A 72089-nucleotide genomic window follows, 5' to 3' on the forward strand; every position below is an offset into this window, starting at 1 on the left:
AGGTTAGGTTGTGGATTGTGAATGCCTATGCACCTGCTTGCCGACAGCAACGGCCTCCTCCTAGAGGCGGCTCGCTGAGAGCCTCCTAGATGTGGACTCGTGGATTGTTGTTGGAGACTTCAACAATCTAGAGTTCGAGGAGGATGAGCAGGGTGGAGCCTCCTTCTTACTGATGCCCTCATCAGAATATAGCATGAGGGAGTATTTTATCTTCATAGTTATTGCCCGCAATCGGTTGGACAAAATTGCACTTCGTGTGGGTGGCTTGGAGCCTTTTGAGAACATTTTGTGGAGCTTAAGGCATATATTTTATGACTCACCAAAGAGGTATGGCAAGAAAAGAGGCATGCGTGTCTATTGCTTTTGCTTGCTTATTAGACAATCCTCTAAAAACACAACACAGTGAGTAGTTTCAACCTCATAACAGTCACTCATAAGGTTGAAAACCATAAACTCCATCACGCATAGCAAGGACTAGCTACTATGGCATCCCCACGGACGTCATCAGCGCCCAACAGTGGGTGTAGACCATAGTATAAACATATGCTCTCGAGCATCCATTTATACAAAGGTCAGTTTCAGCAGCAGGGAGGTCCAGCGATCCAGTGCGAGCCTCACATTTTGGCTGTGTACCAGAGCAGCAAGGAGGCCAGAAATCAGGTTCACATTGTGCCTCACACATGAGCTGCATCCAAAGCAGCAAGGAGATCAAAGAACTGGACTGTAGGCAGCAAGAAGATCAACGAGCTGAGCTGTAGAGTGCCTCTCCATTGGTTGTGCATTGGAGCAGCAAGGAGGTCTGAAAGGGCATCTAGCCAGCCCACTGAAGCTCCATAGGAGCTCGCAGGCTGACAGATTGTTGGAGGTGCCAGGAGGAGGTAGGAGAACGGTTTTGTTTGCGGTGGGTCCTCATCTAGGCAGCATTATATCTGTTAGATGTTTTTGAAGAGTTCCTTGGTGATGAGCCACAGGGATCAAGTCCATTATTTGGTTGCGGATGGTGACAGGTTGACTAAGAGCATGGTGCTTGGTGGCCTGCAGTGGGGGATGTTGGGTCACCTCCCCACCTGTGAGCCCCCCATTTGAGGACATGGGGTAGGGTACCAGCGCAAAATAGGGTTCTCAGAGAGAGAAATTGGATAGTTGCTGCCATGTGGACAGCATGGAAGGCTGTCACATGGGCAGCACCCATGCCTTGGATTAAGGGCTTTATATGTGCCTGTGTGCAGCCAGCCATGGGGCCATGGCAAAGGCCACATGGACTAGGAAAAGACAGTGACAGATGCAGCAGCAGCCTGGAGCAGAGCAGGTATTGAGCAGCAGCAGGTGCCTGGAGCATGGCAGCATCCAGCAAGTCCACTATATAGGCCCTGCAGGTGGCAGGAAAACATTTTTGTGGGGCCAGGGCCCACATTAGGTTTGAGAAAAAACTAATGCACAATCCCCCTAATCCACCCAAATTGAAATTACAAAGGAGAAATTCCGAAGGATCCGAAGGAGCTAGGACCTCTGTCCCATTCCAACCTAAAATTCAAATATCCAATATCCCAAATGATAACCTGCAAATAGTGATTGAAGTAAAGTCAAGAATAACTATTGACATAGCAACTAGAGAATTATGAAAGTAAAGAGTATATATTTGGAGCATTTGAAGCAATGAGAAGCTACAACAGTCTACATCTACTTGCAGATGTCTACAAAAGAATATACTTGCACATATGCATGTGGCTAATACACCAAGAATGACAGTGGAATGTAGCCTCTCCAGTCTTTTGAATGCATCCCCTTCCCCTATTCTGCTAGCGAAATATGGCAGGGAGGCCTTCATGAAATCAAGAATGGCTGCTCTATGTGCTTTCAAATGCTACCATATCTGCTAGATGGCGGCACAATGCGCACATCTTTGCATGAGGTTTGTCCATCCATTGGCATGTTAGAAAACACAGTCGGAGGTTGCTTGCTGTAGCCAACACTCCGGCACAGTGCTTAGTTCAAATCTCACTCCTTTTCCTTTTGTGCATACAAGTGAATGTAGGACGGAGATAGATGCAGACACGGTTATTAAACTGTGCACAGTAGAGTAGAAACAGTAATATAGATTGCTCCAAAAGTAATTGAGCAAGATATTGAAAGTCACACTATTGGCATTGCATCCGTGCCACCTTAAGCTGTTGAAAGTCACCATGTTCATCTCACTCTCTTAGCAGTCATTTTCTTTAGCAGCTCCAGAGGTATCAATATCTCTAGGATTAAGTTGCACAAACTTGTAAAGGGTACCAGAAGTAAGAGATTGCAAAGAACATCCACCGATTACACACACTTCAGATGTTCGAAAAAACGTGATGGCTTGGGCATCAAAAGAATTGCAAGCTTTAGCTCAATTGTTCATTGTATCACAAGAGACTGTGGATAAGGAATGCATCCTTCATCATTCAAGCCCGAGTGGAAGAAAGTCAATGTGCCCAGCAAAACCAACCGATGGAATATTGCATATCGTGGTTTCTAGATGGCATCCTTTTTCGAAAGGCAAGGGCTATCCAGCAATTCCAGAGCTTCCTCTGTTTTGGCCTCCTTACGAAACCAATCTCGATGAGTATATTGTGGGTCGCGATAGTTGGAGCGCATCCTTTCTCTACACACTCGAGCTAAAATGGATAGGGCCGTCTCACCTCGACCTTCCTTGATAAGGCCAAACATTACGCTCTTATAAGTGACGGTGTCAGGCTGGCATCCGATCTCGCTCATTCATTCCAAAGCTTTCTATGTCTTGCCCCTCCTTACCAAACCAATCGATCACTTCTATGTCGATCAAAATATGCATACTGCATCCATCCTTCTTCATTCGAGCTAAAGCGGAAAGGACCAGATCACTTTGGCCTGCCTTGATCAGGCCAGAGAGAAGGCTGGTGAAGTCATCGTGTCTGGCTGGCACCCAATCTCACCTTCTCCAATAAGTAGACTGTCTTGTCCTTGTAACTAAACCTCCCGGACGTTGCCCACTTTCAGCAGGCCAAATATATTAGTGTTGTGAGTCACCGTGTCTGGCTGGCAACCCATGTGAGTCGTTTTTCTCAGAGCTTCCTTCCTCACTAAACCGGGACTGCAAAATGGGAACGGAATGATGGAATTTGACTTGTGATACACTCATCTGTATGGCAAAAATTCTATGGGGTGTCAGCCGGACACGGTGATTTACAATACACTCATCGATTACATATCTGGACTGGCAGAGGCGACACATTTTCGTGCAGATGAAGGAGGACCCTCGGAGTCCGCACTTGCTTGAGCGCTTTGAAAAAGGCAATGTAAAAAGAGGAGCTAATTTGTGTTCTCACAAGCACTACACATGAGATCCTTAGTCTTGTGTTCTTGCATCACAAGCACTACACATGAGATCCTTAGTCTTGTGTTCTTGCATCACAATCAAGTAGAAGTAGAAGTAGAATGGAGGCTCAAGTAGAATAGGGACTCAATTGAATTTGAGGCCCTATGAATTAATTTGTGAGCGCGCGTAGGACAAATGTTCAATTAACTTAAGGCGGGGTGCCATGCCAATTTCAAAATGGATTAACATAAGGCAAAAATGACATCGAGAAGCTTCGATTCTAGAGCCGCGCGAGCTATTGGGGCAGCTTCTGGGACAAGCTTCTGTAGCCTAGGCTGAAGTAGAGGAGGAGGAGGGCCTGTGAAAGGCTCTAAATAGGAAACTCATGAGGCAAAAAGAGTAGCTCATTTTTATTGGTGACCCTCCAAGGGTCCATGGGATGATGTCTCTGCACATCTTCTAATTTGATGACGTTCTCTTGATGTGGGCACATCTTAAACTCAACGTTAACCATCCTCTTAATCCTCTTCAAAAGTTAGTTGAAAAAGTCATGCTCACTTTCTTTGATTATAGGCTAGTGGCTCTAATTGTGAGTTGTTCTAGTTTTGTGCATGGTTTGCGTTGAGTTTTCACGCAAGTATATAGAGGGGTGTGGTTGAGTAAGGAAGGAGAGGGGCACAGAAGGTGGGAGATCGGGGAGAGCGTGAGAGAACGGAGGAAAGAAAGAGGAGGATAGGAGAGGAAGGCAGAGCGAGTGGCTTTCACGGCTATCGAAAGGACAATATGGTCCCAGTGGACAATAGTGTCTCCGGAGACGATCGATGTCGTGAAGTAGAGAGACAATAATATGTGGAGCAAGGTGCATGATTTTTGGATTGGCAATTTGTCTTCTTATCTATGATTGTAGAGTGGAAATGCAAATTTCGTTCTGCTTGCATGTGCAATCGAGTTATCACGTTTGCAGGCCCAAAAAAGGGGTGTAATAAGTGGTGAACTCTAGCAAAAGCTCGCGATGTGGTAAAAGTGAACACAGACCTATGCTCATTGTCGGACTTGTTTGCCGATCCTATGGTGAACACATGTTTTTCAATTCAACCACATGGATCTTGCTCTTTTCTAGCATTTGTGCCGACTCGTGGATATCGCACAGAGTGCATGGTAGCTCAATTTGTGATTTGTAGGGTGTTCTCATCAATGGGGTTGGTAATTTGCTGCTGTATGTTGGTTTTCCTCAACAGTGGTGGCTTGCAAATTCTTGACAACCGGGTTTGATATCTCGACAACCATGTTAGCCAAGACTATCTTATGGTTTGGGTTTTGGCAGCATGGAGGCTCCATTGATAGACAAATCTCGTACGCTACCTTATGGATTCTACAAAGACATAACAAGTATAGAAAGTGAACGCAATTTCTCTTTATCTATCTTAGATTTTGTCTAAAATACAAAAAACTTGATCTTTCATATACCATGAGGGGTATAAATGTGCTTGCAAACCATAACTTATAAAAAGTCCTAAAAACATAAAAACTATGAAAATTAGAAGCAAACATACCTTTTTTTCTTCTTCTTTTGCTTCTCGCTTCAGCCTTGAACCTTGCACCTTGAACTATATTGACAGCTTGCAGTGATGGGGAAGGAAGGAGGTGTGCAAATAGCAAAGAAATAGCTTGAAAATGATGGACGAAATAGCTTGAAAATGATGGACGAAATGGCATGGTAGGACCTTGGTTTTTTCTTACTAAAGGATAAAAAATTTAAATAGTTTTGAGGCTAGTTTAGGTAGTTGCAACATGATTGCCAATGTCCCTACACCAAAAAAGATTATACATTTAATAATAACAGAGTGTAATTATGACTGCAATATAGCCAACTAACCACATAGTCAGTCATTAATTATTGTATAGAGTGTAGAGAAGATGAACTAGAGTTACCAAAGAGTGGTGTATGTCTCCATCTCTCTTATGTGTATAGCTCTCTTCTGTATATACTTGTGTGATTGTAGAGCTCAAGCTTCCCCTCTTCCTTGCATTGTTTTTTCATGCTATCAGAGCCTTAATGGCCAAAGATCTAGCACAAGTAAATGGTGCACATCTTTCTAAGTCAAGAGGTTGGCATCTCATCCACAGTCATTGTGAAGATTGGCATTGGATGGCATCTCATCCATAGCTAGTGTGTGGAGTGTTGGAAGCTCAGATTCATAAACATTGTAGAGTGTTGAAAGGACTTTCTTGTTGCCAACATAATGCCAACAATTGGATTCCCTCAAAGGAAGGTTGGGTTCGACTTTAGAGGCTCGATGATGTGATTTGTTGCATTTTGAAGTTTAAATACCACTCTACATCAAAATCTCATGGCTGATAGTTTAAGTCATTGCATACCCTCAAAGAAAATCTCCCCGACTTTGAAAATTAGCATCTCTCATGATTATTGAAGAGCTAGTTCAAGGTGAAGGAAGTAGCAATGAGCAAGATTTCGTAGTGCCTTCTATTCAGACTCTTGTAGAGCATGGATGATTTTTTCATGCTAATTTCGTTAGAAAGCAAAACTTTTATATTGGTGTCAAAAGTTTGTATATCCTAATAAAAATAAATGTTTGAAACATTCGCCAACCCCAGGATTTGAAACTTTTATACAAAAAAATATGAAGTTTCACCAAGACTTGCATCTTTTACTTCAAAATTGAAAGGAAAAGATATAAAAAGTATACTATGTTATATTTATATTGTGAAACTAAAAGAATTACCTCAATAAAATCTCGCCAAGATTTTATATTAATATATCGGTATAGCTTCGATAAAAACATCCCTATTGTAGAGGTAGCAGGAGATCATAGAGAAGCCATGCTCCAAAAGAGCTGGTAGTGGATACCAGTAGTAGAATCTCACATGTGCAACCATTTATTATCCACCATTTCCAAGCAGATGTAGTTTCTTCCAATGCTTGAACATTGCTCGATGGAAACAACCCCTCCTTGCATCGATACTTGGCTAACTCATTACAATAGTTTGAAAACTCATGGTTTTGGGGCACCTTATGGAAGTCATGCATGACAATTGGAATCTCTTATGGAAGTCACACCACCACTCGGGATCTAAAAGGTATCCAACACTATGCAAGGGATTGTGAGATTGCTCACATCGAGGCCTAAACAATTGCCACAATTCCTTGTGTTTTATAGCATTAAATAGTCTTCTATCATTCTTTTGGCCTGGGAATGTAGGGGGATTCCTTGCTGCAAGATCTTGCTCAATACTTCAAAAGTGCATCCATGCTTTTTTCAGTGTTGGAGCCTTTGAGTCCAAATCAGGGATGTTTTTATCAAAGCTATATCGATATATTGATATAATTAGTGAGATTTTATTGAGGTAATTCTTTTAGTTTCACAATATAAATATAACATAGTATGCTTTTTATATCTTTTCCTTTCAATTTTGAAGTAAAAGATGCAAGTCCTGGTGAATCTTCATATTTTTTTGTATAAAAGTTTTAAATCCTGGCAAATGTTTTAAACATTTATTTTTATTAGGGTATACAAACTTTTGACACCAATATAAAAGTTTCGCTTCTTAACGAAACTAGCACGAAAAAATCATCCATGGTCTAAATCCCTGATAAGAGGTCCCAAGGTTTAGGAAGAGGAAACTATAGATGCAAGGGGACCAATAGAGATCGAGGTAGATGGCAAAATAATAGACATAGTGGACATCAAAGTGGCTAGTACTATTATGAAAAACCGCCACATTGAAACGTTTTAATACAAGAAACAAGAAGATGCAAAGAATGGCAGTTTGCTGCAAGGCAATTATGCATCATGCAATAGACAAAATGAAGAGAAAGGATAAAACTTGTATGTAGCACATATTCGATGACATTTTGCATAAGGAAATGATTAAAGATGTATGCTATGTGCAGTCAGTGCATCAAACCATATGAGCTATCATGGAGAGTGGTTTGCTGATTTGTAATAGCCTAAGAGGCCTAGGGATGCAGACTTTGTAGGATGTTCACCTTGAATATGGGAATGTTGAGTGTGGAAGCTGCAATGTTTACAAAAGGACAAGAGTTAGAGATATAGCATAAGTAGATTGGCCTTGTGAATGTGTAGTGATTGAAGTTAATGAAGTCCAGAAGAATAGTTGCACATTTGCCCAAGTTTAGAGTTGAAGACATGGACACGTTCTATGAAGAATGCCGATTTGGGAAGCAGGCCAAGAAACTCTTTTTGTAGGAAAGACGTATAAGTTCAAAGCTGCCAAATTTAATATATTTAGATGTATGGGGTCCCAAGATACGCTTTCATTAAGTGAGACTAGGCTTTATGTGACCTTCATGGATGATTACTTAAGGAAGACTTGGGTATACTTTATGAATCAAAAATATGAAGCTTTCAATCATTTCAAACTTTTAAAACCATGGTTGAAAATGAATGTGACACGAACATAAAATGCTTGAGATCATATGGTGGGCATGAGTACTTCTCACGTGAGTTTGACAACTACTTGAAGGAGCATGGTGTAAGAAGGCAGTTCACATGTAGGTGCACCCCACAACAAAATGGGGTTCTTAAAAGGAAGATTAGATATATTTTTTAGGCTGCAAGCACCATGTTGATTCAGAGACTTATGCCCAGTTGTTATTAGGTTGAGGCAATTTATACAATTGTATATACTATGAACAGACCCCACTAGAGCAATACATGATGTGACGCCAGAGAAGTACATTCGACAAAAACCAAGCATGTCACACTCTAGAGTCATTGGCTATGTTGCCTATGTGCATATACCAGATGAGATGAGAACAAAGCTAGAGCCAAAGGCTGAAAAATTCATTATGTTAGGATACTCAACTTGGCAAAGGGGTATCACTATTACAACCCTATCGCACGAAAGTTTTGAGTGAGCAGGAGGTTGTATGCAACAAAAGGTATGTAGCACCTAATGGAGTTGCTGAAATGGAGGTTGAAAAAGATGTTACTGGCACTAGCGCACAACATCAATCATGCAGCTTGAGTGGACCAATAGAGTCCACTAATAGTGCTATGAAAATCAACCCTTGTGCGAAGAGGTTAAGAGCACCATGAGTGGTGTTGATTTGTCAATAGAAAGTGCATGTAAATTTGAAAATTCAACAAGTAAGCAAAGAGGTAAAGCAAACATTGATGAGGCACTTGCAATTCTTGAAAATAGTGTTGGTCATAGATTTGTGAACAATGATTTGAGTGGTCTAGAGTCCTTAGATGATGAGTTTGCCATACCAAAATTAAGAACACCTAGTGCGCAAAAAATGAAGCATGCATGTGAGTAAAGTCTACGTAGATTAAGCAAGGTAAAGGATCCCTTGTAGAGGCTCACCTTTGAGAATTATGCAGTGCATGATAATGCATACATGGCAAAAGTAATACAAAGTACTAAACCTATATGTTATGAAGAGGCTTATGGTCACATTAATGGTAATCAACAATGGATTGAAGAAAGGGATGCAATTGACTTAAATGGTACTTGGGATCTACTACCATTGGTAGAGCGAAAGAAACCCATTGCGTGTGAATTAGTGTAGAAGGTGAAGTATCATGCTAATGGTACAGGGAGGAGGCATATGGCAAGTCTTATTGCCAAAGGATCTGCACAAACATGGCATTGATTATGAGGAGACATTCAACCGAGTTATTAACTAAGATGGCTACCATGAGAGCTATGATAGCATTGGCTACATCAAAAGGATGGGAATTATAGCATACGGATGTCCAATGCTTTTTTGATTGGAGACTTGCATGAGGAAATATATGTTTGGAGCAGCCACAAGGGTATGTGCACCCGAATGTACCACACTATGTATGTAGGTTAAAGAGAGCATTGCATTGGCTAAAACTGGCACCAATAACTTGGATAGAGAGGATAAGAAATATCTTGAATGATGCAAGATCTGTGAGACAGCAAAGACGATGCTTTGTGAGGAACTTGATATGAAGGACCTTGGTAAGCTAAAGTATTTCTTGAGAATTGAGGTGATTCATACTCCTCATGTGATGGACGCTACAATGGAAGTATATATTGGATATGCTCTAGAAGTCTTGGATGATGCCATGTAAGCCAGATACCATGCCAATGGAAGTAGATTTCAAAAGTGCCTCAATCTAAGCTATGCATCAAAAGTTATGACGTCCACTTGGCATTAAAAAAAATGCCACGTGGTCCTTTTTCTGGGGGGGTGGGGCTTTTCACATATACATAGCCAAAACTTCAAAGCGTCATAACTTTTGATGCATAGCTCGGATTGAGGCAATTCAGAAAGGAAAATTACTCAAAATTTCAAGCTATTTCAGGTTGCGTGCTCAGATTTGTGATTTGGAAAAAATTAATAGGTCATTTTCAAACTATTGTTGGCCACACATGTGGCCCATAAATCATGCCAAGTAGAGGGGGGTCCCCATTCCCCTCCCTCCTAAAAACGGGCCTCTATCACTTTCCAAAAAGGCCAGTGGATTATGAGAGAGGATCCACAAGACTTTTAAATATACCTTAAGCATTGCAAGCACCCATGCTTATGGGACTAGTCTTTCCTTCATTCACGTGTCATACATTGCCTACTTGAGACAGTATTCCTTCAAATAGCCACACATATATTTCCTTATGCCTTTTGAAGGGGTTTGGGATACACAACCCATATTCTACCCCCCCCCTGGACCAAACACTTGAAACAACATCCTAACCTTGAAAGGGAGGCACATTTTTGTCTAAGGTTTGAAGGGGTGTGAAAAACGTGTTGTGATTGGAGGTTGTGAACTAGATTGTCCATAGTGATTGGTCCATGCATGAGATGAGAGGCGATTGGCTAGTTGAGATGGCTTCACGTGCATGGCATACAAGTGGCAAGAGCAAATTGATAGTGGTGGTGCCTCCAAATGCATGTGCTCTTCTACAAAGCTTTGTGTGGCGACTCTGCTCTAGGTTCTTTTGTCGAGGTCTCGAACCCAAGAAGTCTCTACATGTGATGAGAGCCAGTTAGAGGTCATATGGCAGCTCCTCATAATTTTTTAGGGTCCTTAGTATGTGAGTCTTTTGGGATTTTGTAAGGTTAATAAACCCGATAGGGGTGAGGCCCTATCAATTATCAGGCTTCATGAATATATATAAAGTTTTGTTTAAATGTTCATGTGTGATCTATGCACAAAAGATGAACTCCAATCTCACAATATTTCATGTGGGATTCCCTTAAGTTTGAGTGTGTGAGGGTGTATGCTAAGTTGACGTCTCTTCCAACTTCGTAAACTATAAAAGGTGCATTATTTTAGTTTTCCAACAATTGCTATCGGAGCATACTAGTCCTATGAGTCTGTGAGACTAGAGTGTGAGCCTGTGAGTCTAGAGTTTGATGGGTTTTCAGGGTCGAGCTGGCTGTGGGGTTCTCTGAGGTTTGCAGTGAGGTCTTAGTGTTGTTATTCATGAATGGGATAAGAAACACAGTTTGGCAACAAGCATCTATATCAACAGACAGTTCATGGCTTGGAAATCCAAGAAGTTGATGAGAAACAATTGAAGGTGACGTAAGAGACCTCTTGACATGTTGATCAACATGTGTGGTCAACTCCTTCAGGTCGAGTCAAAAGTGCATGATTATTTACATCCATGGATTCTCCAAAGAAAGTGAAGTTTGAAGCATGTATTATGGCATTCAATGGGCGAAACTTTGCGACTTGGTAGCTGTGAACCAGATTGTGGCTCATGCAGAACAATTTATGGGAAATAGTCTCCAATACAAAAAAAGAGCCAACCACTAATGAAGCAGATAAGCAGGCCTGGAAGAAAGATAATGACAAAGCAATTGGGATACTAACAAGAGCACTTGGAGAGGACTATTTTCATCACCTAGATGTTATGAAGTCTGCTACTAACAATATGGACGATTCTAGAGGCTCTGTTCGAGGTAAAGATGAGGCATTCGAAAGCTACTCTTAAACAATAATTATTCGACTTGCATATGGGAGAGAGTGAAGACTTGGCAACATTCTTGAATCGCATGCAAGCTCTTCTGAAACAACTTCACAAGCTTGATTCAAAGGTAGAAGATGACGACTAGAAGGCAATTCTATTGAAGAGCTTGCCCCCCAGGTACAATGAAACAACTCGGACTCTCAGGCTGGATGATGAAGCAATTTTTATCAATTGACAAGAAAAGCACATTTTATCATGAGTCATAGTGCAATAACAATGACAAGAAAAACTAAAAATTTATTTAAGGTGACGAAAATAGATAGATAGATAGATAGATAGAGAGAGAGAGAGAGAGAGAGAGAGAGAGAGAGAGAGAGAGAGAGAGAACAATGACTAGAAAAACTAATCATGCAAAAATATCTACTTCATGTTTCTAAGACCAAGCCCATAAGCATGGGGTACCTACATTGTAAACTCTTTATTTCAATGGGAAATTTTGTGTGTGTGTGTGTGTGTGTGTGTGTGAGAGAGAGAGAGAGAGAGAGAGAATGTGATAGTGCAATTATATGGACAAGAACAATTAATGGTTTATTTGATAGTGCATACAAAAGGTTTAGAGAATGTGTTGGGAAGAGAGAGAGAGAGAGAGAAAGAGAGAGAGAGAGAGAGAGAGAGAGAGAGAGAGAGAGTAGTGCCATAACATTGACACTCCTATTGAAATAATAATTTATTTCAATAGGAGTGTGTGTGTGTGTGTGTGTGTGTGTGTGTGTGAGAGAGAGAGAGAGAGAGAGAGAGAGAGCATGGAGGAAGGGAGATGGGGAGGAAGAGAAAAGAGAGGGGAGGAATATAAGGGAGTATAGGAGAGGGGAGAGGAAACAAGAGAGAGAGAGAGAGAGAGAGAGAGTGTGTGTGTGTGTGTGTGTGTGTGTGTGTGTTAGCCATTTTTGCTCACGCTCGACAAAAGATCTTATCAAAAAAACACACCCCTAGGGACCTAAAATATATTTCAAACAATAATCCCACCAAATTTGGTCCCATTTAGACCTACAAAGCCTCACATATTAATAAATGTCAGTGCTATTTAATCCATATCCTACCTAGGCACAAAATTGGGGTGCATTAAGGGCTAGTTGAGCTACATTGATCTGAATGGAAGAGAACTTTTTAGGGATATGGAAAATATTTCAAACAAGCATACTACCAATTTTGGTTGTATTAAGCATCACATTTTTATAGATGCCATTGCTTTTTAATCTACACCCTACTTAGGTACTAGATTAGGATGCATCAGGGGCAAAATGGTCTACATCGATCCAAATGGAACAAAACTTGGTGAGTATCTAGAAGATATTGTAACTAAGCATCGTATGAAGTTTGGTCCCATGTAGACATACGAAGGCTCACATTTTAGTAGATGTCATCACTTTTAATCCATACCTTGCCCAAGCACTAAATTGGGGTGAATCAACCGAAAGTTGGGCGATATTGATCCAAATCGAGTAGATCTTGGTGAGGATCTAGAATATGTGAAACCAAGCATCCCACCAAGTTTGGTCCCATTTACCATGCAACATGCATGTCTTAGAAATTATGCATCGATGGGCTTCTACCATTTGTATATGTGTCCAATGGGTATGATACTTTGCAGAGGCACAAATGTGAGTAAGCTCAATGTTCTTGCAAATTTTTATGTGGTTTTAATATCATTTTCATCGTTGTTCATGATTATTTTCTTGTTTTTTATGAGGCATCATACATAAGTGTTAAAAATTATGTAGTGGTGGGTGTCTACTATATGTGTATACGTTTGATGGGAAATTAATGATACTTTGTAGAGGCCATAACTTGAGTACAATCCATGTGCTCATAAATTTTTAAGGGTGTCAAAATATCATATGCATGGTTTGGACATGAGTATTTCCTTGTTTTAACCATGCATCATGCATACATGTCAAAATTTATATGCATGTGGGTGAGTTTAAGATCCATGTTCTCGAAAAGTTTTATGTGGATCATATATCATTGGTGGGGCATGCATACTTCCTTGTTTTTTACCATGCAGCATGGATAGGTGTGCATCGGTGGGCTTCTAACATATGTGTATGTGTTTGATGGTGGGTATAATACTTTGTAGAGGCCATAATATGAGTGAAAATGCTCAAGGACTAGACTTGAAGCCACAAACATTAAAAAATCATCCATGTTTGTAACTCTTATAATATGTATATATCACACTGTGGTTCTTTTCAAAGATTCTTTTAACACTTTTTGATATTGAAATCAACTTTTTTTCTAAGAACCCCTATTTTGACATTTGTTTGATTTGCACGGTATTTAATGCTTGATTGTATAAGTTCCTTTTAATATTGGCATAATGCATGGGTGTTTTTGGTTACAAAAATATGATAATCGTTTGATGACTCATTTGCCTATGTATCTTTTCACCACCATCTTTTGCATTTGAGTTGCATGCACAGAGTCAATGTCGCTAATTTTTTGGTCATGTGTTTTTGTCGATGACCTCTAGTTCGGCAAATTTTGAAGAGCGACCAAGCACACGAGCCCTATATCTTTGTGAAAGGATACCTTATGATTGTGCACTATGCAAAGGTGTAATAATAAGATTGCATTATAACCATGACACATATTTGAGATTATGGTCGCTTCCAACCTCCATGAAGATTTTCCCATGCTTCTTTCTCTTCAATATTTTTTGGTTGCACAAAATTTTATAAATTTTCAACCACCATCTCTCATAAAAGGGAGAGGAGATAGTTCTAGATGCTATGTGTGAGCATGCTATGCAATGTTGTCCCCATGAATCCTAGCTACCATTCAATCATAGGCATGGAGACATGTGGAGAAAAAGTGGCCAGAATTCAAGGATGAGCCTAGTCATCTATGGCTTGGATTGGCAATGGATGGTGTGAATCCATTGGATCATCAATCCATATCTTGGTTTACATGGCGAGTGGTAGTGTCACCACTACAATATTCCTCCATAGCTCATTATAAAGAAGGGGCATATGGTGTTAGCATGCATTGTTCCAAGGAAGCATAAGGTGAAGAACATCGATGTGTATCTCGTGCCTTTGGTGGAGGAGTTGCAAAATCAACCAAAAAATTTAGCTAAGAGGAATTTTAATGTGGACTATGCATGGTTATCCTGTCTTGCATGATTTATCAAGTACATATTACGACACATGATTCCTTTGTTTTTCAAATCATGAATCATAGATGTTGTAAAATTACTTATGTTTGTCATTTTTAGGGCTCTCTGTCTCATGATATTATGCTTTCCCTTCATGTGGAGATAATTTACATAGTTGCCACTCCAGAAAGCTAGGTAAGGTTGTGTGTGAAAAGCATAGGAGATTTCTTCCCATGCCATGTGCATCCAAGATTTGGTAGTCTCAATGAATCAGTTGTTGTTCCTTCATGAAATTTGGAGATTGGTTGTGAATTTGGATGGCAATTAGAATCTTGACATCTCCACTTGACATAAGTAGACTCTCATATTTTGACCTGTATCTCTTAGATCCAATGCATATATTCAAGAATGTTGCTAAGCGTATATGGAGGCATATGCTTGGGTGATAGAGACATGTTGAAAGCCTGTGCAGACTTGAAGAAGATAGGAATGAAGAGGAGCATGTGGCCAATAATGACAAATGGAAAGATGGCATTGCCCAAGACACCATGGGTGCTTATCATACTAGAGGAGAATTATGTGTGAAAAGCCTTATTGCTTCTACGAAAACCCCAATAGGGTATATGCATTCCTTGAAGGGTGCCTTTACTACAAAGCAAAAACTTAGTATCTCAAGTCACATGATTGGCACAAGATAGTGTAGGTTTCAATATTTTATTTGGGACTTCTTCTTGCATTTGAATTTACATTGGTTGTACAATAGTATACAACCCCAAGTGCTTTAGGAGGCTATTTAACTAAAGACATTCAAAATGCCATCAATATATTGACTGCCTTTAGAAGAGATGATGTCAAATTTATATGAGAGTATAATATTGTTTATGTAGAGGAATATTTTTGCTTGCGTTAGGCAAATACATTTCTTTTAAATGCAAGTAAATATCCTCAAAGCAAGTTAAAAATCTTCCATTGAGTTGATGAGGATCCAATCCATTGAAGCTTTATGTTTAATTAAGAAAGCATTCCCAATGAGTATTATGGATATCCAATTGCATTCAATCATGCACCACTAATGCAATTGCTTTATGCAAGGATTGTGCAGAATCAATGGATGCTTTTTGGGGGAAAGCTTCGTCAAGGTATTGAAAGGGTATATAATGCAAAAGGCAAGACTAGAGAAAGACGGCTCATTCTAGAGTCAATGTTTTATGTTACTATGTTATTACTGCAATTGAATCCACCCATTTCTCAACTTTGGGATGATGTAGATGATTCAAGGTGGATAGACATATTAACAAGGGGAGGGAAAGCAAAGAAAAACAGGTGTGTCCTTGAAATTGAAAGTCACCACCTATTGTTTGTACACTTGTGGAAAAATGGAGAAATGGATTGGAAGATATGAGAAAGCAAAAAGATAGCAAAGGGATGATAGGAGAGCTTTTGGGAAAAGAAACTAAAAATGGCCTTATCCCTTAGAGGTATCTACAATGCAAACTAAATGCGCTATCCAATGGTAGGAAAAAGGAGGCCGAGTCAAAGAGATGAGGAAGTAACAAATGTCCAAGCATAATACTCTGTGTCTTCGTTTTGCATCTTTATTTTCTACATTACTTATATGTATTCACTATTAATAAATACTAATTTGTTTTACGTTTATTTTCTATATTGAGTATTCACTATTAATGAAATGCTATTTTGTTTCATCATTAGTATCATTTCTTCAATGCAATGTGGTCACATGGCAATCATTTCTAATTAGAAAAGATTGATGTAAAGCATAATACATTTGATTGTGGAGTCATGGCGAGCTTTTCACAAGATAGTAGAGCTAGGTTCAAGGATGCAAATCCCATTTCAAGCCAGATGGATTATATTGGAATCATACAAGACATTCTCCAAGTGAATTTTAGAGACTTCAAGTTATTCATCTTAAAGTTTGATGTCAAATGGTTTAAGCTAATGTGTAAGAGGGGCTCATGCTTTAGTGAGGAAAGATATAAATAGCTTTTTTCCCCTTTAACTCAGCAAAGTTTTGGGATCATCTTACTGGGACATTGATTCTACCCATGCATTGTGAGAGTAAGAATTTTCTATGTTATGGATGCATTTCTTTTGTGCATGCATTGGCACCATATGAGCCATGAACTTATCATGTTCTGTGCAGCATAAACATCTGTAGATCAGATTTTTAAATCATGCATGTGCATAGTGAGGCCTCTTAAGTTGTAGTTTGTTAAGAGAAGCTGTACCAATGAGAGTGGCCTGGTGAAGATGTAAAAAACTTTTTCTAATATACATTTATCTTTCTATCCTATATTCTTGATTTTGGCAATCTATTTGGCTTTATACTTGTTAGCTATACCATTTCATGTTAGCATGACTTTGTAAAGACATTTATAATCTATGGAATTTTATCTTTAAAGGGTATGTTAAAGTTCATGTCTAAGTAGAGTCTTCTTCACTCATTGCCATGCCTAGAACTTGAGCTACTTCTTTAAGGGATGTTGGTGTATTTTATTCCATGACATTGGCCTCATAAATGCAAAGTTGTTGTGATATGTCAATATTTCACTGCTTTCCAAGTCTCTTGAGGATATTTTGAATTAAGAGTTTGAGCCTTTTGGGATCTCTATGATATCTATGGTGGTTGTATTATTTATGATATGAGAACATCAAATTCAACCAAGTAGCTCATTGTGGTCTTCACCAGTTTTACAGGCAAAGAAGAAGGATAGTACTATGCACTTATGCATAAATTACTAAGCTTTAAATTAAGTTATAATAAAAAATAAAATAAATATCCTATGGCTCACATTGATGATCTCTTTGATCAGTTGCAAGGGGATAAATATTTTACTGAAATTGATTCAAGATATCTCACCAAAGTACAAATTAGGGAGAAATTTTCCAAAACATCTTTTCATACTAGGTATTGGCATTATCAATTTAACATAATGCCATTTGGTTTAACTAACGCTCCAACAACATTTATGACACCTATGAATAGTGTCTTAGGGACATATTTAGGAACATTTGATGTTGTATTTCTAGATGATATCCTTATCTATAGTAAAACAAAAAAGAAGCATTTGAAACATTGGAGAAAGTGTTTGAATTTCTTAGAAACACCTATGTTTTGCTAAATAACCCAAATGTGAATTTTTTGCAAAAGAAGTACAATGTTGGGGACATAGTCTTAGGTTTATCTAGATATTATATGGATCATATTTGATAAAGAAAGTATTAAATGGATTTTCAATTGTCAAAGCTTAAAGGAATAAAAGATAGATGGGCTAAAATAATGTAAAATTTTGATATTCAATTGATATATTGAAGGGGAAATCCAATGTGGTAGCAGATTCCCTAAGCCAAATTCCTATGTGTATTGAATTGAGTTTTATTCAATCCCAAAATGATTTCCTAGGGTCCCCAAAAGGAAAATGTGAGCATGATCCTAACTTTTCTATAATATGGAAAGAAAATATGAAGAGGCATCCAAAAGGTTGAGCAAATTTCATCTAGGAGTCACATGGTAATGGTGGTGACTCACCATAGGTTAGTAATAAAGGATTCAAGTGGAAAAAATATAGTATTGTAAATGGCTACCTACTCTATAAAGGCATAATCACATGGTAATGATGACTCACCATAGGTTAGTAGTAAAGGGATCAACTGGAAAAAATGTAGTATGGAAAATAGCTACCTACTTTATAAAGCTATAGTATATGTTCGGTTAATAATGAGTAGGGTGCCAAATTGTTTTCAAGTGTCATCTAGGAATTCAAAAGACATGTGCTCTTCTAAAATTACAATTCTTTTTGCCTGGAATAAATAAGGACGTCTAAGATTATGTATTGAAGTGCCAAAAATACTAGGTCAATAAAGATAAACATCTTAAGATAGGTGGTCTAATACATCATTTTGAAATCTTGTATGGCAAATAAGAAATTATCTCCATGGATTTTATTATTGGATTACGTATGACACGGAGGGAGTAGAACTCTATGCGGGTCATCATGGATCAATTGACTAAGATGGTTCAATCAATTCAGCCAATCAAGAAGTTACAATTCCTAAAGTAGCAAAACTATTTGTGGAGCATATTTATAGGTTGTATTGGCTACTAGCTAGTATTATTAGTGACCAAGATAGCAAATTAAATAGTCATTTTTGGAGAGTTGTTTTCATAGGCTAGAAATTACCTTTAATATGAGCATTGTCAATCATCCACAGAGTGATGGTCAAACTGAAAGGGTCAATCAAGTCATCAAGGATATGTTGTGGGCATGTGTAAGTGAAAGGCAAACAAATTAGGAATAGTATTTATCCATATTAGAAAGTGCCAAACATTCAACAATAGGTTTTACTCCATTCAATGATGATGTATGGATTTCAATCTAGAACTCCAGTTGTTGAAGTGGGACTTAAAAAAGAGAAGATTCACACAACAAGACTGTCTTGATGATATGAATAAAAAGCTTAAGTAGCTAACGATAGTGTTAGAAAGGCTCACGAAGCTCAAAGTCATGCAAACCCACACCTTAGAAAGTTGGATTTTGAAGAAAAAGAGAAAGTCTATCTTAGGTGGCAAAATCTTCAAAAACCCTAAATTTCAAACTTATCTCCTAGGTATTGTGGATCATTCCTAATACTTAAGAGAATTAGAGAATTTGCACACAAAGCCTTACCAGAAAGATGTACTCTACATTTAGTTTTTCATGTAAGTAGGTGCAAGACGAAAATTAGGAGATGATGATAATATCATCGAAAACGAAATCCTATTTACTCATTGAACTTGCATCTTTACCACATGATCCAAGAAAATTTTTAGATATACAAGAAGAAAGAACAAGACATACAACATATTGAAAATGTCTAGTGAAGTAGAAGAGAGTTCAACTTGGGAAAGTGTAAAAGAGGTTTTCCAATTTTGTTTTCCAAGATGTAAACCATTCTTAAGAGGAAGGGAATGTTACCTCAACCATAATTGCAGAAGCTCATCACTTAGTTATCAAAAGGTGGGAAACCATGAGGGCTTAATACTATGTGCAGGAATGAGACATTAATTTACTTGACCATTTAATGGTATAGTGGTATTGTTTTAAAGTAACTAGGGTTTAGGGGTACACCTATGCAATGGTATGGAGTGCAATACTAAGCTCTAACACATGCATTACATTATTAGGGTCCGTAAAGAACACATGGCACTCAATTGGGTCCAAGTGGCATACACTAGGTTAAGGGGATAGTTCTTGTTGCATCTTAGAGACTAGTAATAGGAGAAGAAAGGTTGAGGGGACTAGTAAGAAAAGAAAGGGGATGCATTTATGAAACCTATCGCTGGATGGTAACTAAGAGAAAGCCCTCTATGTTTAAGGGATGCTACAACAACACCTTCTTCTCATTAGATGAAATAGTTTTGCATTGCTTGCTTCCTTTGAAGATGAAATACATAGGAAGATGATGGTGGCCTTCTACATCTACATAGTCATCTATTCCTGAGCTTTGGGAGTGATACCATACATAGTGTGAGAGCCTCTCTTTGCCACAATGGCCTTTATATTTCAGTCCTTGCATACTTGAACTCCCATCTCTTCAATCATCTAAATGTTACTAGGAAGGCAAATGTGGGCATCACACATGAACGAGAGGTTTTCATGAAAGCCTTTCATGGTTTTTGGTTGCAAGTGATTGACTCTAGACTTGTCCAATATTTCAACCACACAAAAGGTCAACTTTGAGTGTCTCTTTATAAATCCATCCAACCATTATCTCTTTCTGCTCTCAATGGATGAGTGCCTTTGGATGAGACATTTCTTACATTCACAAATCTTTGAGGCAAGATTTCCCCACAATTTCTCATCATGGATGCAACATGGGAATCGAGAGCTTGGGCTTGAAGGACCTCAAAGGGGTAAGACTAACTATGGGGTATAGAAAAAAGGCAGATGTAAGGAGGACTTGAGGGAAGGTAGGCATGTTGCTTTTCCTTGGCAAGTTTCACTACATGTCCCTATCATTGTGTTCTTAGGCAGCCTCATATATAGGAGGCAGATGCTACATTACAACTCTAGATTGGTTGGAGGAGTGAAAGCTTGGATATTGGGTAAACCATGGAAGACCATCCATTAGATTTGGAGGTGTGCATGATAGTCATCAATGCTTGCTTGGTTGGTGCTTGCCTTTTGTGGTGTTTGAAATTACAAGGAATATTTGAATTATTATATGGGAATGTCGGGTTGTTGTATGTATTTGGAAATACTAACCTCTAACACAGGCATTAAATTATTAGGATCTAGCTAGCAACCTTTAGGATTGTGGCTTACATGTAGCGGATGCAGCAGACTTCACTTGGGGATGGTTGCATGGTTCACTGGGGGAGGGCATGCCTTCTTAATTGACCCAGTATTGCCAACATATAGGGTCCATGGCCAATTGGTCTTTCAGATAGAGATATATGATACATCACTGCCTTCTCATGTATGCCCTGACACCCTTGCTAGAGGACAGTGTTTGGGAGATGGTGTCCAGCATTAGTGCCTAAAATATTTGGGTCATGTGGTGCAGTCAGGTGATGGACGGCTTGCAAATCCCTACCCTAGTCGCTATTTGGCAAGACATCATCTTTACCTTGCATGCCGTCTGGGAGCATGGTACTCTAGGATCGAGAGTGACTGTCGAAAGGCGGGAGCATTTCTCCAAGGCCTCATCCAAAGGAGTCTTTTGTTTTTTTCTTAGCAGACTGAAGTAGTCTTTTAAACCCTTTCTATAGGGGATATCTATTGGATGTATAGACCGCCACCCTGGTTGTTAGCCCATTGTTCCGAAGATTCCCTAAGCAATGAGCTAGGATCTCAAGCTGGTTCTCTTTTGACATGTTTCTATTTGCACCTATCATTGTTAGCTTCTGATTTGTATGGTGTTTTTCAAGCATTAATAGAAGTCTCCTTTTTTTGGGAAAAAAACAAGGAAAAGAAATTATATCTTTCTACAACAACGTCAATAAATTTTCTTTATAGATTTTTGTTATTTAGTTAACATTTTTTAGGAAATAGTATGGAAAGGGAGACAAAAACAACATGAATGCAAAATTTGTAAGGTCAAAATCACATTATGGGTGCACGTGTTTATTTTTATTCATGCTTAACTCATATTTTGCTTAAAAAATAACATGAAGTTGGGATTAGAAGGAGAGGAACCTAACATAGATGTAATTTAATCGATGACATCTTGCATTCCTTATTACAATAAGGTTTAACTTTTCTTTTGAATGAATAAAATCACTCTTACCTTTATAAAATAGGTTATTTTTAAAATGCAGACAAGTCGGGGGTGAGGAGAAGGAGGAAGTAAGCTTTACTTGGATGTGGAGATCAATTTGAGGACAAAATAACGAGTGAGAGGTTAAATGCATTAGCGAGTCTTGCTTTTTCTTTTTACAAAATCACACCTCTATAACAAAGTCTCTAAGTATTTTTATTGGATATGCGACTCTCTACATGATATTTAAAGAAAAATTCCTAAATTATAAGAAAGTCACTTAGCAACTTTATTTTGTATCTATTCCTTTATATGATTACTTTAGACTTTTTAATGACTACTCAATACTTTTTCTAAATTTATCCACCATATAATGAACATATAAATTGAGATACTAATTGAATTAAGTAGGGTGAATATTGCTTTAAATTGGAGATACTCAAATGAGTAAAGATGATATAGTTGTAAAGGGAGCTTATGCACTTTACGTTATCACAAGTCTCATACTAAATGATTTAGTTGTCTTACTGAAGTATTCAAAAAAGATTTAGCTCTAAGAATTGCCAACAATTGACCTTCATGACCTAAGTAATAATCTACTCCCCCTTATATTTATCGAAGGGAGGACCTAGGTTATGATCTACTCCCCCTTATATTCATCAAGGGAATTGTTTCCTAATAGACACTACATTCTGTTTTGTCTAATGTTTCTTTTTATTAATTTGGTTTTAGTTATTAATCAATTCTATAATGATGTAATTGTATATCCAACAACGTATATATACACATATTATCATATGGTTCAATTGACATTGTTTGGCCTTCAAAAAACTCATCGAATAAAGAAGACATTGCAATTCTAAATCACTAATGCTAACCATTGAATCAATAATATTGAAATTCTTCACTTCTATTCCCATTACTTTAGAATTTAGGAACATTGCAATTCTTAAAAATTAAAAATGTGTTGTTAATGGTTCCTAAAAGTAAAAATGGTTTTTATGGCCATTCTGCAAAACTCCTTTCACGAAAAAAACCCCTCATTTTTTAAATATAATGATTTCATGGGTTTTAGGGAATCTTTTCCTTTCTATATTCTCGTCTTGGTTATCTTTCCATTTTAAGTCTTAAAGAAATTCACTTGCATATATGAGTGCACATGAGCACTCATTTACACACACACGCACGAGCGTGCACGCACGCATGCAAAAAGAGAGAGAGAGAGACAGAGAGAGACAGAGAGACAGAGATGCCCTCTATGGGAGCCTCTTATTTTCCATATCTCAATCTTCCCAATATACTTCTGTGAAGGGATTGTGACATATATGGTGGAACATGCATATTCTAATTTGATACACACAAATTACAAGACATATAATGTGTAATTAAGGAAGTTAGAGACACACAGCTATACGTTGGGTTACTTTGGGTGTGTTCCTGTGAGATGGGGAGGTTGGCATTTACATAGTGAGAAATTGGGGTTTGGGGGGTAGAAGGACAAAAGGGGAATGCAACATCATTGCAATGAAATATAATTTAGGATATTGAGAACAATGACCTTAGAGAGGTGGTAAGGAAAATGTTGTATGAGGGGGGCAACAACCTAGACCTCTTTCAATTGGGGAGGGAAGGTTAAGCAAGAAAACGTGGATGGATGTGCTTCTTTTCCCTTTACACATGTGTATAAATGTGTCTTCCTCTTCAGGGGAGTGGCTGCCTATTGGCGAGGGGGCACCTTTGAATTTTAGGATTGATGTTGGGTTTTGTTGCTTGGTTTATTGCTTAACCAAACACTTAACCACATTGCCCACACCCACTATTAAACACCCATATTATGCAAGTGTAGGCCTTGTAAAAAGGGCTAGGCAACTTGTCTTCACGACGAGTCATCATAGCTTCGAGCTCACACTACCAACCAAGCACACATAGATTGTTAGTAAATGATGCCTATAGTGCTCCATAGGACCCAAACCATTGGTGAATTCTTGGTCTTGCATAGATCTTGCTTGAAATGCTGAATTGAGTTTTTGAAATGGAACACTCATGTTGTGAAGCCTATGTGGTCAAAAGCATAAGGTTGTGAATCTTTCTTCATTGATTTGATTAACGGTATAGGGGGTGAGATTGCTGGCTAACGGTGGTATGCTCATTTCTAACCCATTGCATGCGAGTGCTCATGCTCTGAGGGTCACCTTGTAGACATTAGGTGTCACCATCCCCAACTTGAGAACATCCATCAAAATTGGCATTGTACATTCATGCACGAAGGGGCCACCATTTCTTAACCCAAATATATGCACCAAACTAAGGATCATGACTCTCCCACCATTACATAGGAATAAGGGGTGGTGATCATATCAATCTGATGTGTGAATGCAATATGGCTTCTAGTAAGTTGGTATCCCACTTTATAGTTACATTAAAGGAGTGATGGGTTAGCCTTAATGCAAAACAAGGATCATGGCAATCCCCTTTCCCAGCTGTATTGCTACTACAAATAATTATGATGGTTGAGTTAAATTGGAAAATGCCATGGTCGTGGCTTGGCCTACCATAGATCTATCACCTTGCCTTTTTTGCCCCTATGAATAAGGCGGGCCATACTTCCTACACACCAAGCTAGAAGTTGAAAATGACAAGCATAACTTCAAAGTATAAGTTGCCCTTCAGAGATATTGTTAGGTTATAACTCTTGAGCCAACATGACATAAAACAGGAGAAGTATGAGTAATAATGTTGGTGTGGTTTTGTGGGAAGGGTGACGGCCTTGCCATCATTACTTACCCGCAAAAGCAATGGGCCCTCCACATGGTTGATGCTTGCATAATAGTGGCACTTGCACAGGTATAGTGTGCTTACAATCCTCTAACTAGATAAGGGCAAGCATAGGGCCCCCATTCACCGATTGTGTAAGGTCGAGTTAGATAGTTATACATTGTGAAAGATGTAGGGATGATCAAGGAAATTGAAAAACAATCCGAACTTAATTCTTTTAGTGAAGGGTGGCCTAAAAACACCTTAAAAGGAAGGGCACATTTTCAATTGTCAAGTAAAGGCTCTTCTCAACATGTCTTTTTTGGTATTCCTCCTAGTTTTAATTTTTTGTACATATCGCATAGCTTGTTGGAAATAATTGTTTTAAAAGTAAGAAGCCATCTTCTCAAGTAAGTGGACAATTCAAGGGGTTTGACCATCAAACCTCTGTTTAGAGCATTGTGGCAGAGTGTTTGGGTTAGGAATCATTTTGATGACATAAGCATTGACCTCATGTAATGTCTTTGTAGTCTCATAAAAAGGGAGAAGTATTGAGCTTAGGGCATTCATCCTAATGTGCCCTAACATTTCATGCCTTGCAGTGGTAAGTTTACATTATATGCATGATGTGGACCAAGGATGACAACATGATTCTCTCGTGCCCAGTAATCATTGGAATACCCTCTAATGGTGGTGGTTTGGAGTAAGAACTCGTCCTTAGGCAACATGTTTACATAGTTCTTTTGCAAGCCAATGGAAATTCAGCTCCAAAGTACACCTCTCTTATAATGCATCCTAGCATTGGGATTTTGGGTAGTGATACCCTAGATTGTAGGGGTTATGGGCTAGATGAAGATTATAAGGGATCTATGTGCCTTAGCCTTCTTGATTTTGAACAAAGTAGAATTACGGTGGGTTTGGTTTCTATTCGAGTCCCTACAAGCTCGTATGCTCATGTGAAGATGCACTTGGGAAGTTAATGAATGAGCTCTACTCTTGAAGCCATCCATCTCTACATGACCTTCGAGCTGCCTTCCTCATTGCATTTTTGGCCTTCCACGTCTCACGAGGAAGCCTAATTGATGGCGGCCTAGCTTGGAGAAGCAAATATAATTTCCAATGTTTTTTTAATCCACTCCCCCAATTTCCACGTAATCTCCACCCCAATGTCCCAGTTTACTACTTCACTCCCTACTTTTCCTCTCTCAACTATTGGTGGACTGCCAACTTACCATTTCACCCATAGGGCAGGCCATTTGAATGACAAAAATCATTTAACTTGTTTTCCATTTGCTAATATGAGGATGCTTTGACATTTCCGTTTGCAACAAGACACCAATCATGCCACTAAGTAGAGCATGCTCTAGTGTTTATTAGTTTGCAAGTTTTGACCACGTGATGGGCTTCCCAAGGAAGCTACAACTAGGTACACAATACAATTAGTGCATCTTCGTCTGTCGAAAAATGGTGAGGAAGAGCCATCCATGTGTGTGTGGAATGGGTAATGGTCCTCGTCCATTTTACAAAGCAAGGGCTGAGCCATAGTAGTTACGTATGCGCATCAAAGTTTGAGGTGGATGGGGGGGGGGGCATTAGCAGACATGTGATGTGGCATTGTAAGTTATCGGCCGAGCACATGGATTGGAGGGGGAGGAAGTGACTGTGCGAGAGTGTGGCTACAATAGCAAGTGAAGAGGTACTACCAAGGGGCGAACATTGGGTACATGAAACCCGAAGAAGAAGAAGAAGAAGAAGAAGAAGAAGAGAGTGGATGTTAAACAGGAGACATATCGTGGTGGTGGTGTCGAAACAAGCAAGAGGAGCTAGTGGGGAGCAATGGAGACAACGAAGAGGGAGGAGGGAGGATTAATCTCTAATGAGGGGCTAAGTAAGGAGAGGTTAGAGATAATGATGGTCTTCCAAAAGGACTAATCTGTGATTAGGGGCTAAGTAAGGAGAGGTTAGAGATAATGATGATGATGATGATGTTGGTCTTCCAAAGGCTTATGTATATTGTGATTGTGTTTGCTGTTCTACTTCTTCAATAAACAAAAAAACAACAGTTTTCTTCATCTTCGCCATAGCCACAAACAACAGTTTTCCTTGCAAGCTCTTCCCCATCGCCATAGCCTCCATAGCCTCTCCTTCTTCCTCTATACAACACAAGCTCCCTCATCGCCATCGCCACAACCAACCAGTTTCCTGCCCAGCTCCTTCGTCGACATAATCGCTCCTCCTTCCACCTCTTGCCATGAGGTTTCTTCCCTCCCCTCTCAATTCTTCCCCATTGCATCTCCGATCTTCCTCTCTCTCTCTCTCTCTCTCTCTCTCCTGCTCGGGCGATGCTTTATCCACTGCGACGTCGATAGTTTGCAGCTGGCTCTTCAGTCCTGGTTTTCCCACGCAGAAATGGATCTATGCATCTGCCGAAATCCATTGAGTTAGCGCAGGATGGGCGTAGTGTTTTGGTCACGTCGCAAAGCCGCACCGTTGCATAGAATCGTCGCTGCCCCTTTTATTTTTTCTAGGAAAGCTAGATTAAGTTTGTTAGGGGGAAGGGCCTTCCTCTGCTCAGAAGAGGCTGGAATGCAATCCAGGACACGCCCGCTGTTGGACTTGCAGTTTTTCAGTTGCTCTGGTCACTTTCTGCGTGGAAGCGCGAAGAGTGGGAAGCCATCTAACTGTTCTTCAATGTCCCTGACTCTGCTGAGTAGCGTTCTGTAGTCGTAGGGGAGGAGTGTTCCCGAGTCTTACCTGAGAGCAACCTTCAGGTTTCGTTATGAGCAAGATTGCAGAACTTGTGTTGTGAGGTTTTCGAAGGGCGCTTCGTTTACTTCCGCGTGTTGTCGAGTTTTGTAAAAAACTTGAATCGTCATGTTTCAACCGCAATTAGTTTCGTATTCAACTGCAAGTAAGATCGTTTCTGGATCATCGGTTTGGATGTAAATTCGTTTTGAACAAGAATTCACTGACGCCGTCTCCAATTCGCCTTTGTGCAGAGAACAAGTGGCCTCACCAATTTTCTCGCCTCCCACGGAGAGGAAGAAAACGAGCATAAAAGTATCTCGGAGACACGAAAACAACGATGACAACAAGAGGCGACGGCTCGGCGCTGCTTCCATCGGTCACTATGGAGGGAAGCCCGTCATGCACATGCCCGGCGAAAGGCTCAGGGGAGGCAGTTCGGCTCTCAGTAGCAAAGAGCAGGACGCCAATCACAATGCCCAACGACCCTCGACGGAAAAGATGAACGAAGAGGAGATCGAGAACGGAGGCACGAAGTGGAAGGTTTCAGACGACCGTGTGGTATTGCCACAGTGGGGGCAAAGGAAGAGGCCAAGGTGCAACAGGGTGGATCTGAAGCAAGCAACGGAGGAATCATCGGTGCTATCGAGGAAGGCGGCAAGGGTGGGAAGGCAGATGGGGAAGGAAGGGAAAGGGGAGGAGGAGGGAGAAACGATGGAGGAGGTGGAGGAGAAGAGGTGAGTGATGAATGCTTTTTTGAGGAAGACGGAAGGTTTTGCTTGTAGAGATGAGCTCGTTTTCTCACTTTTTCTGTGTGGTGTTGCAGGCCGGAGCATCATCAAGCCCGGCTCTCTCAGAGCAGCAACGACAGAGCGAACAGCAACAACAACAACAACAACAACAACAACGAGAGAGCAATCAGCAACAACGACAGACCAACCAGCAATTCTTTCCCTCCTGCCGAGTTGTTGCTGCCCCCTCAAGCCAATGGACACACCTCACAAGACGAGCATCATCATCCCTCCCCCCCCTTCTCCTCCTCCCACACCCTCAGCCACACCACCCTCGCTGTCTTCAAAGTCGACCTCGACCTTTTCCAATGGCCCCGCATCTTTTTGTCCTTGTCTCGCAAGGAAAAAGAAGACGACTTCTTCTCCATCAAGGGCTCCAAGCTCCCCCAACGACCCAAACGCCGGCCCAAAGCCGTAGAAAAGGCCCTTAATGTACGCTCAGTTTTGATTTTGGCATTTCTTTGGTCTCTGCAGCCGTCTGTTGTTTTTGCTGAGCCTTGGCTAATAAGTCGACTCCTTTTTTGGTTCACCAGTACTGTAGCCCGGGCACATGGCTTGGTGACTTATCACGTGGCAGATACGATGTGAGAGAGAAGAAACGTGCCAAGAAGGTAATCCATCCTCATTGCTGGTTATTTCTGGCCATTTGGGTTGACATTTGTTGTGTCTGTATTGACATCCTGAACTGTCGTTTCTATGTATTCAGAAACCAAGGGGATTGAAAGCAATGGAGAGCATGGACAGCGACTCTGACTGATCTTTCCATGAAGAGGCTCCCAACTGGCAGCCGTTTGAAATATGTGCGACGGCAATTCTTTGAAGAACTCCTTTGATCCCGTGATTTTTCTGCAGATCGGCTCCAAGTATCAGATTGGCTCCAAGTTTACCAAGTTTTACTTGGAAGACTTCAGTAAACGTGGTACTCCCAATTGAAGAGTATCTAAGAGTTGGAGAACTATATGGAATGCTAAGGTTACTCATTTGATCTGTTTGTAGCTTTGCAAGTTTGACCCGCTCACACTTCAGCCCTTGAAAATCTGTGATGATCTCTTTTTATCATCTGCACCCACTTAATGTAAATAGCACTCGGTGTTTCGATTGTCATGGGTGTGCCTTGAGCATTACGTCATCGTGTGGAGTCCACAAGTTGTGATTATCATGATTTGCCAGCAGATACTTACTACTATTTTATCCTCTGCTAAATCAAGGGCATTCTTTGTTGCCCTTCTACTCTTTCACAATTTTATCTGAAAACTGTTCATACAATTGGTAAACCAGATGACTTGCTGCTGTTGTCGTAGCCCAGCTCGCGCGGCACTACTTGACAAAGGTAATGTACATGCAAATCAGACAATTCAAAATCTTTTGGGTCGTAGCCAAATAAACCACCAGTATCAGCGCATTTTGTCTGGAAGTGTTACTTTACATGTATAGGATTCTGAAGCATGGTTATCTGCAAGATATGTATTTATTCAATGGTCTAGAAGTATGGTATTGAACGTTTTGCTTGATATGGACTGTGGGGAGCTGTGTCTAAAATGCTCCTTTTGAGACTGCGTTCATGAGAAGCTACGCCATGCAAGAAATGGCTATGTTTATCGTGGAAGTGCTCAGTATTATTATAGACATGTGGCAAATGCTAGCGGCTGTCTTTCTTTTGATTTGTTGCCTTAACGAGTGTTTTCTTTTCAGGACATTATTGGTATACATGCGACAAATGTTAGCAGCTGTCTTTCTTTTGATTTGTTGCCTTTTTTAACAAGCATAAAAGGTTTCTCATAGTTGCTTGCCAGTGTTTTTCTTTTCATGAAAGTTTTAGTCACATGGTAGGTAGACTGCTGAGTGGCAGCTAGCAAGGTGGTGCAATCAACAACACCAGCCTTGGGAATGACTTGATGGAGGATTAATTTTGCTCAAACCAGTAAGTAATTGGGGGGTCTGGGGACCAAGGGGAGAGGTCCTCGAAGAAGGTATGTGATCAGTTAAATAATCAGGCAGAAATTGGGATATTTGAGGGACCAAGGGTGCAGAGGTTTTGAGAAGAATACAGTTACGTCAGCAGTAGCACCTACTTCTTTATCTTTATATATTTTAATCAGCTGATTTCCCTGCATAACCTTGTGCGTTAAGTCATGTATCTTCCTTGAATTGCTTTGTATGGGAGACTTGTTGACCATGTGTCTACTATTTTGTTCCCAACGCATTTGGCTTCTGTTTTATCACCATGTCTTCTGTACCTCCTCTTTGCCTTAAATTCTCTAATTATTGCCACATTTTGGTGGTGTAGGTGAGCTAAACAAGATTGTCAAGCCAAATGGGTAAGCATTGGCATAGTCTGGTGGTTGCAAAGCTGCCTATGTAAACTCGAATGGAAAACAGAGTGCAGTCACATCAACACTCAGAGCGTGGAAATGGAAGTGGAGCATCAACAATCCTCTGAAAGCATTTTCATGTGACTCAGATGATCCTGCTCAGTAGATGTCATTTTCTGTTCTTTCCTGCTTGGGTGTTCTTAGAATATATTGCAGCCAGTTTGCTACATCTGGAAAGAGCTAGCTTTGAAACCCGTAGGGCAGCTCATGCTTAGTACCGAGTTTTCTGATGTTGATTTCTTGTTTTTGTTTTAAAGCAGTAATACCCCCTCTTTTAAACTGAAATTAAATTGAGGCCTTGCTGGATGTTTTGTGGTCGAGTAGTAGTTGCATGTCTCTTATGGATTCCCATTAAAATGCAATATGCAATGGGACATCGGGTCATATTTGCTATGCATCATACTATCAAGGAGGAGTGAGGAGCGTGAGGAGCATTGACAAGGAGATCTATTAGGAGGACAAAAGGAGTTTTGGACAGAGGCTGCAAGTTCATTTCTTGGAGCATAGTAGTCCTAGATGTTAGATGGTCCTATCCCAGGATTAAGTATCAACCTAGGTGTACCCACCACAAATGCAGGTGGTTGTGTATGGTTAGCGTGTGAAGAATATACATTAATTCAACCAATATATAGGTCGTTCTCAAAGAATATATGCTTCTCAATTGATATGAAATTGGGTTATGGTTCCAGCGATGATAAAAGTATTAAATCTACTGATGTGCATTGAACTTGCTTGCAGTGGAGGAATTCGATGGAGGCGGCTGTAACTTCAAACCCAAGATGTAAGGTTGCAAATTATCTAAGTCCATACTCCCGGCAACCCTTAAGGCTCTCTAGTACTCTCAGCTACACTAGCCAAAGCAATGGAGTTCAAGTTTTCTATGAAACCTAAAGTGCCCCTAAAAGAGATTGAGGACAACAAACCATCATGCAAACAAGTTGAAGAGTCCGAGGCACAAGAGAAGACATTGGACATCGATGCGATTGAGGATACCATTGGATGGTTGCCTCTATATTAATGTGGAAGTCATCAGAGGTCATGGCATCATGCAATTAGGAAGGGACTAGGTCACAGAAATGAATTAAGAGAACACAATGCGAGATCTAATCCCACAAGTGGACAAATATTGTTGTGGCATACACCTTCATTATAATGAATATATACATATGAGTGAAAAATACAACATACGGGGAGCATGTTACTTCAACACCAACCCGATGTCCCTACTATGATCGAGTTTCCCAAAGAACCATCGTGAGTTTGTACACTTAAAATCCTCTCTTTCTCAATTTGAACTTATCCCTTTTGGCTTGCCATATTTGTAACTTTGTCATTGCTCTAAACTTGTTGTGGCCACAAACTACGTTTTGCATTTGCAACATTTAGACTCTCTTTTGACTCTTTCATGTCGGCTACATTGATAATATGTCTCCTCATGCATCAGCTTTATTGTTGAACACATGCTTGGGATGGAGATGACAATTTTCCAATACTATAATCTATAGAAGACATGCTTTGTTGATTTCATTGCGGATGGCTAGAATGCTTCGTATGCTTCATTTTCCCTGGAATGAAAGCAAATAAGGGTGCAAAGGCCAACTGGATCAAGGCCCTCATGGTTCTATCTAAGAAAGCATATTGATGTGAAAAGGATAGAAGTCAATAAGGGTTGTGGCTTGCACCTATATTTATTGAAAGTATCCTTAAGAGGCCTATTAGAAGTGGTAATTCTTAGGATGACTATTCCAAAGGGATGGTCGTTGCCTTGGGCAACAACAATGAGGATACTGAAAGAGTGAGCAAAAAGAGACCAAGGACAACAAGCCACAATATAAAGAAGTTCAAAAGACCAAGTCATTGAGAAGGTATGGAGGATATTATTGGGTGAAATTTGCCTTTATCATCACCCTTAGATTAGACTAGTTTATCTTGATGATGTTCCCTGTGATTTACTCTACATCAAGTACATGACTATAGTAATGTAAGTTAACCTTCTTCTATGAAGAAATAGTTTCGGAGTATGGATGAGTGACCAGTGCTTAAAATATGCCCAAACTTATGGTGGATGACAATCTTCAACCAATTGTTTTGAATCCTCCTTGATATTGGGAGCATTAGCACGACATCTTAACCTAGTCCTATTTCCTTTGTGATAATAATCTTAGTAGTCAAACCCACCTCTACCATTTTCTTTGTGCTCACCATCATATGGAGCATCATTCATACACTTGCCTATATAGTTGTTAACCATCTATATGACATTATCAAGTCTATACTAGTTACTGCTCACAAAGCCTTACCATATCCTCCATGCATGCTCTCTTCATTCCTAGATCTGTGTCCATTTCATGCACTATTGCGTCACCTCTAAAAAATCATTCCATTCTTGGATGATAATTCCTCCACGGTTAGCTCATGAACTAAATTTGTCTACCAAAATGTTGCTTTGCTTAATTGATATTATGGCAGCAACTTTCATGAAGTTCACATGACCTGACCCACTTTACTCTTCAAAGTTGTTTTCTTAAAGCCCTCGTGCAATTATTTAAGAGCTCATTTAGGATGTGCTTCATCGATAGAATCTTTTAGCATGCTATAATGAACTGAGTCTATGAACTCCATCTAATGTATGATTTGCCTCTCATATAAAATGTAACCATCCCCTTGTATCGATCTACATACTCAAAAGGTTGGATATAGAAAAATGCTTTATCACCTTGGACTTTAATCTTTATTATTGAAAGCATGAATGGGATGGAGATGACAATCTTCCAACACTCCAATCTATAGAAAACAGACTTTGTTGATTTTATTGCAAATGGCTAACATGCTTGGCTCGAATATAGTCCATTTTGCCTACCATGGTACAAAAATTAGTCGAGGTGGAATGAAAGCAAATAATGGTGCTAAGGCAAACTGGATCAAGATCCTCCGTGGGCAAACTAAGAAAGCATACTGATGTAAGAAAAATAGAAGTCAATAAGGGTCCTATGTTTATTGAAAGTATTCTCAAGAGGCCTCAAAAGAGAGTGATTCTTAGGATGATTGCTCCACATTGATGGTCATTGTCGTGGGCAAGAGCGAAATACTAACAAACTGAGCAATAGGAGACCGGGGACAACAAGCCACAATATAAAGAAGCTGAAAAGACCAAGGCACAAGAGAAGGTAGTGGACATTTACATGATTGAGGATAACATTGGGTGAAATTTCTCTTTATTAATTACTCCTTAGATTAGACTAGGTTGGTCTTGATGTTCCCAAAGATTTTCTGTACATCATAATACATTACTATTGTAATTTGTATCCCAAAAGCTCCTCATTTGACCTTCTTCTATAAAGATCAAGACCAAATAATTGGGAGTATGGATGAGGGGTCCTTAAAATCCATCCAAACTCATGGTGGTGGATGACAATCTTTAACCAATTGTTTTGAATCCTCCTTGATATTGGAAGCACTACAACTACCTCTCAACTTATTCTCATTTACTTTGTGATAATAATCCTAGTAGTCAAATCCACCTCTATCTTTATTTTTGCTCTCCTTAATATGCAACATCATTCATAACACTTGCCTATAGTTGCTAACCATTTGTGTAACACTGTCAGGCCTATATTAGTTACTACTCACAAAGGCTTACAATGTTCTTTAGACATGCTCTCTTAATTCCTAGGTCTATGCCCATTTCATGCACTATTGCATCACCTCTACAAAATCATTCCATTGTTTGATTATAAGTCCTCTATGAGCTAAATTTCTCTATCAAATCAATACAAAATGTTGCTTCTCTATCAAATGGTCCCTAAAATCCATCTGATGGATGACAATCTTTAACCAATCCTCCTTGATATTGGAAGCACTACCACTACATCTCAACTTATTCTCATTTCCTTTGTGATAATAATCCTAGTAGTCAAACCCACCTCTACCTTTATTTTTGCTCTCCATGATATGCAACATCATTCATACACTTGCCTATAGTTGCTAACCATTTGTATGACATTGTCAGGTCTATATTAGTTATTTCTCACAAAGGCTTACTATATTCCCTAGGCATGCTCTCTTAATTCCTAGGGCTATGCCCATCTCATGCACTATTGCATCACCTCTATAAAACCAATCTCTTATTTGATTATAAATTCTCTACAATCAGCCCATGAGCTAAATTTCTCTATCAAATTAATACAAATGGTGCTTTGCTTCATCTAATATATAATGTAACTATCCCCTTGTATCAATCTACATACTCAAAAGATTGGATACAAAACAATATTATCGCCTTGGACTTTAATCTCATATATTGTCAAATTCCAATTCTTTTGGTTATGAACATAAACCACACTTTTGTAGCTTATATGGTGGTAGGATTAGCACCATTTTGGTGGATTTGGTACATGTATTATGCACACATAACATATCGGAGTAGCTAAGAAAATACATCTCATCACAATTGTAGAGATGCATGCTTTATATAAATGAGCAAAAGTGTGCAATTGTGGTGGGGACAATAAGTACTACAAGAGTTGTAAATGAAAAATATGAGATTTGAACGAGTGATGATGATAAGGAGTAAAAGCAAAACATTTATGATATTAGATAGAAGAGTGAACAGACCTTCTAGAGACTACAATCTAACATCTTTGATCATAGTCTTTTTATTCAAGCATCTATCTTTTCTTAGTTCTACTTTCAACCATATATTCAAATTCCCTGGCAATAATGTAACTTTCTATACAACCTCACCCTCTTGGGTATCATTGAGTATTGCATCTACTTAGATTGACTCTTCCTCAAGTTGAGAGCAAAAGTCAAGGTGGTTCAATAATGGTCATAGGAAACATAAAGAAAATTCAAAATGTTGAAAATAACAATCAAACCAACTGAAAGATTGATTTAACATCAAAGTAAAAACTCATGACATGAAGGCTTTCAAGTTAAAATCCATCCATGCTCACACAATGAAGGGTATCAAAGGATAGTTTGTCATCAACTTGAAGTAGTTGAGGATAAGAACTAGAGATTTGAATTGAATTCACATCACTAAAAGCCTTAAAGGCATTGGTAATACAATAGAAAGTGTCTTTAGGGGCCTTGTATCTGCTAAGGATTCAAGTGTAACTGTAAATCAAAGTGAGTAATCTCTCCAACTAGTTGGTCGAGGAAAGTCTTTGCTCCCTAATCTTTCCTAGAAGGAAATAACAATGCCAAGTTGAGACCTTTGCAGAGGAAGATTGAACCATTATCTACAAACATTTTCGAGTGCATTTTCCTCATGGACACTAAGGGCCATCGAATTGGTGGAGCATCCCATTTTGCTGTGATAAGTCAAAATTCCTATCTTTACACTTAGTTCAAATATTTATACATTTATCTAACTCCTTAGATTTTTTTGATAAAGCAATATCTAAAGGAGTTGATCTACGTTAGACAAAAATAAAAAAGAAGTGTGATGATAGATCAATATCACATTTACGCCTTGATTTAACATCAAGCCGATCTCTAGCCATAATTTTGACACTCCTTTCAGGCAGCTTGTTTGCATTTCACCCCACGGTTGAAAAACATCCCAACATTTAGGTTGGCAAGTTGTCATTTTTGCTATGACATTGTTGTGAGTAGAGAATGGTAGTTTCTCCACTACACCTACTTTGAGACAATGTGACCTAGCATGATGACCATGACACGATGTTGCCCATGGGTTTCCTACCATAGAGATGGTCTATGTGGCTATCAAATTATGTACATTTGGATCTAGTTTTTGTATATTGGGTGCTATATTAGGATGCATTATATCTCATGTTACATGATCCTTTTATGGTTTATGTATTTTAAACTCTCTAAGACATGATCAAGTCTCATGGTTCAGACTCTAGTTTACTTTACCCATGTTTTTTGTTTATTAAGACATGGCGGTATGTTTGGTGCATACTTCTTTTCATAGTGTGTTTCATATTCCTTAATGTTGTATCATGGTTGTTTAATAGTGTATATGTTTTCATTTTTTTGGGGGGAGAGAGAAAGGAGAGAGAGAGAGAGAGAGATCTTTTTTAGTTTAATAACTATGCCACAGGGGTGACTTCTACCTAAGGTACTTCTACAGTCATGAAGGACATGGCCACTCCAAGAGATTCTTGGGCATCTACGATAAGTAATATAATATCAAAATGAGGATTAACCCTGAAAGTTGCATACATAGGGCTTTGATAGGAACCACAAATGTGATGAGGCATTACAAGCCTCTCCATGGCTACAAGACACGTCAAAGGAAGGCCACATCTCTGATTTTTTTAATATTACTATGGTGGAGAAGAGAGGGTTTTGTTAGCCTTCCTCCATGTTGCATTTAATGTAAAAGGAAGGGGGGGTGCATTGATAGTCCCCCCTGAAATTGGTGCTACATAAAGAAAGGGGAGGTGTCTCCAACCCTTCTTAACTTGCTGCTGCATCAAGCCTCCTATTGCATCAAACAAAGCGGGGTGCCAAAAAAGACCGTTGAAACTTATAGTGGTAGCAACCTCACAGAAGCATAAATAGCATATGAATAAGATATTCAAAAAATGTAATATAATCATGTGATCCGAGCCTAGTCTCTTAATGGATGGTATCAAGATGGAGGTAAGGAACCAGATCATTACTTAGCATCATAAAGTGTAAGAGATTGCTAGTGATCAACAAAGTTTTTAGAGTAAAGCACAAAGTTACATCCTTCCATTCTTGAGAGCTCTATTATAGTGGCAAAATATGAAGTCTGGCCACTCACATCTTCTTGCAATTGGCAAAGAAAGGAAGAGAAGGACATCTTTTCCTTATGAAGGTAGGTCTACTGAGGAGGAAAGGGTCAAATCGAGTGATTCGAGGACATAGAACATGAGAGGGCATGTTTCCTATCTCAATTACAATCTGTTACCCCTTAGTCAAGTATCGTGAAGACACAAAGCAACTACTCAAATTGAAATTTAGCTTGAGCATAGGTGCAAAACAAGGAAAGAAATGACCAAAAATGATAAAACTTGCTATACGGAAGGCTCCATCTAGCCTAAGACACATCCATTTATTCTAGCCACACTTTCTGACATGGTCTCCCCAAAGCACAGCTACAACATCTCCTAGGCGCTCATGTGGCTTGGGTTTTAATTTAAGAATTCATGCAATGCACAGTACAAACAATAAAATGCTTACATTTTGGAATTTGCACCCACCAACCTGTTGCACAAATCACCAATTTTTGGTGATTTGTGCAACAGGTTGGGGTTGCACCCATCAACCTATTGCACATGCAACAGGTTTGGGGTACAACAGGTTGGGGTTGCACCCATCAACCTGTTGCACATGCAACAGGTTTAGGGTACACCCCAAACCTGTTGCACAAATCACCAAATTTTAGGCCAACAATGGACTACTTAACTCAATGGATGTACTAGTGAGAGACAATCTCGAAAAAGAGTGTTCCTTGGCGATAGCTACCTATGAAGACACTTTAAAGAGTTTATTAAAAATTGTGATATAGAAGTGGTCTACATTCTCCTTCTCATAAATTACTCAACGTAAAGTCAATGGAAGAGAAGGCTCACAACCTTGGGCTAACAAAGGTGAAGCCTCATAAGAGATACGATAGTCAAGGATGAGATACAAACAAAACTTAAAAACTGTGACAGTGATGTTCCCCTTCTAACGAATTACTCAAGGCCAATGAAAGAGGAGGCTCATAACTTCAAGCTACAAGATGTAAAGTCTCAAGGATGAGATATAAACAAAACTCAAGGTAAACAAGCTATGTATATCACTTTTAAACAAAATGAGCATAGCCCCTCAAATCTTGCACAAATTGAGAATGTAGGCATTGAACAAGCATATAGCTCTAATTGTTGATCTTGGTTAGTTCACATCAACCTTTAGGTCTACTCTATCATTGCTAGTTAAAGAACTAAATCTTCAATGGTTACATGTGGATCTTCTTCATGCACTCTCATGTTATAGGAAATTTCGTATTGTGATCAATTAATGATCTTGTTGTTCTTAAGGATGCCAAAAAAGGATTAGTCACCTAATATTGTGGACGATGTGCCTTAGTGTATGTGTGTGAGAGAAAGAGAGAGTTTTTTAAATAAAAATGTGTGTGTGTGTGTAAGAGAGAGAGAGAGAGAGAGAGAGGCTTTCAAAATGTGAATATGCTTGCATTAATGAATGCTTATGGATGTTGCCTTAAGATTTAATGGGAGTGAGATTAAGGGAATACAAGGTGAATGATATTCAATCATTCATAAGGCCTGCCCAAGATAAAAAAAGTAAACAAAAAGGAATCCATTGAAAATGGTGTGAAGGAAGAGGAGATAAAGGGGGGAGAGAGAGAGAGAGAGAAGGGGGGGTGTGGGAGAAAAGGTGGAGATTGTGTGTAAGAAGACTTGAGGAGATACAGAAGGGAAGAGAGAGAGAGAGAGAGGAAAAATGCACTTCCAAATATTCAAGAAATGCCTAATTTCTGCTTTGCCAAAATTGCATCGTTGCTAAGGTTACCCTAAGGGCAGACCAAAAATGGAAAGAGATCATTGTGATGAATGAGTGAGATTAGGGGAATAAAATGGAGGAAAGAGAGAGATGATTGTGATTTGAGAATCCAAGAATTTATCATCTCACTAGAACAAAAAGAAATTGTTACATCTTACCCTATGAGATGATGAAGATCTTTTACCTAAGCGGGACAGAGAGACGTGGCTGGAGGAACCTTGAGGAGGAGGATAATGGTGCACTCGTGAGATTGAGTTTGGGGCCCTGGGCAAAGAGGAGATAAAGTAAGGCAACATGTGTGGCAAGAAGGTAAGGTGGGTGAGTGGGGGAGAGGAGGGATGTGGCCAACGAAGATTGTGAGAAGAAGAGGAAGACAACAAACGAAAGACAAGGATAGAGAGAGAGAGAGAGAGAGAGAGAGAGAGAGATCAGAGGGAGTGATGGAGCTCACAGGAAGAGGAAAAAGAACCAAAATAAAAAGGATATATATATGGAGAGAGAGAGAGAGAGAGAGATCAGAAGCTCACAGGAAGAGGAAAAAGAAGCAAATAAAAAGGCTATGGAAAAAGGCTATGGATAGAGAGAGGAGAAGAGCCTCTCAGCACCTCATCCTTCTGCGTGCTCCCTCCTCCTCTCATCCGTGTTCAGCCCCCCACGCACAAAATAGATTGTTGGTATACCACCCACACAATGCACCTGCCTTGATAACCCTCCCGCACCCTCCCCCCCCCCTTTCCCACACTGCCCATTTCCTCCCAGACCCGCTTTGGCTCCCTTCTTCCCTCCTCCTCTGCTCCCTCAATCGCTTGCCTCCTACCCACACCGTCAGCATCATCTGTAGATTGCCTGCCTTAGCATCGCTTGTAGATTTTAGTCGCCTCAGTTGATCCGCAGAGGGACGCTTGACACTAGAATTGTTGGTCTAGTCGACGCTTGGCGAGCGCGCCGTTTTGGCGAAGCCTTTGTCCTCAAATCTGCTGCTGCACCCATCTGCGTAATGGCTATGGCCTTCGCAGCTCTCCTTCGAACCCAGTCCAGCAGCGCACGCCGTGCCACCGCAGCTGCATGGAGCGCTCTCCAGCCAGCTGCTCGTCATTCGGTACTTTTTCACGTTCCTCCTCGTTCACGCAGTTTACGTCGAATTCCAAGGCTGTGAAAGTCTTTGCATTCTTTGTCTTCTTGATCTTGATATCCTGCCATTGACAGTCGGCTTTGGCGAACGAGGTGGCTTACTCCCGCTTCGAGAGTTCCAAAGACAAATCCCACGTCGCTGTAAGTGCATGAATACATATTCGAGATTGAAGACTGGGTTTGATTTCGATTTTGTTACTCTCATGGTTTTGGAGTTGTTGAAACACTTCATTGCCCAAGATTCTGTGGTATGATTTGTGATCAGCCCTTAAGGCAGTAGGAGATGCATGTTACCCTTGAATCGTCACGGAATGGACAAAACCTGTGTTTGCAAGAATAAGGAGATACTTACGATTATCACAAAGATTATAAGCACTTGGCAGCACAGTAGTGTCTCTGGCTTAGCCCACCTGTATACGGACATGTGGTCCACAACAAGGTTTCTAAAAGGAAAGTATAGACTTCTGGGATAGAAAGAGCTAACTATTTTTCAACGCTCAACAGTAGCCATACGAATTAAGATTTTGACCACCAACATGAAAAATGTGCATGCTTTCCAAGGCACTTTGGACGCCAATGATTGAACCACTAGAGCACGTTAATACCAACCCACTTCTCACAAGTGACAACACTCTTTGAATAAGATGTTGAAGGGCATGGGATAGTGTCAAAGTGGTCTGCCCTCGAAACAGTAAACAAGGTGATTGGCATTTAAGTTGCCCTTGCTTGCTCCAAGGGTATGTCATGGTAGCTAGTCCCTGCTATGCGTGATGGAGTTTATGGTTTTCAATCTTATGAGTGAGTATCATGAGATTGAAACTGTACTATGTGTTGTGTTTTTAGAGGATGAGTTTGGGCATGCTCCTGGATTCATCTAGATATATACTTACTTGTTCACCAAGTGAAAGAGTCCTGTCTGCATGCCATGCTGAATTTAGGTGTCTCCCACCTTTCAATCAGCCATCATGATGTCTTCACATCAACAATCCTAGCTGTGAAAATATATGAGAAGCACCACAAAGACTTGATCAATTTGTAGTGTCTCATAGCTTATGCATATATGGCAGCCCCAAATGGGGTAATTGCACCCAGTACAACCACTATCAATGAGCAGTAGTAGGGACGTCCTTGATCTGCAGCCCAATGCATCAACTAATTGAAATAGTTGGGCATCGTGTCTGAGCTGTCAGCATATAGCATGTTAGACTTGGTCTATTGGTTCAACCCAGGGTCGTCGAGACTCTCTTCTAAGTAAAGTCCTAAGGAAAACTTGAGGGTCATAACTTGCTCAAACCACTTTTGTCGTTTTGACTTGTAATATATATCATATGGCATATTGATGATTTGTTGGTTTTGCTAAGCTGTGACGGCATGTTGGGAATCTTTATCGCCTGTTTTTGTGTAAAAATACGCGTGGGTGTGTTACATGTGTGGGAGCATATGCTCATATCATGGTCTACACCCATCTTTGGGCACTGATGATGTTGGCAGGGATGTCATAGTAGCTAGTCCCTGCTATGCGTGATGGAGTTTATGGTTTTCAACCTTACGAGTGCCTATCATGATATATGATATGATTTCTATACAAATTAAAACTGGCCTATAGAGGTTGGAGGCTTGTTACCTTTTTGTAGACGTTAACATTTTTTGACACATTGTGTCTCGTTGCAGTGGCCTAAGCAGCTGAACACTCCGCTGGAAGAGATCGATCCTGAGATTACAAATATTATAGAGCTTGAAAAGAATCGTCAGTGGAAGGTTCTCTTCATTCAACCAGACTTTGTTGCCATGAAGCAAATGAAAAAATGACAGGCTGATTGTAACTTTGATGTCCTGGTCTCTATCTGTATTGCAAGCATGCTTGTAGTCAAATAATGGCTATTGTGACAACCGTAGCTTCAATTTTTAATGTGATTTGCAGATAGCACACGTGGCATGTGAAGCCTGAGCCTTGTCGAGTACTCATCAAATATCAATATGGAAGCCTTTGTGGGATTGTGTGCTATGGTTGTGTGCCCATATATGCGTGAGATATGTGACGTGTGGGAGCATTTGTGTATGGAACAATTAAATCTGCTTTTGGCTGCTGCTGAAGTTGGTTAGTATTTTGTATTGACTAGCCCTGCTATGCATTATGGACTTTAGGGAACCTTCGGGTAAGTGTGGTGAGCTTGAGAAGTTATACTTTGTAGTTTGCTTTACAGTTCAAGTCTGGCCATGTTGGATTTCATCCAGCTATGCATGCTACGTGTGGGACTTGCATGATCTAAGTGCCATTTTTTTGCTGTGTAGTGAGGTATCTGGCTCTTGATTGTTGGCATTGTGTTCTATTTGTTAGTTTCTAAGGGGAAAGACAAATGTGGAATTACGTCGCACTCTAAATTTGTTTTTGAAAGTAATTTTCTACTGTTTTATTCCTTATGTTTGGACTGTTCTATCCATATCAGGGTCATCCAGTAGTTAACCCTTCGGGGCATCTAAGTCGGAATTGAAACCTAATCGATTGTCGAAATATTTAGCAGCCAGCATTAGACAAATAGGAGTTTTCCATGAGTTTGATGTGCATCGTGACCGTGACTTCTTAACTGTTGTTGAGGATGAGTTAATGGTACTTTTACAGGGTTTGGAGTTGATTCCATCAGAGAATTTCACATCATTATCTGTCATGCAAGCAGTTGGGTCTATAATGACCAACAAGTACAGTGAAGGATACCCTGGAGCTCGATACTATGGAGGCAATGAGTGAGTACATATACTTTGTAGCAGGCTGAATTGTCAATAAATGATCCCTTCAATGTTGCACCGGAGCCTTGAGGCTTTTGATAAGGGTAGATCTACCTTCATATGTTATTGTTGCTGTTTGGTGGTTTAGGTTTATTGATATGGCAGAATCCCTGTGCCAGAAAAGAGCATTAGAAGCTTTTCGCCTGGACCCTGCCAAGTGGGGAGGTCCGTTTCACTCTTGTTTATGCTTTGCACGGTTGGGCTGCTTACAGCATGATAGTTTGCAATATAATGGGCTGGTACATTGTGCATATTTGTTTCTCTAAGTTATTGGTTCCCCCTAATTACTCAAGGGAACAATCTTATTGTCTTTTGGTGCAATCCCCCGAATAATTATTCTGATTTTGTGATGCAGTGAATGTGCAGCCTCTATCTGGCTCTCTATCTTGTCATCTTTTTGGTGCGATCCCCCTAATAATAATTCTGATTTTGTGATGCAGTGAATGTGCAGCCTCTATCTGGCTCTCCATCAAATTTTCAAGTTTATACAGCCTTGTTGAAGCCCCATGAGCGAATAATGGCTCTGGATCTTCCCCATGGTGGCCATCTTTCCCATGGATATCAGGTGTGATTATCTTCGACGAGCTACTTTTTTCACATTCTTAAAGGGTAAAATGGTAAGAGACTTGTCTGTTTGAGAAATTTTTTTCTCATGCTAGGTGGGTGCTCGGCTGTCTTCACGGTCTCTCAATTTACCATGTTAGAGATAAAGGGCCAGCATACACCTCACTCTTCGAATAAGGTTTCTACATATTACAGTAACTCTTCGATCTGACTCCTCACATCATGTGCAGACAAGTAGATATGGACACACAGACTTAGAAGAATACTCAACAAAGTAGGAAGCAAAAGTACATCATTGTCATGTTCCCACTGAATGTGGACTAATCAAAGTAGAGGATCGTCGCCCCATGTAGCCAGCCTAGAGCTGGCGTACGTGCAGTTTGTTAGAAATGAACCCAACAGAGGGTACACACAACGGAAGACTTATAGTAATGCCCAGGAGCTCACACAGTGTGCGTGTGGTGTGTGGAATCACAAACTTCTTTACTTAATGTGCGACACATAGATTAGATGTGCAGACTCATCAATAGACAATGAACCAGCTAGATAGAGAAACCACCAAAATATATTTCCATCCAAAACTATGGACACAATACAAAAGAGATATAGATCCAGAGTCCCACCAATGGTGTGGTCCTCTGATCTTACCACAAGGTCCTCCTCCTATCAGCTGGCTCTCTCTAGACTCGAGTCCGCGTGCTCCACCTCGAGCGTCTGTAGACTTTTCGTCCAGTGTGTTCTTCTCCACCTTACTGCCTGTGAATCAGCCTAGGTGGGCAGCCCCTGCCAAGCTTTGTCTGCAGCACACAGGTCCTTGTTCCACTGCTCAAACCTGCTTGTGAATGGCTGCTCCAGAAGGTATGATGATCTCAGCACCTTGCTGCCCTTGAAGACAGCCAAGGTCCAGCCCCTTCCTGGCTAAGTCTGCAGCCCTTCAAGCACCCTCTCACCTCCTGGATATAGGTCCAGAGGGTGGCTTCCTGCTGCTCCTTTCTGCCTCTTGGAATGCTGGCCGCTGGATATGAAATGAGGCCTGTGGCCTCTGCTTTTATAGGCCCCCAAGGGCCCCTTGAAGTAACCGACCAGCCAGCCCTAAATGGGCCGACTGGCTGGTCTGTTTGTGCCGACCAGTCTGCCCCAAAACCAGCCCTTTAAGGGCTCCAAAACTAGGGCCCTTTGGCCCACACTTCTAGGGCTTTTGGCCCTCCAATCTAGGCAAGGGCCAGCCTATATAAGGCATGCCACTGCCCACTGTCAGCCCCATTTACTGCTCCACCAGGCCTGCTGGTTCTGCCCTCTGCCAGGTTCTCTCCAGCCACGTGTGCAGCGCCGTACACTGCTGATGTCTACGTGCCTTGCCAGGTCAGATCTAGGGCTTGCTGTCCCCGCCATCTGCACTGTAATTCGCACCATCTGTTGCAGCCTTCTTCTCTTGTGAGGTGCTGCCCATGTGGCAGCCCCCTCTCTCTCTCTCTTCTCTGGGCATCTTCTGCCCTAGGTCTCCCTCCCCCACGCTCTCCTCATTTGGGGGCTTACAGATGGGGAGGTGACCTTTCCAACACAGTCATATGGCTGTTTCTAACTGAGACTGAAAGAGGACTACTATTTCTACAATTAACAGTAACTCTCCGCTCTGCCTCGTACCCTCTAGAGGACTACTGCTCCTATAGCTGAATACAACACTCCTTTCTGCCTTGTACCCGTTAGAGGCTTTAGTGGTGGATTACTGAGGAGATGGTGAAATGGCTTCCTATTTATAGGCTGTGGGCTCCCTCGCCTAAACTGGCTGATTGGCCTAATAATCTAACCTGACTTGGTCAGTTCAGCCGACTCGGTCTGCGACAGGGCCTGAAGATCTGAAGCAGATGTCCCCCAGACGCCCTTTTTGAGCCCTCAATGTATGCCTATATAATGCCACACTCAGTCAGTCACTTCGAGTTCCATGTCTTTTATATAATATGGGTGAAATCCATGTATGTTTATATTACAATTTCAGTATAAGACACTTAAACAGAGTAATCTAACACACACATACACACACATTTTTTGGGTGAAATCCATCAGACTTTACATTACAGTGAACAGTCCCCAAACAAGAGGCTGACAATTACAAGATCAGAAAATCTCATTATAAGATAAGAAAATAGCATGATCTATCTGACGAGCATGCAGGCAATCAAAGAAAGATTGCCTCAATGACACCCGGAAGAAGGAAAACTTGGAGAAAGTGGGATCTCGAAAGACTCTATGATTACGATCTTTCTAGAGACTCCAGAGCCCCCAGGGCATCAAAACCTTATAAAGCTCAGCAACTATGATGTGAGCCAGCATTAAAGCACGAGTGAGCTGGCCCTGACATTTCAAAACCTAGTCTTCAAGAGTATATTTCTTGGAATCTGCATGCAATATTGAAGCATCTGTGTAAGGTATAGCCATAAAGGTCGATAATGCAGACCCAAACCATATTTTCTGATTGCAAAAGGAAAAGATAGTGAGGGACCATCAGGTTGAAGAACATGTAACAGTCCTTATCCCTTTAAAATTAATAAAACAAGAATGCTGAGGCTCTTTCAAGGCCAGTGGATGAGCAAACACTTTGGACCAATGCAAACTCTCAGCCCTTAGGGAATTACCATTCACAGAATCATGACCTCGTTATTTAAGACAAGAGAGAATCTCCTTTCAGTTAAAAAACATGCGGGTAATCAAGGGTTATGAGAGCATGTGATGCAGCATAGCAGCCCAAGGCTGATTTCCATGCATAAATTCCAGCATCATTTTGCCTTTATGTGCTAAAATGTGCACGTGAATAATGAGAATGTCCAGACCACCATGCATTTTTGGCAAACAGAGGCGCTGCAGCGAGAGTAATCAGATGCTCTTTCGACCATGTTTTGACTGCCAAAAGGTCTCCATAAGAATAGACATAAAACATGCACTATCCTTCTTGCCAAACATTATTAATGGCATAAAGAATTGTATATAAGTTACCAAAATGGATTGAGTAATACCATGGAGGTGCCAAGTAGATAATTTCTAATATTCCAATTTATTTCTAAGCTTTTCAAGTATCCAATCCGTTTGCTGGCGGCAAGTGACCATCCATCCCAAGGAATCTCCAAGATGACACACAATCTGATTGGGCAAAACAATTTTCCCTGGCGAGAAAAGGTGATGTCAATCTTGACCGTGCAATGGCAGCAACTTAGACTTTTGGAAATTGACCTCTAGGCCAGCAGCCAAACCATATAGAGTCAAAACACTCATGAGTTGTGAAAGATCCTTTTGAGTTTTTTAAGGAGTGAAGAAGGCATCATCAGCAAAAGCTTGCGCAATCATGGGTTTAGTTCCCTGAATCTCTAAACCATGCAGAACATATGTATCCACATGATCAATATAGCAAAATATCGGATGCGTAGCAATGGCATATAGGAGTGCTCTAAGAGGACATCCTTGGCGTACTGAACGATGGAGAACCACTGATCAGAAATGTCCCCAAATAATATGCAAGCAGCTTTACTATTACAGTAAAGCCAATATACAATATGCTGCTTTTTGTTTGCAAATCCCAAACAACGCATGATTTGTCTACTTGTAACTAAAGTACATCTTGCTGTGTGTATTTGGCATATTCTATCCCAACGTAAGCATTGACAATATTATCCGTGATATGTCTATGAGGGATGAAACCATATTGAGCAAGATGTAGTCATCATGCAAATAGCCTTTGATCCGATCAACCTCCATTTTGGCAATCATCTTATAAACAACAGGCTTAAGAGTAATAGGGCCTCCAATCAGCAAATGACACAAGTGTTTCTTCGAAAGTAGTTTGACCAATCCTTCTTCCAAGCATTTGGCATTTGCTGAAACATGCTTGAGGGCATCCCAGTACGTAAGAAAGAACTCCACAGTTAGACCATCCCAACGCGGGGACTTCCATTTACCACAAGATTTAATTGCATCAGAGAGCTCTCTTTTCGTGAAGGGTACCTCTAGCTTTAGAGCCTGCTGTGCCGAGGAAATAATAGGACAAACATGATGTACAAGCTCATCTTGCAGCCAAAACCTCCTGAGAAGGAGAGGGTGGAAGGCCAAATTGTTTAGAAAGTGAGCTACACAGGCTTGAGCAGGCTGGGATCTTGAAGAAGTCCAACGTCCAGCAAATGTCAAAACTCAACAAATGTTATTTGGCCTTAGTTTTTTTTATATTCATTTGCATTGCAACGTATACTTGGCCTGGCATAAAGAAATGCTCTCATTTGGAGTAAAATTTTATATCTGACCGGTTTCAGTCAAAGATTGACAAACATTTTTGGCTTAAGCAACTGTTCCCGTAGATCATGCATATAATTCTTGCCGTATTCATGTATCACTGTTTGCATTCGAGTCGCAAAGGCATCCCATGCATAATCTATATCAATTTGAGACTAATCCCATAGAGGGGCAATGGCATGACGAACCAGCTCTTTATATGCATCGTGCTTCAAATAACATTAACTATAGGGAGTCTTTTTTGTGGTACATGTCAAATGGCATGTCATGGAAGGACAATTGTAGCCATAACAGAGAATGATCTGAATTCTGGAAGGCATAATCAACCCACAATTTGAAGTGAGTGCATGATATTGTTGTGCATTGACCATATACCAACGGTCGAGGCATGCACGGTGAAATGTAAAGCATGGGCACATAGGCTTTAATTCCTTCCAAAGATCAGTAAGATTGAGCTACAATATTAATTGAGACCCCTGTTGCCTTTTAGAGGCCAACATGTGGGTATTGCCAGAGTGTTATCCCCTTGCTGGGGAGCATTATTGAAATCACCACAAAGAAAAGCATGATATCTCTCCAGGGATATTGTTGCATAGCCTTCCAAATCAGAGCTCTTTGATGATAAGATTGAAGTGCATAAAGTGATGCAATTTCAAATATCTCACCCTGAATAGAACATTGCATAATAATCCACCGGCCTTCCTTATTATTTAAAACCTCAACAGGCTGATAGAAATACTTTATAAGAAAGGCAACACCGGGAAAAGAATGCTCTCCTGCAGATAATATAGTGCAAACTCCTTGGACAGCACCCTCCTGCATACATGTGCTCTCCTACCGGCTGTATGTATGCACAAAGATCTGCTCCATAATTTGCTACAGACAGTGAGGGCTGCTTCCTGCTTGAACTGCTCAAATGAGGCCTTTTATGGAGGGCTTCAGGCCCTCCAGACTGGCCGACCAGTTTAAAATGGACTCACCAGCCACAGACTGGAACGACCCAGTCTGTGCTGATTCTGCTGACCTTCTCATGCCTTTATTAAGCCCTTTGCCTGCAGGCTATTTGCTGCTGGCTTCTGCTATGGCCTGTTGCAGACACCAGGCCATCTGCTGCACCTGCTGGCATCCGTGGTGTACCCGACCAGACTTGGAATACTGCTTCTGCCAACCACCTTTGTGTGCTGCCTCTGCCAGCATCTTCTTGCCCTGCAACAATCTGCCAACATGTCTATTTTTGGCAGCACTTGTGCAGTCCTGCACATCAGCCATGCAAGCCTTGTGGACGCTCCAGGAAGACCTGCCATTGTTGCTCCAGCCCTGCAGCATAAGTTGTACTCTCCTATACTTGCTGCTGCACCATCCGTACAGGTTTTCCTTCTTCCTGGGATCCCTTGTCAGCCCTAAGTCCTTTACTGTGTGGCTCCTACAGTGCTGCCAATGTGGCTGTCCTGTGGATGTTTCCATCCATCTACATCTGCCCATGTGGCATCCAGACTTGATGCACACAAGCAGACTCTCAAACCCCCAATTCCACGTCCCTGTGCTCTCCTCATATGGAGGCTTACAGATGGGACAATGGACCCTAATTTCCAACGTGATCTGCGTATTTCCATGTGTCAGCTGCAAGGACCCACAAGACTGAAGTAGTCTTTAGGAACATGTGCTTTACTCGGGTTGTATAGGTTTTGTTGCATTAGATAAACGGTAAGTTCTTTGTTTATTGCACTGAAAAAATCAGGTTTTTCCATTCTTAGAGGTCTGCACATCCATATGTGTCCACTCTTCTTTCACCTGGAATTGAATTTCGCTTATATATGGTCTGTGCAGCGTGTTTATTTTGACATGTGCTGATAGTTTTGTCTAGCGTGACTAAAACACTGATAGCTCTATTTAGTGTGTTTTGCTGGTCTGTACATTGTTGGATATTGGCTCCATTTGATCAATTGTTTCTCTTATCCTCTCTTTCCTGCAGACTGATACAAAGAAGATCTCAGCAGTTTCAATATACTTTGAAACAATGCCATACCGCTTGAATGAGACCACTGGTTACATTGACTATGATCAGGTTTTGGGACTTCCTGCCCCTTACCGCACTGCCTGCAAACCCCTTTCCCATCTCTCTCCCTTCTGCTGATATATATGCTTTTTTAATGTCACTGCAGCTAGAGAAGTCTGCAACATTATTCAGGCCAAAACTCGTAGTTGCTGGTGCCAGTGCCTACTCCCGGCATTATGACTATGCTAGGATGCGCAAGGTGAGTCTTCAATTCTGAATAGATGTAATTTGAGGTATCATTCAGCTAAGCGGTCCCTCTTTTTACAAATTTTTTTCCCCCAAAGAAGGTGGCCCTCCTTCTCACAATTACTAATGGACATTCGTGGGATTGTATCTATTTTTAGGGTCTAGTTCTGCTTTTCATTAAGTTCTCTAGTCTTGGTACTGTGCATGGAAAGGCAGATTTGTGACAAACAGAAATCTATCCTGTTGGCGGACATGGCGCACATTAGTGGATTGGTGGCTGCTAATGTTGTTCCTACTCCATTCGAGTTTGCGGACATAGTGACAACAACTACCCATAAGTCATTGCGTGGTCCCAGGGGAGCTATGATTTTCTTCAGAAAGGGGCTGAAAGAAGTGAACAAGCAAGGGCAGGAGGTTGTACAATGCTTCTTTTTTTTCATCTCTGCAAACCTGGTTGTCTGGTCTTCTCTTGGGGCTGGCAGTCATATTTTGATTGGTTTGTAAAGTTTGTTGATCCAACAACTTCTGCTTATGTCGTAGATCATGTATGATTATGAAGAGAAAATCAATGCAGCCGTTTTCCCTGGTCTTCAAGGAGGTCCACACAACCATACTATCACTGGGCTTGCTGTCGCTCTCAAGCAGGTATAACACTTGAAGCTTTTGGAAGGATATATTTATGACGATGCTCTTGCATTTTCATGAGAACTTAGTAGAGAAATTGTTAATCTTATTGTGCTTAAGTCAGTCTGTATTCTCTCTTGTTATCTTCTAATGCTTTGTCCTTCTACCTTTCACATTGCTAAATTGTACTTCAGGCAGCCTCACCTGAGTTCAAGGCTTACCAGGAGCAAGTTCTCAATAATTGTAGCCGCTTTGCCAAAGTAATTTTTTTCCGAGCGCTGTGGACTCTCTAATGTTTTTGGTTATCTCCTCTTTTTGCTGAGGTCAGTTATTACTTCAGTTACACGAGATTTAATGGGCTTGATTGCGGGCTTTGGTGCAGGCCTTGATGGACAAAGGTTATGATCTGGTATCGGGTGGGACAGATAATCATCTTGTACTTGTGAATCTGAAAAGCAAGGTACAATATAGATCTTCTTTGGTATGCAGTATGTGCATATATATAAGTATAAGCTCTTGCACAGTCTTATGCAGGCCCATCTGCTGAAGATGAAGCATCCCTAATACTTTTCTGGTAGTGATCGACACATATGCATGCACACACCAATACACATGTTATGATTGAGGATGAGGGGGGCCATCATATTCCTCTGCGAGGGTAGTTGAGGTTGCTGTCCCATTCTTGGCAAGTGTATGAGTACAAGTCTGTATGAACCCTTTTACTAGAGAATCTTGGTTAGGACAAAACGGTCCTGATGGGTGTGTTTGCATCTCGTATGACACCATCATTTTGTATTTGGAGTCAATGGTTAAATCTAGAATAATATGGTCAATGATGGGGTTGGGTGCATAATTTGTAACAGCAACAATGATCTTTGCTGTTGGGTGCACTTTGTTTGCTAATGTCTGAGTTTCCCGTAATTCTAGTATGTATCATCGAATGCCATGTGTCGAGTCTGAACAAGCTGATTTAGACAAACGCAATTGCCCATGCCTAAGCGTTCACAATGGCATTTGTTAGAAAAGCCTAATTGGACACTTAGGTTGCTCGCACTTCGATTTATGTGCATAAAGAGTGTTCAATTCGCAATCAGAACACTTGCCTCAATTGTTGAAGGTGCTGCCTTTTTTGTTTTACTACAAGTCAAGATGTCATCCAGAAAGACCATAACCGATTTTCTTGGATAAGATATTTATGAGCTCTAGTTGTTAAGATGCTACTTTTTAGTTTTAGAAGTTAAGGTATCATCGGGAAATGCTACATCAAATTTTCTTGGATAAGGTCTCAAGGCTAGTTCAAGTCAAACCAAGTAGCATTATGGTATCCCGATCTCATGTCTAATTCAGTTAAATATTTTCCTCCTTGCAACTGGTTAAAGTGTACTCAATGCGAGACATTTGTATTTGTGCTGTATTGTGATTGTGATAATCTATACTTTGATTCACTGTTCGGTGCTGATGACGTCAGTCAGGATGACATAGTAGCTAGTCCCTGCTATGCATGATGGAGTTTATGGTTTTCAATCTTATGAAACTGCACTATGTTGTCCTTTTAGAGGATAAGTTTGGGCATGCTCCTGGACTCATCCAGGTATATATTTGACTCATGCTAGTATCCTTAATCGAGTGGGGAAGTCCATGGAGAATTTTTTGGTTTGATTTGCTATCTCTAAGGTATTCAAGTATTGGTTTTTGAACCTCCTCTTTTCTAATTTTGCTAACAAAACTTTAACAACTTTAACAAAACTTCAAGTAGTTGTTTTTTAACCTTTTTTCTCTGATTTCCTCCTAGTCATGGGTCCTGAGCTCACCTATTTTGGTTGCCTTCTTCTTGAGCCTGATCCTTTTTTTGTTCTCTCTTTCCGTCAGATCTCTTTCCTAGTTGGGCTCTCTGCTGGAACTCTTGCACCTAGCACAGTGCTAGTCACTTGCTTCCTGCTGTGGCCTTATGTGTCCTACCACGGACCCTTTCACTTTTATTTATCGGCCTTCATATGAATCCATTCATTAGTACCTAGGCCGAATAATTCCTCTAGTGCCTAGCCATATAAGCCCACCAATGGTGGCATTATGAAGTCCTCAGGCTTTCCCATCTTCATAATCTGCATTCACAACTCGAGTATTATAGTTGACATAACACTTCTGATTGAAGCAAATGAATTACGCTGTACGGCTCTCTTGATGGCAAAATATTGTATTGCTCATCATGCATGAGCTAACATATGTTTGCCCATTTATGAATGAGCATTCATACTTTGCAGTGGAAAACAAGTGTTATAATTGTGACATGTAGCTGCTCGCATGCCGTAATGCCCCTTTGTTGAGTTTCTGATTTTAGATGGGTGATAGATGTGTGATATTTTTGGATGTGCCTTGTCTGGTGGGTTGTTGGTGGTGACAGGGTATAGATGGTTCTAGAGTGGAGCGTGTGATGGAGCTGTGCCACATAGCAGCTAATAAGAATACAGTCCCTGGAGATGTCTCAGCAATGGTCCCTGGAGGCGTTCGGATGGGTAATCAGAAATTTGTAGCTTATTTTCAACGAGATGCCTTTTCTTGCAGACAGGGAATGCTTTATCTTACATGTAGCTGGAATGGTTGCAGGAGTAACTGATGTCTAGCTTTGATTGCATTTCTGAATGTTTAGCACCTATAAGATCCTTGATAATTGTTTTGTTGTGATAATTGTATGCTCAGGAACCCCAGCCCTCACATCAAGAGGGTTCACTGAAGAAGATTTTGAAAAGGTTGCTGAGTTCTTTGATAGTGCAGTTCAATTAGCGTTAAAAATCAAAGCAGCAACAAAAGGTTTGTAAAAAGGTCCTTAATGTCAAGTTTTTGTGATTTTCCACCTGCAGGGTCGGGCATCATACTTGAAATTTGAATTGATACCTCAACTTGCATGTGCATGTGTACATATGTGCCTGCATAATGCTTTTGCATGGTTCCCCCCCTCCCCCAATGCGTATACACATGCACCTGGCACCCGTGAAAAATGATCCTTATCTCTGGAAAAAGGAAGAGACAAATTACTCACATGTTCCTTCAAGTATAACTTACGTTACTTTCTGGTTCGAATTGGGGGTTATTGAAGGTGGCTTACAATACGCTCCGCGAATAATATTACACACTTATGCAGACTTTGGCCGCTGAAGCTTTGTTCTTTTGCAAAATTCAGGCACAAAATTGAAGGATTTTAATGCAACCCTTCAAGCAGATGCAAAGTTCCAGTTGGACATCCAAGCTCTCCGTCATGATGTTGAAGACTATGCTAAGCAGTTTCCGACAATTGGTTTTGAGAAAGCCTCCATGAAGTACAAGGATTAATCTAGTCATGCATCTTTGCTTTGGTATGCTGTTATGACGACCATATTGGCAGCGATGTGAAGCTATGCAAGCTGTCATCAAGTGGAGGCTGGTAGGATTGTCATATACTGGCTGTGGCTGTTTTTGTATGGAGTTTCTGATTTATGGCTCTTAGATTTTAAGTCTCCTGGCCAAATGTCACGTGGCAATTGCTTGGGCTCAAGGTACCTGAAGCAGCAGAATTAAGTTTTACTGCTTTTGTAAAATTGGTAAGGTGCGATATGCCTAAAGATGTATGAACGTGATCAGTACTCTATAATTTTAGTGTTTGTTAAGAGAGAGAAAGAGTCTCTCACAAGCTTGAGCATTTGCTAGATTGGGATGATATTCTTTAATTTGAATACTAGTTTAAACAAGTTGGGTGATCTGTCGCAGTATAAAATGCAGCATGACGGTAGTACTGGTGGCTATGAAACCGGCCTCTAATCACTTAGAGGGTAGTGGAACTAAACCTTTAATCACTTAAGCTCACAAAGCATATATCACAACCATTAACCATTGCATGATCACCATTTGGCATTTACCCATTTGTTCACAAACAAAACCACTGAAAAAGGGATGGAGGTTAGAATGCCCCTGCTTAACAAACATAGACAAGTGCATCGGATTGGTCCCAAACACCGTGGCGTCCCTTTCGGTATTTCTTTATATTTCATAGTGAAATGATTACAAGTTGCATTTGGGAGACCTTCTGTGCACCTGAGCACGCAGCTCCATTTCACTAAGTCTTCGCAAGGCTTTTCAGCATAGAACACCATTACATAGGCTCAACCCAAAGGCATTCTCTTTTTCGAGTGTAATTCCATTGGCTGTCCAGATGAAATCACACTGCACCCCAGTTGCACTCTCTTTGAGTGGTTTCCAAATGGCATTCACAAAGCTTTTCAAAGCCTAGCATAGTACTCAACGAAAGAATGATTCATGTAGCATTGCTTGGGCATTTGTGAGCCAAGAAAGAGGTGGCACACAAGGCCAACCAATAGCTTATGGCATAAAGAAATTGTAGTAGGAAAATCACAACTTACCAAGCCTTGAAAACTCGAACCAAGTCCTCAATCGCCAAGAGGACATAGTAGCCAATGCCCAACTGCATTCTTAGCCAAAGAGGAGTACAAACGCATGAAGAAAGAGCATTTACAAGAGCCGAGTAGTAAGAATATTACTAAAAATGCGAAAAGAAGCACTTCTGTCGCGAAAAAATGGGAGTTCTTAGGCTCTAAAGAAGCGTGCTTCAGAGAACAATGCATTGAGAAGGTTTTGGAGAAGTTTCATCGTTAAAAAGTCCTCCAAAATTAAGAAAAACTAATCAGGCAGTGCACGGGATCACTCGAAATTCAACAGAAAGCTATAGCTTTGCAAGAGGAGAGGCCCAGGAGGCGGATGAAGTAAAAAGGTTCAGAAAAAGTCTTCTTTGCAATTTCGACTAGCAAAAGTACTCAAGATCTGCCTGTTCTACCAAATGCACAGAGGGAAAAGCATATCATTGCAAAGGGGAGGCAGAGGGAAAGCCATCGGGTCAAACGGAAGTCGAGGAATCCAAACGGGTAAGGAGTTATGATGAAAAACGGAATTCTGTTGAAGGGGGTTGAAAAACTAGTCCAAAATCTCAACAAAGGGAGAAGATGAGAGAGAAAACCATACAAGGAAGGTCCAGGAATGGCAAAGGAGCATGTAGAAGAAACTAGAGCTACCTGGAACTCTAGGGGGGCCACTGAAGGTACATGGCCCTCTAGGGGGCTCATTAAAAGTGCCACATCATCATTTTTCAACAACCACTCTTTTAATCTTAGAATGCCTTTGGGCCTAGGGATTAATTACGCTTATGTCTTAGGCATCATGCCGCATTTAATTACACATTATTAAGTCCATGCTTGGACTTTTAAAATCAAAGTTGTCACGGTCTTGTAGTACATTAAAGTACTTAGAATTTCACGCCCTTGTGACAGGCTGCATTGGATTCACTGAATCTGTAATGACTTCAGGTCTGTATCTGCACTAGATGCGTTGACTTCACGGAAGGCACCTTGCTGATTTGTGTGAAATATCGTTTGTTCTTGGTACCTATTAGCTATCGTTTCCTCAATCTTGTGTTAAAGCAGTTCAGAGAATTCACTAAAGAGTTGGAATGAATTTCTCAACTAGCTTAAATGACTTGAGGCAGATTAAGGAAATTCTAAGAAAATGTAACGTTGAATGGCTTTGAGCACGTATGTATGCAAATGTGTGGATGTGTGTGTGTTGTCTACCTGTGCACACACGCACTTGCTTGCAAGCAGATGTAAAGCAGCAGTATATGTGTACTGCATGTGGTCTTAAGATGTTGTGGCTAATGTGAGCTAGTATAGATGTTATAAAAGTAGCGAACCATGTCGATGGATGAAGTAGACTTTATTCTGGCTATGTGCTATAGATGTTACATGCAATGAAATAGCCGTGAATACATGCCAGTGGCAATGTCTTTTACATGCCACAATAGTGCACAATTTAAAAGTACTAGTTGTAGCAAAGGAAGAACCTCACTATTTATTTTTGGGACTCGTCGTGCATGCAAAGGAGCATTCCATCTAGTAACCATAACTCTTCCACCAATATCAATTTTAAAAATGTTAATAAATATGGATCTGCATGACCTTATGATGTAGTGAGAGTTAAAGCATGCTTTGATATTCAAGATAATGATGACATCTTGGATAGTGATTTTGAAAACTTCATTATGAATATCCGGAAACTTGAAATGGTTATTGTGAATTTTTCGAAAAATGTTTTTTTATCATCATAGAGGCAAGATGACAAGAGGATGATAAATTTCAAACCATCATGATTTATGGAAACTATACATCACATATACATTATTCAACATTGCCAATTTTGGTCAACCATTGAAAACTGGTCATAGGTTTTTGATAGAGAAACAGAACTTGACAAGTAAAGAAGAACTACAATACTAGCTTGGGTAACATGCAACAAGCATATATAGCATGCTCACATTATTTTCATATATGCAAGTTAATTGTAATCAAATGCGAAATGCCAAGTACATTGAGGATTGTGATTGTAAGTGAGAGATATATAGGGATAGGCACAATACCAACAATCATTAGGATCATTGTTAATTTATTATATGTAAACATCAAAATTAAATGTAATTGGTATTCTTGTATTGCACAAAACCATTTTTTACATTAGAAAATTTATTTTTTTGCACTAAAGTCTTGATAATTTACTTTGCCATGCTTTCAAATTTCTCTTCCATAGATTCCTTGAGAAAGGTAAGCGAACAAAATAGTTTTGTAGAATGCTTAAGACCGAGTCCTTGATGACAAAAAATTATCACTTGAACCCCAATCATGATATGTTCATGTTCTGGCAATGATCATCTGATTACCATCTCCTAGCAAATTGGTCACTTGGAGAGCATTGAGTCGTGAAATATTATGTACATCATCAAAATTGTGAGGGCTTGGCTTCCAATAAGATGCGCAAGCATTCTTGCCTTTTCTAACTTTAGGAACATCTATGACTATCTTCTGGCAATCCTTCAAAAGCTGTTTCAATTAGGATTGAAAGTGCATCGGCCAGTTTTTCCTTTTCTCATATGAATATCATAGAATGGCAATCTTGTCGAGATAACTCATGCCCAAGATGGCCATACAATCAAGATCTTGCTTACTAACCATTGCATTGGACCTTGGCTAGTCTAGTAAAATAGAGTAATAGCACATGTAGAATATTGAATCGCTTATCAGGATTGAGGAATAGCATGTAATATCGTGATATGGAGAAAATGTGGAGGACATGTGTCAATTGTAAAGGCACAATGTGAAGGTGTCTTGTAAACGGTTGTTTGCCATTGCCATGTAACGAGATCACTTTAACAACCTCGAAGATTGTCATCGATGGTCAGATCAGCCAAAAGTTGAGGAGATCAAGCCGGATTTTCAAGGTTTGGCAGTGGCATAGTACCACCTGTTGGATGCTTTAGTGAAATGTTCCTGGCCTCATGTAATTGTTCAAATATGGCAACACTGATATAGTAATTAACTCAATTGCAAGAGTTTGAGGCACTTACCAACTGAAATAGTATCGCAGTTTGGTGTCAAGTTGATACAATTTTTGATGCGTGTGGATATCAACATGTTGGAAGACTTGAAATTGTTTTGCATGTGGCCTCGTCTGAGGTCACATAACTCAACGCACACAAACCCTGATGCAGTAAAAATGATGTAAGCAAGAGGGTCATCAGGCAACTAGAGTCGAGTCCTTGTCGCTCTCTACTTGGCGGTGTTAAAGATTCCTGGCGTTCTTCAGATGCACTCCAATAGCAACTAGATTAGTCTAGCTGATGGTCCGTCCGTCCTTCTATATATTGTAGTGATCAAACATGAATAAAGAAATCGTTTTTTAGGGCCTACTTGCTATTGCACTGGTTATCAGTTTCTTGCCTTTGTTTACTTCATGGTATCAGAGTGGGTCTAGAAGTCCTGTGGTTCGTTTAGTTATGTTCTGTTGCCTAAGTACTAGAAGCTGTTCGGTATGGCCAGTGGGTCTGAGAATTCCAACGCCATTCGGGCTACTGAGTGTGTCACGAATCTGGCCAATGCTGTGATGAATACCACTCGTGTTTGAGCGAAACGGGTTAAATCATTTGATGGCACCGATTTCCAGATGTGGAAATGGTGCACGGAGATGCACCTAAAGGAATGTGGTCTCTGGGAGGTGACTACAGGGAAGTCTAAGATGCCAGAGAGAGATTCGAGTGAAGATAGCATAGATGCCACAGTGAATACTAAGCCCTTCTTGAGAAGGACAGCAAAGCAATGTCCACTCTTTGCAAAGCACTTAAGGATGGACCTGCGAGACAAATACGGCCCTGCAAGCATGCACATGAAGTCTGGAGTAGCATCTACGAAAGGAGATCTCCAATGACACGGCGGCAGCTAAACATAAAACTCATGAGTTCGGAGGAGTCTGCTCTAAAAGACATAGAAAAGATACGCGGAATAATCGATGAGCTGGACGTAGTCGGAGCACCAATCGACTAAGAAGATCAAATGTCTGCCTTGTTTAATAGTTTACCTCATGAGTATGAAACGCTGGTAATAACTATCGAAAATGCCACTTGAGTGCACGCTTGCTCAAGGAAGAAATGCGACGCAATAAACAAAAGGATGATCCCGACTCTGCATACTTCAAGCCTCAAGGGAGGAGGCCATAGACAGTCCAATCCAAAGCTTTTTAACTGGGCAGGCAATAAACGATGCGACATGAGTACAGTGAAATGCTTTAATAGTGGAAATTTTGTAGGACAATGCCCACATGACGAGGGATATACCACTATCTTCTGCAAATGGATGCAGACTGGGATTCCGTAGTTCAAACGCAAGCGCATTTAGTTGCATCTCTCTCCACGGCCTACCATCCCTCGGCATCATCATTTTGTACAATCGCGTGCTACAAGCTCTCCAAGATTCACTTTAGTCCTTGGTGAGTAATTTTGAAATAATTCATGTAGCATACCACAAAGATGTCAACGAGGAGGAAGGGCAAGAAGTCATCTCTGTCTTTAACTCTAATGCCCCCCCTCCCCCCCCCACAAAGCAGCCACCCCCTACAAATCCAGTCCAACTCCCTCACAACCCGCCAATCCCATCCATCCCGCCTCCGATAAGTAGTCTAACATATGCTAATGGACACACATGTCTATAGATATAGGTAACTTCACATCCATATGGTAAACTATATATATATATATACCTCAATGACACACGAAACATATGCCAAAGGATATATATACTTTTGCTAAGGGAAATGTATGTATATATAGAGAGAGAGGTAGATAAACATGTACGTGTATATATGTACTAATATATCCGCCAATATATCTTTTTGAGTATATATAGCTATATAGAAGCATAAATATGCATATATGTCCTAGTATATCTATAGGTTGATAAGTAGTTTTCCACTATCCTGGAGCATGGCAAAATCCCCACTGTAGAAGGCGTAATCTCGCGCTCAGGTGAACACGATCTCTCCAACCCCTCAGTAAGTTGTAGCATCCTCCGTATACCCGTCACGCCAACTGAGTTCCAGCGCTGCTTCGAGCAGCCTTGCCTCTTCAAGCAGCCTACATGTTAGACCTACAGGCGAAGGAAATCCCTTCCGTCCTAGCGCTTTCCTCGAAGCGTCAATCGAACAAGGTAAAGGCAGTAGGCACGAATGACAGGCCGAAGCTGTAAAGAGCCTCTTTTGCTGGTTCCTGCTGCAGTACCATTCCAATAACGGAATACTTCGAGTGGACTTTTGCCTGGTTCAACCGTGACGATGGCGCCTCTTCTAGTAGCCTTACTTCGAGCCTAAGGATAGATGTAGCCTAATGACTGACGTATTGCGTCGTATTGCAAGAGGAGGAGGAAACACTTGCAAGACAGATCGTCACGGACTCGAACAGGTCTACGAACATCGACAAACGCAACAGAGAACCAGTGCTCACCAAACCCGGTTGAGCATATAAAATTCCCGGTTGAAATTGAAAAATCCGGGTTGGAGTTGACGGTTGCCTTTAATTTTAAGGACCAGGATTTACATATTTTAGTTATAAATCCCGATAACACTATAAATTTTTATGGACTTCGATCTTAGTGGCCAACCTTTAATTTTCAAGGCTCAGAAAAACATTTTTGTCGAGCACTGCAGAGAACGACTATCAAACGACCAACAAGAGGCAGCAGGTACCAAGACCTCAAACGGCGTACGAAATGGAAGGGCTCCTGCAGCTTCCACACGTGGACCAAAGCTTCCACACAAATGCACCCTCGAATCCTAGAGCTTCCTCGAATCCTAGAGCTTCCTCAGACGTACGGTAACGAAGGAAAGCCAGACGTCATCCGTGAGCAGGACAAAACGAGGCGTCTGTCGCCAACCTGGAGCATTAAAGGCCTCCCAATGATGCAGAACGATGACAAATGATGCCATGGATGTGCATGATCGAAGCTTCACCGAAAGAGCGCTGTCTCAGCTCGCAAGGGTCATCAGGAAAGAATGGGGTCCATTCTTCCAGCGTGTGCATGGGACAAAAGGGCGACCCCTACATCTATCCTTAGGCGGCTGAAGCTGTCTGCATGGCTACCGAAATCCTTAATTGCTTGCCCACACGCGCATACCCTCATCAAATTCCTGAGGAACGGTGGTTCCCGCTTCTCAAAGTATTTGGATGTCGTGCTTTTTTGTTCATGTTCCAGATGCAGATCGCAGCAAATTGGCTCCAAATGTGCCTTTCGCTAGGACTTCAACCAGGTTTGAAAGGATACCCCCTCGATTATCCGGAGTAGGGATTTTCATTTTCTTGAAGACTTTGCCACTCAGCCTCCCGTCCAGCCACACCCCTTCCCATGCCCACCACTACTATTCTTCTTCTATTTCAACCATCTCCACTCAGTTCTTGTCCTCTATTCCTCATACCATTCCTCGCACTCCTCTCACCAATGTTGCACCCACCTCTCCTCCCACTCCCATACCACCAACTCCGTCTTCTTTTGTTGAAAATTGTCCTGAAGATCTTCATGATGATTACCCCCTAGCCCATCTTGATCACGAGCCTATTCCATCTGATGCCCTTCCTTCTTCTTGTCCTGTTTGAGAACACCGGCTCCCTGCTAAATTCCAAGACTTTCATCTTTTCACCCAACGCCCGGATTCTGGCTTGCTTGTTGAAGATTTTGAGCCTCTTACAATGCGAGTGACCCTTCAATGTCCTGATTCCACACATTGAATCCATGCCATGCGTGACGAGATGGAATCCATTTATGCCAACAACACTTGGTCATTAACCCTTCTTCCTCTTGGATGAGTTGCCATTCCCACCAAGTGGGATTTCAAGATCAAACATAATGAAGTTGGCTACATTGCCCGCTACAAAGCTCAATTGGTTACAAAAGGCTTCAACCAATGCGTTGGAGTTGGCTACTTTAACACCTACGCCCCTGTTGCTTGTATTACCTTAGTTCAACTCATTCTTGCTCTATCAATACTTCATGGGTGGACTATTTTCCACATGGATGTGACCACGGCCTTCTTACATGGAGATATAGATGAAGATACATTTAGCATCTTGAACAATTTGTTGTCCCATATAAGGCCATCATCTCGTTTGCAAGTTATGTAAGGCCATTTATGAACTCAAGCAATCCTCCCATGCCTAGTACAAGCGTTTGGATTAATTCTTCCTCCAACATGGATTTCATTCCCTACATGTAGATCCCAACATTTTTATCTGAAATCATCATGGAATTCTCTGTCTTATTATCGTCTATGTCGACTATCCCCTACTTGCTTCACTGAACCAATCACATCATTCTGGAAGTCAAGGAAGCTCTACAGATTACTTTTTGCATGAAGGACCTAGGTTTGGTATCACATATCCTTGGCATGTGGATTCAATGGGTTGTTGACCATTCTCGGGTTCATATGAGTAAAGATACTTACCTCCTATCCTTTCTTTGACAATGGGGTCGTCATGAGTGCAATTCCATCTCCACCCCTGTGTAGTCTCTCCCCATGATTATTGATTCCCACTTCGAAGCCTTGGGCTTTCACTACCCATTAAATTCTTGGGAGTCTTATGTATGCTATGCTTACAACCCGACCCAACCTTGTTTTTGCAGTCTCCTATCTCATTCGATTTGCCCCATCTCCCCATCCAATGCACATTGCTATCTTGAAACAAGTGCTTCGTTATCCATGGCACATTGTCTGCTTCCATTTCCTATCATGTTGATTCCTCTATTCTCCATGGTTACGGTGATTCGGACTGGGTGGGTGATCCCCAAACTCGACGTTCTACATCAAGCTTCGTCTTTTTATTAGCTGTTGGTCCTATTTGCTGGTCCTCTCATAAACTCTGACCGTATCCCTCTCTAGCATTGAAGCCAAGTAGTGAGGCCATCTGGCTCACTTGTTTCCTTCAAAAGATCAATTATTCTCCCCCTTCCCCTCTCTAGATTTTCAATGATAGCCAAGGTGCTATTTGCTCTCCAAAAATAAATCATTCCATAAACGCACTAACACATTCAAGTGCGCTACCACTTTATCTTCCAGGCTATCCAAGATGGTAACATTGAGCTTGTCCATTGCCCTACTCAATAGATGATTGCTGACGTGTTTACGAAACCTCACCATGCTGATTGCCATTACTGCTTGTGTTTCCTTCGCGGCTATTCGCTGGGTGGGAGTTCCATACCAAAGACTGAAGCAACATCAAAGCAGCTGAACAACCACCAACAAATCAAACCATCATTTGAGGGAGTTATTGACTCATTTGCACCTAGATGGTGTTTGTATTAGGTAGGAGTTCAGTGTGAACACTTAGAGTTGTCTAATGGGTAGGAGTGATTCAATAAAAGTGATGTAAGCAATAAGGTCATCAGACAGCTATAGTCGAGTCCTAGGTGCTCTCTACTTGGTGATGTTAAAGATTCCTAGCCTTCTTCAGATGCACGCCAATAGTTCCTAGATTAGTCGAGTTGATGGTTAGCCCGTCCTTCTATATATTGTATTGACCAGACACGAATAAAGCAATCGTGTTTTTAGTGCCTACTTGTTGGAAATCAGTTTCTTACCTCTGTTTACTTCAAAATCAAGGTCAAAGAACTTACATGAAGCCTTGCTGATTGCACAAAGAATAGAATTCACATCATCGAAGTTCTTGCGGTGTTGCCACTGATTTTGCCAATTCAGTCCAACACCGATGGAGATTGATTATGAAGGTTATCTAGATCCATAGGGGGACCTTGGTGCTTCTTCTCCAATAAAGCGATACTACATACAATTTTTGGTAACACAAGGTGAGACACCCATGCAAGATTTGAAGCTAACCAATGAATCGCTTTTGGTGTTTTAAAAAAAACCACCTGGGGTCGTTAAGGGAGTGATCTCCTCAATGCCACACAAATCTCTCAATTGTATTTGTTTTTGTCACTTAGTTCCAACTATCCGCAACCTTGGTTTTGGTCGATTTAGAAAGTTCTCTCACCACTGCTCAATGAGAAATTTGTTGATGAATTTCAATTGCTCCTCTATTCTGCGCTCCCAAAAGATGTTCTCTTTGGTGATCTTTTTTCGATGTGACGTGCTAGTTGCATTTGGGTCTCACCAATTTGTCATTTAGTCGACCATATTGCAACATGAAATCTTCCCTTTGACACTTGCTGTGATTGGCTGCAAGCTCATGGAGCTTGCCAGATTTCTCAAACCGAGCTCTTTTTCTACCTAGAGTGTGACCGTCCAAATGGATATTCGCTCGACATTTTTCTGAACAAGACGTATGGAAATGCACTCAAACAAATCAATTACTTACAAAATATCTAGGGTTATTCAGAAGGCAATCCAATAGTAAGAATGATATCAATTGCTTATGAAGTCCCAAATCTAGACCACTAGAAAATCAAAGAGATCCAAAAGCAAAGTGAATCTCATGATCAAGGAGAGTACCATCAGAAATTCAAAAAATTAGTGGGCATGTGAACCTCATCTCGTGAAGAAGAGTCTGTGGGCATGTGAACCTCATCTTATGAAAAAAATTGACAATTCACTTTGGTTGTGTATTGATTTTTGCCCATTAAGGAAGGTAACTTTTTTTAATATGAAATCCCAGACCCAATGAAAGAGAAGGACAAGTGCAAAACCACGTTCAGAACACCATTTGGGTTATATGAATTCAATGTGATGGCTTGTGGGATGGCCATTGCTCCAACGAATGATGAACTTTGTGCTACATGGTTTGATAGTGAAAGGAAAGGTCCTCGTCTATGTCGATCATGTGTTGATCCACACCACCCCATTTGAAGAACTGAATAGATCCAAATGTCACTTCATGAAAACTCAATTGAAATATCTTGGATTTATTGTTTCGAAAGGAGTCCAAAATCGACCCAGCAAAAGTACAGGCACTGAATGACTACTCAGTGCCATAGGCTCCAAAGCAATTGCATCATTTTTTGGGCATGTCAAGATACAATGCACGTTTCATTCTAGAATTGGCATTAATGATAGCTCCTTTGCACGAATAATTGCAATCAAATGTTTCTTTTAGGTGGGAAGATGCCTTGTTACAATATCTTGATTTTTCTAAAGCTTTATAAATAAAGATGGCATGCATTAGATAGAGATTTGGGAGATGTACTCATGTAGCAAGATGATAATGCATAATATCATTTCCTATACAAATTTTGTAAATTAGCATGAATAAAGAGAGAGTATAAAATTATTTTCAATTAATAGCCCGTAGCATGCATGCATAAGGTGGATGTAAGTTTACATTTCTAATACCACATCTCAATCATGACATTGCATGCAGTAGTGGTCGTGTGGCCTCTACAAAAGTATCTCGTGGCTATCTAGTGATGTTCTTAAGTACTATTTGTACAATCTTTGACATTAAAATAGCAAGAAGAGTAGTTGGTTACTTGTACACCTTGTGAATGATACTTACAAACTTGTAAGCTAGTTAAAAGGGTTGATAATTGATACATATATGATGAGACTCTAGGTTTGTTTCCACGAAAAGTTTTTCACACGCTTACTTAGTAGTAGTGTTAATTAGGGGTCTTAGGGCTAATAATTTTTGGGTGCATATTACACAAGATGTAGGTCAATAACTTTTGTCTTGCATTGTTGGCATAACAATTCTAGACTTGTGAGAAACATGTACAAAAATGCTTATATTGATGCATGTAACTCTACTAACTAGTGCAAAAAATCATGATAAATATCTAAATCATGACTTTCCATTGATTTGATATGCTACATGACCCTATCAATCAAAAGATATAGGTTGTCAAACTTTGACTATTTTTGGTAATCAACATATATTTTTTACCAAAAAAAAGAATGCCGTGGTCATCCAACTTTTTGCCCCAAACCTAAATGAGTGCCTAGTTTTCTACAATTTTATTTTAAAAAAACATTGCACCTCGTGCTCAAATTTTTATATTTGAATAATGTAATTATATTTGTATACCATACCATGATTCTTGTAGGTCACACTAAGAAAATAACTTTGAAAAGTCTTTGCAATAAGAGCATGGTCAGCCATGTTGACAATGGTATTGATTTATTTCTCACCTTTAGCATGGACCACATATTCGACATACTTATATTTTTTCACATGTTTGTCTAGGAACATGATTAAAACTAGCCCAACAAACCCATTAACTTATAGTTAAGAGATACTAACAATGAAGTTCGAGGATCAACAAGCCAAAAATGACATACTAACGATTGAATGAATCAAATGTGTAGAGTAACAAAAGAAGGGGCTGAAACAATACCTACAAAGCCCATAAACTCCATAGCTAGTTAAATTCAATGAAGATGTGCATTGATAAAGTAGGTAGCTAGTCTAAATAGCGATGAAGACCTATATTAAGTCCAATAATGAGAAGAGTATGTTCACCCAAACGCTATGTGAAGAAGTAAGCAAGCAAGCTTCTCCAAGCATTTCTCTAGAGAAAAAATCAGCCAATGAGATGAACACTGATATTTCTAGTGTGCTCCCAACCACGTTCTTTTGTGCTTCGCAAAGAGGAGAACGTTATGAATGGTAAAATAGCATGTCTTGATATACTAAAGAGCCTTAGCGCTCATGAGAAAAAATCCAACGAACTCCACCAATTGAAGGCTCAATGTTTATGTTGTACTAGCATATCTCCCCCAATTGTACCTACCTTAATCTCCCCTCCCTCAACACCTACACCAATCCAAGTATGAGGGTCGAAGGACCAAGGGAAAGACATGCTCTATAGGTGACAAACCAAGCATGCCTTGCCACTACCCCAAGGGATTTGCACTCCATGTCAATTGTATATAATCTTCATGCTTTGACAATAAAGTGCATTACTAAAATCTCAATTCATCCAAAAAATAGTGCTTTGGTATTACCTCTCCTTTTTAGCCCCACATGTGTGTTGGAGAGAGGAGAGGCTATCACAATTACCTTATTTTTTGGTTTTTCTCTATTAAGTCCTTTAAAATGCAAGATGTAAATTTGGATTAGAATGAATAACATTTGAAGCAAAAATAGCACCGTGTGATTTCAAGCATGGAAATCATACGAAAATTGCAACAGGGATGTCCCTCTCCTAGACGGAAGACAAAGGCTATTTAATTTGAAAGAAATAGAGAGGGTCCTAAAAGAATTTCAAGGGAGAATGTTTTTGCAAAATTATTTTGAATCACGAGACTTGCAAAGCTACCTCAACAAAGTATTTACTCAAAGAAGGCAAAGAGCGTTGTTGAAGACTTAAATCAATGAATTGGAAAGCATGCTGAACAGCTCTTTATGACAAAGGAGACACACATTCTTTCCTCCATGTTTTCATTTTGTTTGCTTCTAGTATATAGGTTTTCATTCTCTCTTAGAATTATTCATAAAGAGACAAGAAAGAATGGTGGCTTAAGGGTGATAAAGAGTGATAGATCATATTAAAGTAGGATTTTCTAGGTGATTGATGATTGAATAATACTTCTCCTTAAAAGATTGAAAAAAAAAACACTTCCTTGAGTTCTCAAAGGAAGATAAGGAAATACTTTTGTCGCGATTCATAATACTCATAGTTTGTTTGAGTAGATGCCAATATAGACATTTATCATTGTTTTAAATAATAAAATTGTTACTATGTGATACGTATGGTATGTTTGATGAAATTGTTCTACTAAATTGAGATGGATTGGGGAGAAAGTAAACTGAAGAGAAGGCATGTAATTACATGACAACATTTTTGCTAAGCAAGAGAGAAGGCATGATTGCTCGCGCTAGCAAGCTTTTTGCTTTGCTAATTTCTTTATGATATTGCTTTTATGTGTAATAAAAAAATAGTTGGTATGCCATATAATATCTTATATATATTTTCTAGCAACTAAAGGAAATACATAATGGTTGATTATTAGCTACCAAGTTAAATAAAAAACTTTGACGTGTGATTAGACAATGATGTACATATACCCTTCAATATCATATTGGTATGGGATGGTATAGATATTGAGGAATATGACAAATATAATGCTTGGACCTATACCAAAATAACATAAGCAATGAATGGATGTGGTATAGTACATTCTCTTGGTACATGATAAGAATAAGAATAATCTCTCATAAGTTTTGAATTGGCTAAATTCATTATCTTTTGATTAATGAGAGCCTAAGATCTCTTGAGCTTTTTTTTTTTACCATGTGAATGATGATACTTGATGAATATCCAAGAGAGTACTCTTCACATCTCTATCAGTTGATTTGGAAAGACAAATACACAAAAAAGGTCACATACTTATATTTTTTATATTTCTTGCTATGAAAATTATTTTATTTTAGTCAAGTGTGGCTATGGCAAATTATTCCATAGGAGCACACCGGATATGGCGAGGATCCTAGTGGCTACTTTGTGGGATTTAGTTGAGACACCTAAGTACCTATGTTTTGCCAGGCTAGATGGTTAGTATTGTGGGTGATTCCATGTTAATACTAATGTCTCTAGTGTTATTGTTGTTTTGCAATTGGTCGTATTGTGTTTATTTTGATGTCTACATATCAGGCATACAATTGTGTTGGGATCAATTGGTGTGATGATTCATCAATTGATTGTAACAACTAACACAATTGGTGGCTTGAGTACAAATCATGAGTTGGATAACAAGGAACAGAGATGGTGAAGGTGATGTGGAGTGATCAAAGTATCGAATGGTTGACAAAGACCATGGGCCATATTGTAAAAAATGAATAGTAAGGCATGGGCTAAATTATTTTATTAATTGTGAACGAGGGCATATTAAGCCTTGTGATATTTTGAGCTCGTGGAGCTATGTTGAGCAATGCCTCTAATAGTGGACAAGGAATGCTTTTATATGTACTATTATTGGTTCTTTACATTATAAATACTCTAGATGGGAATATACACTATAAATACTCTAGATGGGAAGCAAGATCCACCATCTAGAGGGGGCAGATTGGACCTCATGCAACATTGCTCTCCTCTCTTCTTCCCCTTCTCTTTTCCTTGTTCATGTTTTCTATGTTCTGTTGATTATGGTTTTTCTGGTTTCATGAATTCATAGATATGGTTAGTCTCTATTCTCGTTACAGCTAAAGGTTTGATGATATGCCCCAGGACACTCCGTGCTATAGTACTCGACAAACTAAATGGATTTCTTACTACTGCATCGATGCTTGATAACGTCTTACTATTGTGCCAATGCATGGTGATCTAATACACACATCTAGTATAGGAGTCTTATATGAATGCAAATTAAGAAGTGTTGGTAGTGCCAAATAACATTGCGTGCATTATAGTGAATAACATAGTTGGGTCTCAAGGTGATGGTAAAAGTGTACCTCTTTTCTCTTTCTTGAAATACAAGAGGAGGCACTAGGAGACTTACAAGAGATAAAGAGCAATAACCTCAAAAGAATAGGAGGAAGAGTGGGTAGTTTTCTACAACAGGATAATTGGGATGGGGGGACATACTTGCTCAAACTTTATTTTATTCCTATTTGTTTTGGACCATGGAGGCTACTTAACTTATGTTTGGCCATGGATTAATTTATTTATTTGGGTTAATTTATTTATTTTAAGCTACATCTAAGAGGATTGCACATTATTCAAGAGGGTAGGATAGGAACCCACAATGTTGTCCTTCCCACATGTGAGCCCTACCACTAAGCTATAGAGTGGAAGAGCATACCTAATGCTAACTAAAATACTGTAAATGGTACCTCTTTCCCCTTCCCCTTTAGTGCGTGCGTTCTTCTTTAAAGCCCCCTTCAAATGGTCCCTATTCACCCTCCCTCTTTAGCACTTGCCTTCTTCTTTAATGCCCCCTTCTTAAGTAGTCCCTCTTAATTGAAACTCCTCCCTCCCCCCTTTATCCCTTCGTTTAATCATGCCCTTTCCCTTTTCCTTTTCATCCCTCCTCTCCTCCACAACTAATTAATGGAAATTTCCCATTTTTCAATGTATGGGGGGACATACTTGGGATGGGTGTTATTTTTAGCAATGCAAAGGATGGGATCTAACATTCCTACACATGCATGTCATGCCTTCCTGAATGCACAAGATGTCTAGTATAATAGGCGCAATCCTTGCATTCACAAATGCTCTCTACCATAGCAACAACATGGAGGGAATGGAAGGTGAGGGGGGGAGGGGGCAATCATAGGGAGAGGGTTGGTTGTGTGATGTGATGGCATTGGGAACTTTAATTGAAAAGGAGTGGGTCTTATAGGATCTCTCGATGTGGGGGTTCCATGAATGCGGTTCAAGGATGTACTTATGTGGTGGGGTAGTGGGATAACGACAAGCATGGGTGGGTATTTTTAGATAGTGTACTGTTTGAGATCTATTCCTTATTGGGATGAGGGTTATTATGTCTAATTCACTTTGTTCATGAGAGAATGTTTACATTTTATTCTTTGCCAAGTTTTATGTGTGAATGTCGCATGATTTGCTAATGTCAAGGGCGAGTGTCGATCCATTGTGGAATTTGTATATTTGTTTGCAAGTGGAATGCACATGGGTGTCTTCATGGATGGTGCTTGCAAAGTGAGGCATGTGTTTTTGGCTAAAATGGATGTGCAATGTTCTAGTACGTGCATGGAATAGTGTTGTGTTTGTTCTGTGTATTCCCAAGTGTGCGGGCAAGACTTGCAATTGACTAAACCCATAGTCATTAAAAGAGTATGCTTCATCTTTTATTGACTTGCAATTGTCTAAACCCATAGTCTTAACTGAGTGTAGCCATTTGTTGGGAGGTTTTGGTAATGGATCGAATGGCATCTATATCTCGTTTTAATATGAACAAACACATAGAGTATGCGGAAGTTGGAATGTGCACAATAATGACTATTATTAAGTATTGAAAAAAAAAGTATATCATAGTGATGTAGAATCCATTTTGTTTTAAAATTATTTCCACTTTAAGTACATGTACAGAACATCACAGATTCATAAAAATGCAAGATCTTATTGGATTCATCAAGGCCTAGCTAGGGAGTATTATGTTTATTGAACCACACTATTCTATACAAGAGGGTGCAAGTAAGGCCGGGTTTACACCACCTACCCGGACGTCCTCCAAGAGTGGCAAGAAGGTTCGTTGTTCTACTTGGACGAATAGGAAATGCGAGCCCAGATCCCGACCCCAAAAATTTGTGTTCCCCATATGATGGCCGCCCGTCAATGGGCAGCGTAAAAATTTTGTCCGCAAATAGCGTTCAGTGGGGATTGAACTTGCGTTGCCTAACACGAACTATTTCCTCTACACCAATCAAAATTAAAATGCCAGCTTCCTCCATAAAACTTCCACCGAGTCATGTGATCCACCACACTTGGCAGCCAAGCAAGTACTATTTCCTCTACACCAATCAAAATTAAAATGCCAATAAAACTTCAAACCTGGGTCGTGTGATCCACCACCCCTGATGGCCAAGCAAGTACTATTTCCTCTACAGCAATCAAAATTAAATGCTAGCTCCCTCGATAAAACTGACCATTGGGTTGTGTGATCCACCACACCTAGCAAACAAGCAAGTACTCCAATCAAAATTAAATGCTAGTTCCCTCCATAAAACTTGACTACCAGGTCTTGTTATCCACCACACTAGTGGCCAAGCAAGTATGTATAGATAGTTACTATGTCTGCCCATGCCCGCCCATGGTGCATTGAATGCATCATCTAGGTCGTGGGCTCCCGTCACGTGGGGGCTATACCCCATGGTGTGCACTAGTCTCCATGATGTGGGGGCTATACCCATGGGTGCATTGAATGCATCATTTGGGCCATGGGCTCCCGTCCATGATGTGGGGGATGTACTCATGGGTGCACTAGTCTGTAAACACCTTCTTTTTAGCAGTGCCCCTGATAGGGACAGGCTATAGTAAAGAGACGGCTTTGCGTCTAAAGTGGAGATGTCCATGCTGGTTTCCTTTTTTGCCACTCGAGACATTTTTCTCTTCTCTCTTCCTATTTGGGTCTTTTTCTTCATCGCGACGAACTGTAGTCTCTTCTTGAGAAGTGCCCCTTATTCTCACTTTTTGTTTCTCTAATTGGCTGGTCGATTCTCTATCCTCGAGCAGAATTTCTGGTTGATTTCTATCAAGCAGGCAAGAAGCTGATAACAAAGCAAGAAGAGGTAGTCCTCTTGGCACCTGTGCCTCTTGATTTTAAGTTATTTGCAAAACGAAAATCGTGGGTAGTGCTTCCGACGCCTTGTGCCTCT

At 40.3% G+C, this 72089-nt stretch overlaps 2 protein-coding genes across 10 annotated transcripts; both read left to right on the top strand.

Moving 5' to 3' along the window:
- Window positions 1–26454: 26454 nt before the first annotated feature.
- On the top strand, window positions 26455–31440 carry LOC147891852 (uncharacterized). Of its 9 annotated transcripts, none has more exons than XR_015542433.1 (7): window positions 26455–26681; window positions 27425–27907; window positions 27997–28393; window positions 28495–28572; window positions 28668–29291; window positions 30249–30441; window positions 31072–31440. XR_015542433.1 is itself a non-coding variant. In XM_087388112.1 (6 exons), the coding sequence occupies exons 1-5, from the start codon at window positions 26677–26679 to the stop codon at window positions 28716–28718; spliced, it is 1014 nt and encodes a 337-aa protein (XP_087244238.1). In that variant the 5' UTR covers window positions 26455–26676; the 3' UTR covers window positions 28719–28761; window positions 30249–31440. The 9 variants fall into 9 exon arrangements, 1 of the variants encoding a protein (XP_087244238.1); XR_015542435.1 differs by having other exon boundaries at window positions 30249–30435; XR_015542432.1 differs by having other exon boundaries at window positions 30249–30413.
- A 7977-nt stretch (window positions 31441–39417) lies between these two features.
- Window positions 39418–54180, top strand: LOC147891853 (serine hydroxymethyltransferase, mitochondrial-like). The gene is made up of 15 exons (XM_087387972.1): window positions 39418–39937; window positions 40045–40110; window positions 41641–41727; window positions 42590–42711; window positions 42842–42918; window positions 43194–43318; window positions 49565–49657; window positions 49755–49847; window positions 50051–50248; window positions 50375–50479; window positions 50653–50718; window positions 50841–50918; window positions 52860–52971; window positions 53156–53266; window positions 53637–54180. The coding sequence occupies exons 1-15, from the start codon at window positions 39836–39838 to the stop codon at window positions 53783–53785; spliced, it is 1584 nt and encodes a 527-aa protein (XP_087244098.1). The 5' UTR covers window positions 39418–39835; the 3' UTR covers window positions 53786–54180.
- The last annotated feature ends 17909 nt before the right edge of the window (window positions 54181–72089 follow it).

This window comes from Dipteris shenzhenensis, chromosome 17 (genome assembly GCF_047967505.1).
Source record: "Dipteris shenzhenensis isolate YYH24624 ecotype China chromosome 17, Dip_SZ_1.0, whole genome shotgun sequence".
Taxonomy (NCBI): domain Eukaryota; kingdom Viridiplantae; phylum Streptophyta; class Polypodiopsida; order Gleicheniales; family Dipteridaceae; genus Dipteris; species Dipteris shenzhenensis.

Bases quoted from the DNA above. Each gene is read 5' to 3' on its own strand.
- LOC147891853 (XM_087387972.1), top strand. From the start codon at position 39,836: ATGGCTATGGCCTTCGCAGCTCTCCTTCGAACCCAGTCCAGCAGCGCA. The intron at 40,111-41,640 runs GTAAGTGCATGA...GTCTCGTTGCAG, and splicing joins AAGACAAATCCCACGTCGCT to TGGCCTAAGCAGCTGAACAC. The intron at 42,712-42,841 runs GTGAGTACATAT...TTGGTGGTTTAG, and splicing joins CGATACTATGGAGGCAATGA to GTTTATTGATATGGCAGAAT.
- LOC147891852 (XM_087388112.1), top strand. The intron at 27,908-27,996 runs GTGAGTGATGAA...GTGGTGTTGCAG, and splicing joins GAGGAGGTGGAGGAGAAGAG to GCCGGAGCATCATCAAGCCC. The intron at 28,394-28,494 runs GTACGCTCAGTT...TTGGTTCACCAG, and splicing joins CCGTAGAAAAGGCCCTTAAT to TACTGTAGCCCGGGCACATG.